Source organism: Ranitomeya imitator, chromosome 5, assembly GCF_032444005.1.
Source record: "Ranitomeya imitator isolate aRanImi1 chromosome 5, aRanImi1.pri, whole genome shotgun sequence".
NCBI classification, from domain to species: Eukaryota; Metazoa; Chordata; class Amphibia; order Anura; family Dendrobatidae; genus Ranitomeya; species Ranitomeya imitator.
The window spans coordinates 493,533,030-493,605,118 of NC_091286.1; the positions used below are offsets into that span (position 1 = coordinate 493,533,030).

General features: G+C 45.0%; 1 protein-coding gene and 1 long non-coding RNA gene across 6 annotated transcripts; both read left to right on the forward strand.

Annotated features, from left to right (window-relative positions):
• The first annotated feature begins 30,717 nt into the window (after positions 1–30,717).
• SPTSSB (serine palmitoyltransferase small subunit B) lies at positions 30,718–41,875 on the forward strand. 5 transcript variants are annotated; one of them, XM_069727402.1, is made up of 3 exons: positions 30,718–30,841; positions 32,181–32,255; positions 38,714–41,875. In XM_069727402.1, the coding sequence occupies exon 3, from the start codon at positions 38,742–38,744 to the stop codon at positions 38,982–38,984; it is 243 nt and encodes an 80-aa protein (XP_069583503.1). In that variant the 5' UTR covers positions 30,718–30,841; positions 32,181–32,255; positions 38,714–38,741; the 3' UTR covers positions 38,985–41,875. The 5 variants fall into 5 exon arrangements, with proteins under 5 accessions (XP_069583503.1, XP_069583502.1, XP_069583505.1 ...); XM_069727401.1 differs by having other exon boundaries at positions 30,740–30,892; XM_069727403.1 differs by lacking the exon at positions 30,718–30,841 and adding an exon at positions 31,993–32,014.
• Positions 41,876–50,081: 8,206 nt separating this feature from the next.
• Positions 50,082–50,858, forward strand: LOC138680834 (uncharacterized). The gene is made up of 3 exons (XR_011321799.1): positions 50,082–50,215; positions 50,292–50,372; positions 50,575–50,858. It is a non-coding gene; the product is annotated as an uncharacterized lncRNA (long non-coding RNA).
• The last annotated feature ends 21,231 nt before the right edge of the window (positions 50,859–72,089 follow it).

The window sequence follows — 72,089 nt, forward strand, 5'->3', positions numbered from 1 at the left end:
GCGCCATGTTGCGTTTGGAGACCCCTGATGGGCCTAAACAGTGGAAACCCCTCAATTCTACCTCCAACACTAACCCCAACACACCCCTAACCCTAATCCCAACTGTAGCCGTAACCCTAATCACAACCCTAACCACAACCCTAACCCTAAGGCTATGTGCCCACGTTGCGGATTCGTGTGAGATTTTTCAGCATCATTTTTGAAAAATCCGCAGGTAAAAGGCACTGCGTTTTACCTGCGGATTTTCCGCGGATTTCCAGTGTTTTTTGTGCGGATTTCACCTGCGGATTCCTATTGAGGAACAGGTGTAAAACGCTGCGGAATCCGCACAAAGAATTGACATGCTGCGGAAAATACAACGCAGCGTTTCCGCGCGGTATTTTCCGCACCATGGGCACAGCGGATTTGGTTTTCCATAGGTTTACATGGTACTGTAAACCTGATGGAACACTGCTGGGAATCCGCAGCGGCCAATCCGCACCGTGTGCACATAGCCCAATTCTAAAGGTATGTGCACACGCTGCGGAAAACTCTGCGGATCCGCAGCAGTTTCCCATGAGTTTACAGTTCAATGTAAACCTATGGGAAACAAAAATCGCTGTACACATGCTGCAGAAAAACTGCACGGAAACGCAGCGGTTTACATTCCGCAGCATGTCGCTTCTTTCTGCGGATTCCACAGCGGTTTTACAACTGCTCCAATAGAAAATCGCAGTTGTAAAACCGCAGTGAAAGGCGCAGAAAAAACGCGGTAAATCCGCAGCGGTTTAGCACTGCGCATTTATCAAATCCGCAGCGGAAAAATCTGCAGAGGACCAGAATACGTGTGCACATACCGAAACCCTAACCCTAGCCCTAACCCTAACCCTACCCCTATCCCTAACCCTACCCCTAACCCTACCCCTAATCCTAGCCCTAACCCTAACCCTACCCCTAACCCTACCCCTAACCCTACCCCTAACCCTACCCCTAACCCTAACCCTACCCCTAACCCTATTCTAACATTAGTGGAAAAAAAAAATTCTTTATTTTTTTATTGTCCCTACCTATGGGGGTGACAAAGGGGGGGGTGTCATTTATTATTTTTTTATTTTGATCACTGAGATATAATCTATCTCAGTGATCAAAATGCACTTTGAACGAATCTGCCAGCCGGCAGATTCGGCGGGCGCACTGCGCATGCAGCCGCCATTTTGGAAGATGGCGGCGCCCAGGGAGAAGACGGACGGACCCCGGCAGGACCGGTAAGTATGATGGGGTGGGGGGGAGCACGGGGGGGGATCGGAGCACGGGGTGGTGGATCGGAACGCGGGAGGTGTGGAACGGAGCACTGGGGGGGTGGAACGGAGCATGGGGGGTGGAACGGAGCACGGGGGGGATGGAACGGAGCACGGGGGGTGGATCGGAGTGCAGGGGGGTGATTGGAGCACGGGGGGGTGATTGGAGCACGGGGGTGAGCGGACAAGAGCACGGGGGGGAGCGGAGCACAGGACGGAGGGGAGCGGGGCAGTGTACCCGGCAGATCGGAGGGCTGGGGGGGCGATCGGTGGGGTGGGGTGGGGGCACATTAGTATTTCCAGCCATGGCCGATGATATTGCAGCATCGGCCATGGCTGGATTGTAATATTTCACCCGTTATAATGGGTGAAATATTACAAATCGCTCTGATTGGCAGTTTCACTTTCAACAGCCAATCAGAGCGATCGTAGCCACGGGGGGTGAAGCCACCCCCCCTGGGCTAAACTACCACTCCCCCTGTCCCTGCAGATCGGGTGAAATGGGAGTTAACCCTTTCACCCGGCCTGCAGGGACGCGATCTTTCCATGACGCCACATAGGCGTCATGGGTCGGATTGGCACCGACTTTCATGACGCCTACGTGGCGTCATGGGTCAGGCAGGGGTTAATATTATGGCCACAATATGTAAGCTAGCGACCCATGTCAAGGTTCCTCACGCTTGCCAGTCCTACTCTAACAGCAAAAACCACAAAAGGAGGAAAAAGAGGAAAAAAACCTCCACTAGTCTAGAAAAAACACCAAAAAAACAAGCAAAGGTGCTTTCCTGTCTAGGCCTTGAATCAAATGCACTATCATGGTGCAGAGGGCCCAAGTAAAGATGGCGACTGCACAGGTGCGATATACCAATGAGACAGCCAGCCTACAATCAGGGATTCACACAGAGAATGCAAAGCATCTGGATCATATACTGAATAATCAACAATCACATGATGGATTTCATCACCCAGGTGTCATTTTAATCAGTATAACGCCACCAACCTGACAATGTCTATAGTTTACTGAGTACAATCCTGCTGATAGGTTGGATTTAATATTGAGCAGAATTAATTTCAACCTATTTGACCTTCGAAAACAGTCACAGTCTGTTATATAGCCCCTCAAGAAAATTAGAAAACAAGAAACAGAATAGGTCATACAAATGGGGATCACCAAAACGCAGAGATTTGACCAAAAAAAACACAGCTTTATTACAATGAGACTCAGGACACTAACATTTAAAAACATTTAAAACATTAAATACACAAAGCCCATAATAAGGCGAACACCTGTGCTAGGCTCATGGGGATGGTAATTAAATATTTTAGGCTTCTATATGGACAGCATATTCATGGTGTGCAAAAAATAACAATATCCCATATGCATATGGACTCTACAGATGTAGCCACAAGTGAATGTAGATGTAGTTACTACAAGAAAAAACGGATGTACACAGAAATATATCAAACAAACTCTATAGTTGGATGACCTCGTGGCCTTTAGTACAGTAACCAGGTCTCTAATAGCATGATAGGGAAATATCAAATTGGGACAACTATATCAAATCATTAGGTTATAGTGCTAGGGTGCACAAAAAGAAAAATTGTCTATGTAACCAAGTTTGTTAACCACATAATGTGCACAGAGCCAGATACCAAGTTGTCCACCAACACCCAATTGTTACAAATAGACAATAGAGAAAATCACAATATTAGCACAAGTCCGTTTTGTGGACTAGAAACGTGCACCTAATAAGCCAGCCTATACCATACCCCAGGCATATCAGGTATGGTAACCTGATCCCAACAGAGTCAGGCACAAAGAGAGCAGATGCGCAACGAGAGTGGCCACTCGGCGGTGGCTTCGACGAAGCAAGGATGCAGCAGTACTGTTCGCACTGTTCCCCAATTCACCCTGTCAGCTTCAGCAAGGTTGCTTATCAATGATAGAGGGGTCCCCATGCTGTTTTTTTTTTCAATTATCTAATTGAATAATAAAAAGTCAATGAGTTCACTGCAGTTCAGCTCAGTGAGTTCAGCGTTAGATCACCGTGAGAAATTCTGCGGTGAACTCACTGAACTAAAGGGTGGTGAACTCACTGACATTTTCTCACAACACTGAGGTTACTGCAGTTCAGCCCAGCTGGAAACGCATCCTCATTGACCATCAGTTCCCTTGATGGGGCCACTGCTGCTCACTGATGCTGTGCTCGCAAGCAGCTTATTCATCAATGATTCTTAGCCTGGATAGTCGCATCTTTGTACCGTCCAGGTTGAAAACTATTTATCCCCAGACATGGATTATGGCATGTGTCTTTATTTACCATATAACTATAGGATTAGCAATGGATAGGTGTCTTATAGATGCCTCTCCATTACTAAGCCGTGGGTTTGATGTCAACTGACAATACAAGGTGACATCAACCCCACAGATATGAACCCCACTTGCCTCCTCCACAGGGCAAGTGGGAAGAGCCGGGTAAAGTGCCAGAATTGTCGCATCTAATAAATGTGCCTTTTCTGGGCTGCTGCAGGCTGCTGTATTTAGGTTGGGGAGGCCAATGTCAATGGCCCCTTACCAGTCTGAGAATACTAGCCTGTTATGGCTGGCAATCAGGCAACACAGCGTGCATTAATCAGCGCACATACAGAGATCTGGCAATAACCAAAAACAATAGGACGAGCTCTGAGACGTGGAATCTCTGTAGACTGCAGTACCTGATCTATCCTCACACAACTATAAGCAGCAGTGGATTGCGCCTATCACTACCTATGCAACTCGGCACTGCCTGAGGAGCTGACCAGCCCGAAGACAGAAATACAAGCCTGACTTACCTCAGAGAAATACCCCAAAGGAATAGGCAGCCCCCCACATATAATGACTGTTAGCAAGATGAAAAGACAAACGTAGGAATGAAATAGATTCAGCAAAGTGAGGCCCGATATTCTAGACAGAGCGAGGATAGCAAAGAGAACTATGCAGTCTACAAAAAACCCTAAAACGAAAACCACGCAAAGGGGCAAAAAGACCCACCGTGCCGAACTAACAGCACGGCGGTGCACCCCTTTGCTTCTCAGAGCTTCCAGCAAAAGTTAATAGCAAGCTGGACAGAAAAAACAGAAAACAAACTAGAAGAACTTATCTAGCAGAGCAGCAGGCCCAAGGAAAGATGCAGTAGCTCAGATCCAACACTGGAACATTGACAAGGAGCACGGAAGACAGACTCAGGTGGAGCTAAATAGCAAGGCAGCCAACGAGCTCACCAAAACACCTGAGGGAGGAAGCCCAGAGACTGCAATACCACTTGTGACCACAGAAGTGAACTCAGCCACAGAATTCACAACAGTACCCCCCCCTTGAGGAGGGGTCACCGAACCCTCACCAGAACCCCCAGGCCGACCAGGATGAGCCACATGAAAGGCACGAACAAGATCTGGGGCATGGACATCAGAGGCAAAAACCCAGGAATTATCTTCCTGAGCATAACCCTTCCATTTGACCAGATACTGGAGTTTCCGTCTAGAGACACGAGAATCCAAAATCTTCTCCACAATATACTCCAATTCCCCCTCCACCAAAACAGGGGCAGGAGGCTCCACAGATGGAACCATAGGTGCCACGTATCTCCTCAACAACGACCTATGGAATACATTATGTATGGAAAAGGAGTCTGGGAGGGTCAGACGAAAAGACACCGGATTGAGAATCTCAGAAATCCTATACGGACCAATAAAACGAGGTTTAAATTTAGGAGAGGAAACCTTCATAGGAATATGACGAGAAGATAACCAAACCAGATCCCCAACACGAAGTCGGGGTCCCACACGGCGTCTGCGATTAGCGAAAAGCTGAGCTTTCTCCTGGGACAAGGTCAAATTGTCCACTACCTGAGTCCAGATCTGCTGCAACCTGTCCACCACAGAATCCACACCAGGACAGTCCGAAGACTCAACCTGTCCTGAAGAGAAACGAGGATGGAATCCAGAATTGCAGAAAAATGGAGAGACCAAGGTAGCCGAGCTGGCCCGATTATTAAGGGCGAACTCAGCCAACGGCAAAAATGACACCCAATCATCCTGGTCAGCGGAAACAAAACATCTCAGATATGTTTCCAAGGTCTGATTGGTTCGTTCGGTCTGGCCATTAGTCTGAGGATGGAAAGCCGAGGAGAAAGATAGGTCAATGCCCATCCTACCACAAAAGGCTCGCCAGAACCTCGAGACAAACTGGGAACCTCTGTCAGAAACAATATTCTCAGGAATGCCATGTAAACGAACCACATGCTGGAAGAACAAAGGCACCAAATCAGAGGAGGAAGGCAATTTAACCAAGGGCACCAGATGGACCATTTTAGAAAAGCGATCACAGACCACCCAAATGACCGACATTTTTTGAGAAACGGGAAGGTCAGAAATGAAATCCATCGAAATATGTGTCCAAGGCCTCTTCGGGACCGGCAAGGGCAAAAGCAACCCACTGGCACGTGAACAGCAGGGCTTAGCCCTAGCACAAATTCCACAGGACTGCACAAAAGCACGCACATCCCGTGACAGAGATGGCCACCAGAAGGATCTAGCAACCAACTCCCTGGTACCAAAGATTCCTGGATGACCGGCCAGCACCGAACAATGAAGTTCAGAGATAACTTTACTAGTCCACCTATCAGGGACGAACAGTTTCTCGGCCGGACAACGATCAGGTTTATTAGCCTGAAATTTCTGCAACACTCTCCGCAAATCAGGGGAGATGGCAGACACAATGACTCCTTCCTTGAGGATACTCGCCGGCTCAGATAACCCCGGAGAGTCGGGCACAAAACTCCTAGACAGAGCATCCGCCTTCACATTTTTAGAGCCCGGAAGGTATGAAATCACAAAATCAAAACGAGCAAAAAATAACGACCAACGGGCCTGTCTAGGATTCAAGCGCTTGGCAGACTCAAGATAAGTAAGGTTCTTATGATCAGTCAATACCACCACGCGATGCTTAGCACCCTCAAGCCAATGACGCCACTCCTCGAATGCCCACTTCATGGCCAGCAACTCTCGGTTGCCCACATCATAATTACGCTAAGCAGCAGAAAATTTCCTGGAAAAGAAAGCACATGGTTTGAACACTGAGCAACCAGAACCTCTCTGTGACAAAACCGCCCCTGCACCAATCTCAGAAGCATCAACCTCGACCTGGAACGGAAGAGAAACATCAGGTTGACACAACACAGGGGCACAGCAAAAACGACGCTTCAACTCCTGAAAAGCTTCCACGGCAGCAGAAGACCAATTAACCAAATCAGCGCACATACAGAGATCTGGCAATAACCAAAAACAATAGGACGAGCTCTGAGACGTGGAATCTCTGTAGACTGCAGTACCTGATCTATCCTCACACAACTATAAGCAGCGGTGGATTGCGCCTATCACTACCTATGCAACTCGGCACTGCCTGAGGAGCTGACCAGCCCGAAGACAGAAATACAAGCCTGACTTACCTCAGAGAAATACCCCAAAGGAATAGGCAGCCCCCCACATATAATGACTGTTAGCAAGATGAAAAGACAAACGTAGGAATGAAATAGATTCAGCAAAGTGAGGCCCGATATTCTAGACAGAGCGAGGATAGCAAAGAGAACTATGCAGTCTACAAAAAACCCTAAAACGAAAACCACGCAAAGGGGCAAAAAGACCCACCGTGCCGAACTAACAGCACGGCGGTGCACCCCTTTGCTTCTCAGAGCTTCCAGCAAAAGTTAATAGCAAGCTGGACAGAAAAAACAGAAAACAAACTAGAAGAACTTATCTAGCAGAGCAGCAGGCCCAAGGAAAGATGCAGTAGCTCATATCCAACACTGGAACATTGACAAGGAGCACGGAAGACAGACTCAGGTGGAGCTAAATAGCAAGGCAGCCAACGAGCTCACCAAAACACCTGAGGGAGGAAGTCCAGAGACTGCAATACCACTTGTGACCACAGAAGTGAACTCAGCCACAGAATTCACAACACTAGCCCCAGCTGTCTGCTTTAGCTTGGCTGGTTGTTAAAAATGTGGGAGACCCTACGCCATTTTTATTTAATTATATTTTTAAATAATTAAAAATACGGCATGGGGACCCCTCTTTTCTTGATATCTAGTCTTGCTAAAGCTGACAGCTGAGGGTTGCAGCCCACAGCTGTCAGTTTTGCCTGACCAGTTATCAAAAATACAGGAGAACCCCACATAAGTTTTTTTTAAAAAATGTATTTATTTATAGCGCAGGCAGCAGCTGTTAAATACTTCCATCAGCCGCCGCCTACTTTCATTGTTATCAGTTAAATACAACTCTCAACATTCTTCCCTGCTAGTGCTAATCGCAGCTTGAGGAGTGGAGAATGATGAGAGCTGTCTTCAGCACCCGGCGCCGGGTATCAGCACTAACAGTGCTTGCCAGGCACCGCTACTTGTGATACTCATGCAGCACATGGATGGCACACTGTTGCCACAAGTATTACAAACATGGACACTGATATCTTCGATACTGGTTTTTCCAGTACCATAAATATCAGGACGTGTTAAACAGCCCCTACATAAGTAGTGAAGCCCCTATTATCAAATACTAAAAAGTATACCCAACTAACCTTTCACTGAAGACAGTCAGGGTAATGGTAGACAAATCTCCAGTGATGGAGCAAGGCGAAACGTGCCCCGTTCTACCACCGAAGGTCTGTATTTTATTCTGAGTAATACATTGTATTTCTGATTATTTTGCTACCTTTACCCTGACTATCTTCAGTGCTTTGTTACTTGTATATAAATTTGTGCACAGTTCTGCTCCAGTTCCCTTTTGTAGTATGAAATGTGTGCAATTTTATTTTTGTGCAGTTGCACATGAATGTGTGACATTTTAAATGTTCATGTGGATTTTTTGCTATAAAAAGGCACAAAAAAACACTGAAAAAAAAACCCAAAACATTGCTAAGATCCGCAAAATGTATCAACCAGTTTTGAAGAATTTGCCACATAAAAACTGCAATTAATACCTCAAGACAAAAAAGCAACTCAAATGATGAACTGGTTGGTTGTCTTTGGTCCACAACAAATTTTGGCACTCAAAATCAAAATTTAGGACACAACTTTCTGATAGGCTACACCCCATTTGCACACGTCTAAAACATGTACAAATTGCACAATAAATGTGCAACTAAGCATGAAATTGCACAAATTAAGCCAAGTATGTTAGATTAACGCACATTTTCTGTTTAGAAAAAGTCGAACATTATGGCACATGAGTTCAACTCCCTAACTGGGCTCAGCAGCTTGTGCCACCTACATCAACATCAGCAGAACCGATGAGCCTTATGATTACGTGCAATGTAGAGAAAATGTCACCACTGAAACCTGAATAACACCGGGAGCAGAAGAGGACAGCTAGCACTGGAACGAGGACAGGTGAATATAGCTGATGTTATTATTTTAAATATAAAGCAAATCAATGAGATTTAAAAAAAAATGTGTAGATGGAGAATCGATTTATGACAGTCAGGAAAATGCAACACAAAATGACTTACTCATCACATATCGATGCATCTATATTTTGAATACTTCCAAATACTTTAATATGTGTTTTCTAAATAAGATGAAAACAGTGTATTTTGAGTATTTAAAAGATATGTTATAGACACATGTGAATTATCCCATATAATAAATGGAGTCTATTCTGTGCTTTATGACATACTAGCTGAAGAGCCTGGCGTTGCCTGGGCATAGTAAATATCTGTGGTTAGTTATAGCACCTCACTTCTCTTATTTTCCCATCACGCCTCTCATTTTCCCCCTCACATCTCTCATTTTCTCCCTTACACCTCTCATTTTTCCCCTCACTGCTCTTATTTCCCCCCTCACTCCTCTCATTCCCCTCTCATTCCCCCCTAACACTTGTCATTTCGACCTCACATCTGTCATTTTCCGATCACTCCACTATTTTCCCTCACTCCTCTCATTTTGCACTCACACCTTTTAATTTTCACCTCACACCCCTCATTTTCACCTCACACCTCTCATTTACCCCTCAGTATATACATGTTTGTCATCTCCCTTATATATAGTATACACCTGTATGTCATCTCCTGTATATAGTATATACCTGTATGTCATCTCCCCTGTAAATAGTATATACCTGCTGTATGTCATCTCCTTCTGTATATTGAATATACCTATACCTATGTGTCATCTCCTGTATATAGTATATACCTGTATGTCATCTCTTCTGTATATACTATATACCTGCATGTCATCTCCTCCTATATATAGTATATACCTGTATGTCATCTCCTGTATATAGTATATACCTGTATGTCATCTAACCTATATACAGTATATACCTGCTGTATGTCATCTCCTCCTCTATATACCTATGTGTCATCTCTTTTATATAGTATATACCTGTATGTCATCTCCTCCTGTATATAGTATATATGTGTGTCATCTCCTCCTGTATATAGTATATACCTGTGTGTCATCTGCTCCTGTATATAGTATATACCTGTGTGTCATCTCCTCCTGTATATAGTATGTACCTGTATGTCATCTCCTCCTGTATATAGTATATATCTGTGTGTCATCTCCTCCTGTATATAGTAAATACGTGTGTCATCTCCCCTGTATATAGTATATACCTGTGTGTCATCTCCTCCTGTATATAGTATATACCTGTGTGTCATCTCCTCCTGTAAATAGTATATATCTGTGTGTCATCTCCCCTGTATATAGTATATACCTGTGTGTCATCTCCCCTGTATATAGTATATACCTGTGTGTCATCTTCCCTGTATATAGTATGTACCTGTATATTATCTCCCTTGTATATAGTATATACCAGTGTGTCATCTCCTCCTGTATATAGTATATACCTGTGTGTCATCTCCCCTGTATATAGTATATATGTGTGTGTCATCTCGTCCTGTATATAGTATATACCTGTATGTCATCTCCTCCAGTATATAGTATGTACCTGTGTGTCATCTCCCCTGTATATAGTATATATGTGTGTGTCATCTCCCCTGTATATAGCAATATACCTGTGTGTCATCTCCTCCTGTATATAGTATATATCTGTGTGTCATCTCCTCCTGTATTAGACCTCGTTCACGCATTATTTGCTCAGTATTTTTACCTCAGTATTTGTAAGCTAAATTGGCAGCCTGATAAATCCCCAGCCAATAGGAAGCCCTCCCCCCAGCCAGTATATATTAGCTCACACATACACATAATAGACAGGTCATGTGACTGACAGCTGCCGTATTTCCTATATGGTACAGTTGTTGCTCTTGTAGTTTGTCTGCTTATTAATCAGATTTTTATTTTTGAAGGATAATACCAGACTTGTGTGTGTTTTAGGGCGAGTTTCATGTGTAAAGTTGTGTGTTGAGTTGTGTGTGGCGACATACATGTAGTGACTTTTGTGAGATGAGTTTTGTGTGGCGACATGCGTGAAGCAACTTTTTGTGTGTCGAGCTGCATGTGACAGGTTAGTGTAGCAAGTTGTGTGCAGCAAGTTTTGCGCATGGTGAGTTTTGCGCGTGGCGAGTTTTATGTGTGGTGCGTTTTGAGTATGTGCAAGTTTTGTGTGAGGCAACTTTTGCATGTGTTACAACTTATGTGCATGTGGCAATTTTTCCGCGTGTGCAAGTTTTGCGTGTGGCGAGTTTTCCATGAGGTGAGTTTTGCACGTGTGGCGAGTTTTGCGTTAGCCTAGTTTTGCATGTGGCGAGTTTTGCGCGTGGCGAGTTTTGAGCGGCGACTTTTGTGTTTTGTCTTTTATGTGGCGAGGTTGGTGTATGTGTGGTGAAATGTGTGCTGAGGGTGATATGTGTTCAAGCACGTGGTAGTGTGTGGCGCATTTTGTGTGTGTTCATATCCCCGTGTGTGGTGAGTATCCCATGCCGGGGCCCCACCTTAGCAACTGTATGGTATATACTCTTTGGCGCCATCGCTCTCACTCTTTAAGTCTCCCTTGTTCACATCTGGCAGCTGTCAATTTGCCTCCAACACTTTTCCTTTCACTTTTTCCCCATTATGTAGATAGGGGCAAACTTGTTTGGTGAATTGGAACGCGCGGGGTTAAAATTTCGCCTCACAACATAGCCTATGACGCTCTCGGGGTCCAGACATGTGACTGTGCAAAATTTTGTGGCTGTAGCTGCGATGGTACAGATGGCAATCCCGGACATGCACACATACACACATACACACATTCAGTTTTATATATTAGACTAGCTGAAGAGCCCGGCGTTGCCTGGGCATAGTAAATATCTGTGGTTAGTTATAGCACCTCACTTCTCTTATTTTCCCATCACGCCTCTCATTTTCCCAATCACATCTTTCATTTTCCCCCTCACTCCTCTCATTCCCCCCTAACACTTGTCATTTAGACCTCACATCTGTCATTTTCTGATCACTCCACTATTTTCCCTCACTCCTCTCATTTTGCACTCACACCTTTTCATTTTCACCTCACACATCTCATTTTCACCTCAGTATATACACATGTTTGTCATCTCCCTTATATATAGTATACATCTGTATGTCATCTCCTGTATATAGTATAAACCTGTATGTCATCTCCCCTGTATATAGTATATACCTGCTGTGTGTCATCTCCCCTGTATATAGTATATACCTGTATGTCATCTCCTCCTATATATAGTATATACCTGTATGTCATCTCCTTCTATATACAGTGGGGCAAAAAAGTATTTAGTCAGTCAGCAATAGTGCAAGTTCCACCACTTAAAAAGATGAGAGGCATCTGTAATTTACATCATAGGTAGACCTCAACTATGGGAGACAAACTGAGAAAAAAAAATCCAGAAAATCACATTGTCTGTTTTTTTAACATTTTATTTGCATATTATGGTGGAAAATAAGTATTTGGTCAGAAACAAACAATCAAGATTTCTGGCTCTCACAGACCTGTAACTTCTTCTTTAAGAGTCTCCTCTTTCCTCCACTCATTACCTGTAGTAATGGCACCTGTTTAAACTTGTTATCAGTATAAAAAGACACCTGTGCACACCCTCAAACAGTCTGACTCCAAACTCCACTATGGTGAAGACCAAAGAGCTGTTAAAGGACACCAGAAACAAAATTGTAGCCCTGCACCAGGCTGGGAAGACTGAATCTGCAATAGCCAACCAGCTTGGAGTGAAAAAATCAACAGTGGGAGCAATAATTAGAAAATGGAAGACATACAAGACCACTGATAATCTCCCTCGATCTGGGGCTCCACGCAAAATCCCACCCCGTGGGGTCAGAATGATCACAAGAACGGTGAGCAAAAATCCCAGAACCACACAGGGGGACCTAGTGAATGAACTGCAGAGAGCTGGGACCAATGTAACAAGGCCTACCATAAGAAACACACTACGCCACTATGGACTCAGATCCTGCAGTGCCAGACGTGTCCCATTGCTTAAGCCAGTACATGTCCGGGCCCGTCTGAAGTTTGCTAGAGAGCATTTGGATGATCCAGAGGAGTTTTGGGAGAATGTCCTATGGTCTGATGAAACCAAACTGGAACTGTTTGGTAGAAACACAACTTGTCGTGTTTGGAGGAAAAAGAATACTGAGTTGCATCCATCAAACACCATACCTACTGTAAAGCATGGTGGTGGAAACATCATGCTTTGGGGCTGTTTCTCTGCAAAGGGGCCAGGACGACTGATCCGGGTACATGAAAGAATGAATGGGGCCATGTATCGTGAGATTTTGAGTGCAAACCTCCTTCCATCAGCAAGGGCATTTAAGATGAAAAGTGGCTGGGTCTTTCAACATGACAATGATCCAAAGCACACCGCCAGGGCAACGAAGGAGTGGCTTCGTAAGAAGCATTTCAAGGTCCTGGAGTGGCCTAGCCAGTCTCCAGATCTCAACCCTATAGAAAACCTTTGGAGGGAGTTGAAAGTCCGTGTTGCCAAGCGAAAAGCCAAAAACATCACTGCTCTAGAGGAGATCTGCATGGAGGAATGGGCCAACATACCAACAACAGTGTGTGGCAACCTTGTGAAGACTTACAGAAAACGTTTGACCTCTGTCATTGCCAACAAAGGATATGTTACAAAGTATTGAGATGAAATTTTGTTTCTGACCAAATACTTATTTTCCATCATAATATGCAAATAAAATGTTAAAAAAACAGACAATGTGATTTTCTGGATTTTTTTTTCTCAGTTTGTCTACCATAGTTGAGGTCTACCTTTGATGTAAATTACAGACGCCTCATCTTTTTAAGTGGTGGAACTTGCACTATTGCTGACTGACTAAATACTTTTTTGCCCCACTGTATAGTATATACCTGTATGTCATCTCCTCCTGTATATAGTATATACCTGTGTGTCATCTCCCCTGTATATAGTATATATCTGTGTGTCATCTCCTCCTGTATATAGTATATACCTGCATGTCATCTTCTATATATAGCATATACCTGTATGTCATCTCCTCCTGTATATAGTATATACCTGTAGGTCATCTGCTACTGTATATAGTATATACCTGTGTGTCATCTCCTCCTGTATATAGTATATACCTGTATGTCATCTCCTCCTGTATATAGTATGTACCTGTATGTCATCTTCTCCTCTATATAGTATATACCTGTGTGCCATCTCTCCTGTATATAGTATATATCTGTGTGTCATCTGCCCTGTATATAGTAGATACCTGTGTGTCATCTCTTCCTGTATTAGACCTCGTTCACACGTTATTTGCTCAGTATTTTTACCTCAGTATTTGTAAGCTAAATTGGCAGCCTGATAAATCCCCAGCCAACAGGAATCCCTCCCCCCTGACAGTATATATTAGCTCACACATACACATAATAGACAGGTCATGTGACTGACAGCTCCCGTATATCCTATATGGTACATTTGTTGCTCTTGTAGTTTGTCTGCTTAATAATCAGATTTTATTTTTGAAGGATAATACCAGACTTGTGTGTGTTTTAGGGCGAGTTTCGTTTGTCAAGTTGTGTGTGTTGAGTTACGTGTGGCGACATGCATGTAGCGACTTTTGTGAGATGAGTTTTGTGTGGCAACATGAGTGTAGCAACTTTTTGTGTGTTGAGTTGCATGTGACAGGTTAGTGTAGCAAGTTGTGTGCAGCAAGTTTTGCGCATGGCGAGTTTTGCGCGTGGTAAGTTTTATGTGTGGTGCCTTTTGAGTATGTGCAAGTTTTGTGTGAGGCAACTTTTGCATGTGTTGCAACTTTTGTGAATGTGGCAATTTTTCCGCGTGTGCAACTTTTGTGTGTGGCGAGTTTTCCATGAGGTGAGTTTTGCACGTGTGGCGAGCTTTGCGTGTGCCTAGTTTTGCATGTGGCGAGTTTTGCACGTGGCGAGTTTTGAGCCGCGACTTTTGTGTTTTGTCTTTTATTTGGCGGGGTTGGTGTATGTGTGGTGAAATGTGTGCTGAGGGTGATATGTGTTCAAGCACGTGGTAGTGTGTGGCGCATTTTGTGTGTGTGTTCATATCCACGTGTGTGGTGAGTATCCCATGTCAGGGCCCCACCTTAGCAACTGTATGGTACATACTCTTTGGCGCCATCGCTCTCACTCTTTAAGTCCCCCTTGTTCACATCTGGCAGCTGTCAATTTGCCTCCAACACTTTTCCTTTCACTTTTCCCCATTATGTAGATAGGGGCAAAAAATTTTGGTGAATTGGAACGCGCGGGGTTAAAATTTCACCTCACAACATAGCCTATGACGCTCTCGGGGTCCAGACATGTGACTGTGCAAAATTTTGTGGTTGTAGCTGCGATGGTGCAGATGCCAATCCCGGACATACATACATACACACACACACACATTCAGCTTTATATATTAGACTAGCTGAAGAGCCCGGCGTTGCCTGGGCATAGTAAATATCTGTGGTTAGTTATAACACCTCACTTCTCTTATTTTCTCATCACGCTTCTCATTTTCCCAATCACATCTTTAATTTTCCCCCTCACATCTCTCATTTTCTCCCTCACACCTCTCATTTTCTCCCTCACTCCTCTCATTCTCCCCTAACACTTGTCATTTCAACCTCACATCTGTCATTTTCCGATCACTCCACTATTTTCCCCCACTCCTCTCATTTTGCACTCACACCTTTTCATTTTCACCTCACACCTCTCATTTTTACCTCAGTATATACATGTTTGTCATCTCCCTTATATATAGTATACACCTGTATGTCATCTCCTGTATATAGTATATACCTGTATGTCATCTCCCCTGTATATAGTATATACCTGCTGTGTGTCATCTCCCCTGTATATAGTATATACCTGTATGTCACCTCCTATATATAGTATATACCTGTATGTCATCTCCTTCTATATATAGTATATACCTGTATGTCATCTCCTCCTGTATATAGTATATACCTGTGTGTCATCTCCCCTGTATATAGTATAGATCTGTGTGTCATCTCCTCCTGTATATAGTATATACCTGTATGTCATCTATATATAGCATATACCTGTATGTCATCTCCTCCTGTATATAGTATATACCTGTAGCTCATCTGCTCCTATATATATAGTATATACCTGTGTGTCATCTCCTCCTGTATATAGTATATACCTGTATGTCATCTCCTCCTGTATATAGTATATACCCGTGTCATCTCCTCCTGTATTAGACCTCGTTCACACGTTATTTGCTCAGTATTTTTACCTCAGTATTTGTAAGCTAAATTGGCAGCCTGATAAATCCCCAGCCAACAGGAAGCCCTCCCCCTGGCAGTATATATTAGCTCACACATACACATAATAGACAGGTCATGTGACTGACAGCTGCCGTATTTCCTATATGGTACATTTGTTGCTCTTGTAGTTTGTCTGCCTATTAATCAGATTTTTATTTTTGAAGGATAATACCAGACTTGTGTGTGTTTTAGGGCGAGTTTCGTTTGTCAAGTTGTGTGTGTTGAGTTGCGTGTGGCGACATGCATGTAGCGACTTTTGTGAGATGAGTTTTGTGTGGCAACATGCGTGTAGCAACTTTTTGTATGTCGAGTTGCATGTGACAGGTTAGTGTAGCAAGTTGTGTGCAGCAAGTTTTGCGCATGGCGAGTTTTGCGCGTGGTGAGTTGTATGAGTTTGGCCATGTGGCAATTTTTCCGCGTGTGCAAGTTTTGCTTGTAGCGAGTTTTCCATGAGGTGAGTTTTGCACTTGTGGCGAGTTTTGCGTGAGCCTAGTTTTTGCATGTGGTGAGTTTTGCGCGTGGCGAGTTTTGAGTGGCGACTTTTGTGTTTTGACTTTTGTGGCGAGGTTGGTGTATGTGTGGGATATATGTGTCCTGAGGGTGGTATATGTGTTCAAGCACGTGGTAGTTTGTGGCTCATTTTGTGTGTGTGTTCATATCCCCGTGTGTGGTGAGTATCCCATGTCGGGGCCCCACCTTAGCAACTGTACGGTATATACTCTTTGGCGCCATCGCTCTCATTCTTTAAGTCCCCCTTGTTCACATCTGGCACCTGTCAATTTGCCTCCAACACTTTTCCTTTCACTTTTCCCCATTATGTAGATAGGGGCAAAATTGTTTGGTGAATTGGAAAGCGCAGGGTTAAAATTTCACCTCACAACATAGCCTATGACGCTCTCAGGGTCCAGACGTGTGACTGTGCAAAATTTTGTGGCTGTAGCTGCGACGCCTCCAACACTTTTCCTTTCACTTTTTTTCCCATTATGTAGATAGGGGCAAAATTGTTTGGTGAATTGGAACGCGCGGGGTTAAAATTTCACCTCACAACATAGCCTATGACGCTCTCGGGGTCCAGACGTGTGACTGTGCAAAATTTTGTGGCTGTAGCTGCGACGGTGCAGATGCCAATCCCGGACATACATACATACACACATACACACACACATTCAGCTTTATATATTAGATTGCACCTATTGTCTACAGCAGGCAAGGCACCATGCATGCTGGGCTGGGAATGTATGCATGAGATTTCAATGCCAAAGTCAGTAGCATAGCAGAATGGTTAACGGCCAATGGGGAGGGTTTAGTGCGGATTTGGAATATTTGCGAAATTGGGACTGCCCTATGAGCACCTTTGTATGATGGATCAAAGTTTAATTTCTCAATGAGCAATATTAAAGCCTGAGTCACACATCCGTATTTAGCAGTCCGAGTACAGACAGTGATGTGACGACCAATTGCAAGACTCTTTACCCAAATGCAATAACAATATCTAGATAAAAGGGTCTTCTTTGGGCCAGCAAAAATGGATCTGTGAATTCAGCCTGTGGGTATCTTCACACAAACATATTTTTGGTTTGATTCCTGTCCGTGAAAAAAAAAATCGACGACAAGACTCGGACCATTTTTATTGAAGAGGGCTGTGTGGCCACAATGAGTTTTTGAAGCTACATATTTTTGCTGTATCAAAAACTCTGAATCTTACACTTCCAGCAAAGTGGGAGAGATTTATAGAAATCTCATGTTCACTTAACCTAATGTAGCTCAAAGGTGCAGAAAATATGCAACATCAAAAACTCACCAAAAGTTAATTGTTGGAACATAGTCTTAGGCCGGTTTCATACATCCAGTTATTTCCAGTACCAGAAAAAACAGTACCAGAGATATCAGTGTCGGTGTGTTTGTGTGTGTAATACTTGTGGCATATGTGTGCCACATCAGTACCACACGTATTGGCACCTCGGAAGCAGCAGTACTGTTAGCACTGTTCCCCGGCATCGGGTGCTGAAGACGCCTCTCATTATTCTCCCCTGCTCTGCCAGTGAGCAAGGGAGAATGATGAGAGTTAAATTCAACTGACAACAGAGAGAGCAGGTGGCGGCTTCTGGGACTATTACTCCCATCATCGGACACCTGCTGCAGCTAATAACAGTGAGAGCAGGCACCGGCTGATGGGAGTATTCACCCCCCGCCGCCTGCGCTCTAAATAAATAATCTGGCGTGGGTTCCCCTATGTTTTCCATAACCAGCCAGACAAAACTCACAGCTGGGGGCTGCAACCCTTAGCTGTCAACTTCAGCAAGGCAGGTTTATCAAGAATAGAGGGGTCCCCACACTGTTTTTTTTTTAATTATTTACATAAATCATGGGAGTATTCATCAGCCACCGCCTGCTCTATAAATAAATTAAAAATCTAACGTGGATTCCCCTGTATTTTTGATAACCAGCAAGGCAAAACTGACAACTGGGGGTTGCAACCATCAGCTGTCAGCGATAGCTAGGCTGGTTATCAAGAGCACAGGGGTCCAGATGTTGTTTATTTTTAATTATTTATATAAATAATTAAAAAAATGGCGTGATACAAAATGAGATACCCATCTATTACCTGCAATGTCATGATTATAAAGAGCTCCTAGAGCTGAAATTTGAACTTTAAGCATATTTATTGAAAGGCCTAGTTCACGTCCCTTTTGTAGGAACTCTAATATATAGTACTATAATACTGCTGTATGAAACTCTAGACATTTTTTCCAGAATTTAGTGTATATTTTCGTAGTGGATGGTTTTCTACTTTTTAAGAGGGTATTTACTAAACCCTCGGAGAATCCTCTGAGTTTTAATAATTGCCTCTCAAATTCCAAGCCGTCAAATTCATGCCTTTGACTTGAGGGTGGAAGAAGGGGCCCTGTGAAAGTAGGTCTCTGGTCTCCAGAAGAATCCAAAAATCGGAAATTGACATTGCTTTTAGCCATGAGAACCATGGTCTGTTGGGTGGAGCTATTAACAGTACTCTTGCCCCTTCCTCTCTTATCTTCCTGATGACTATAGGAAGAAGATTCCATGGGGAAAGGCATAAGCCAGGTTGAAGGTCCATGGAATCTGCAGGGCGTCAAATACATCTGGATTGCCCTGCTTGCACAACGAGGCAAATCTATTGACCTGTCTGTTGTGTCTTGTTGCGAACAAGTCTATCTGAGGTATTCCCCATCGGGTAGTTATCATCCTGAAGACCCGCCTGCTGAGTATCCATTCTCCTTGATGAAGGGTGTGCCGGCTGAGAAAATCAGCTCGAAAATTGTCTATACCTCTGAGGCCGGGATCACACATACATGAGATACGGCCGAGTTTCGCAGGTGAAATCCCTCCCTCCAACACATGGAGCTGCACACTCCGCTCCCAAGTGCCGGCGCCAGAGGAGGGATTTCACCTGTGAGACTCTGCCATATCACGCGTATGTGTTAAAAATTAAATTTACAGGAAGCGACTAGAGGCTGTTATTTTTGCAAAAGGAGGATCTACTAAATATTAATGCCACTTTTCTGGTGGGGTGCCCATACTTATGCACCTGTCAAATTTTGTTTGAATGCAGATTGCACATTTTCTGTTAGTACAATAAACCTCATTTCAAGGCAGAAACATTAATGTCTCCAACAGTTATTAGATATATGAAACTGAAATAGCTGTTGCAAAAAAAACAATTTTTATAAAACATTAAGCTTAAGATTAATAGGGGTGCCCAAACTTTTTCCTATAACTGTACTTTTCCTCTGATTGTTCCACTCCTGGTTTTGGCTTACAAGTACTGAGATAAAATACTGACCAAATACTGCAATGTGTGAACGTGGCCTTAGGCTATGTGCACACGTTGCGGATTAGGCTTAGGAATTTCTGGTGCGGATTCTGCCTCTCCTGGCAGAAAACGCACCGGCGGATTTGTCGCATTTTTTTTGCGTGTCCGCAACGTTTTTTGTGCATTTTTGCTGCGGTTTTCTTGCGGATTTGCTGCGTTTTTTACCCCTGTGGTTTTCTATAATGGAATGGGTACAAAAACGCTGCAGATTCACAAAAAAGAAGTGACATGCTACTTCTTTTAAACCGCAGCGTTTCCGCAGCGGATTTTCCGCAAAGTGTGCACAGCATTTTTTTTTTCTCATTGATTTACATTGTACTGTAAATCAATTGCGGATCTGCAGCGTTTCTGCACTGCAAAAAACGCTGCGGATCCGCAGAGAATCCGCAACGTGTGCACATACCCTTAAAGGTACTTGTTTCTTAGGACTTGCTCACACAAGCGTATGATTTGGACTAGTGCCATCTGATATAAAAGAGGATTGTACTTGGTCCAATATTATTCAATGAGGCAGTGCAGGTCGGCATTTCTTTTCTCAGCTATTTTCGGCATGGCAACACAAGATCTAATCCTTAAGACTGAATAAAAATGCAACACAGAATTTATTAATGGAAGAAAAATGGCCGTGATGTTTATTTTAGGGTTAAACCAATTAATACACACATTAAATAATAAACTCATATACATTTCCATATTTCCAAAAACACCAGTACCAATCCGCCCATACCAATGGACGATTTTCCCACAAATAAAAACATCACGACGGGGACTTAAAAAGAGGGAGGGAGGGTGGGATCTTCTCTTCTTCTCAGCGCCAGCGGAATGACAGTTCCCAGATAAAAGGTGGGCTTTTTATACTTTCAAAAAATCTGCCCAGCAACCAAATAACCAATAGAAAACCATTAAAAGGGCGCCACTGGTGCCAGATAAAACCGGTCTGACTAAAAATAGCTGCCCATAGACATTTAAATTGACCTTTAATTGAACCCAATTTAAAACCCATCAGACGGCTCCTGGCCTTAAATGAAAAGTTGAATCTCTCCAGATCTGTGTCGCCATGAGACCCCCCCCCCCCCCTTTATTTCATTTCTTGACTGGGGGGCTAGCATGGCAACACAAGATCTATTCCTTAAGACTGAAAAAAAACGTAACACAGAATTTATTAATTGAAGAAAAATGGCCGTGATGTTTATTTTAGGGTTAAACCAATTAATACACAGATTAAATAATAAACTCATATAAATTTCCATATTTCCAAAAACACCAGTACCAATCCGCCCATACCAATGGGCGATTTTCCCAAAACCAAGCCTCAGAGAGGCGAGGCCCCCCAAAACCACACAGCCACTTTTCAACCATCGTTTGTAAATTTAAATTAAAAATGTCTAACCCGATATCCAATAAATGGACCAAATCTTTCCGAAATAGCCCTGGCAAAAACCCCTCGAGCTCCTCGTGCCGAAAAGAAAAACCGCCTATTAATGGCAAAAATTTACTCATACTCCTATTAATTCTCTTACGGATCTTATCTAAAAATAAAAACTTATTATTAGACCATAAAATTCTAGGGACTATCTCGGAAAAAACAAAACCGACAGACGGAAATGACTGTCTAAGGCTGCAAATATCCGATCTCATAAAAGCTAGTAGATCCAAAGTTCTTATTTTGCCGAGATCATTACCGGACAGATGGAAAATAACTAAATTTGGAAAAGAAAAAATTTTAGCACATTTTCTAAATTCAAAACAAAAATTGGACCACTTCATGCCCCGAATACTGTGCCAGAAGATCTGAACTTCAGCTGAATTAAATGATAGATTCTCAGAATAGACTCTCTGCCCGGCCCTCTTCTCTGCCCAAAATATAAACGAGTGTCCAATAATCCAGACTATGAATGGACCCGAAAAGTAAATGAACAATTAGTAAGCACGGTGCACGGTGGCGCAGTGGTTAGCACTACAGCCTTGCAGCGCTGGGGTCCTGGGTTCTAATCCCACCCAGGACAACATCTGCAAAGAGTTTGTATGTTCTCTCCGTGTTTGCGTGGGTTTCCTCCGGGCACTCCGGTTTCCTCCCACATTCCAAAGACATACTGATAGGAATTCTAGATTGTGAGCCCAATCGGGGACAGTGATGATAATGTGTGCAAAACTGTAAAGCGCTGCAGAATATGTTAGCGCTATATAAAAATAAAGATTATTATTATTATTATTAATCATAAAGTTCATGGCGAGCAATTTCTGTATCAAAGCATCCTCTAAACCAGCTCTGGATGCCTCAGTAGCAGCGCCTATTCTGAAAGAATGGGAAGTAATCCTCAGGTGTTCACAATTCAAAAAACATAAACATTTTTTTGAACAGCATTAAATTGAAATATAGTAACAGGTGACCTATCCATATGAATAAATAAGGGACCTTCATTATCAGGCCTTAAAAGCAGCCAACGCTTTAAAATAGATACTGGGCAGATTACAGGCTCAGAAAAGGAGTTAATCCTTAACCTAGACCCTCAACCCATTTGGTCCGTTTTTGATTTTCTAATAAATACAATAACATGGGAATCGTGAATGCTTACATCAGAGATTAATAGACCCGAAGGCTCAGATTTTTTAGCCAACACTACCTCACTAACTCGCAAGGCTCCAAAAAATGTCACTGTGAATGTTGCATAAAATAAACGGCTCTCCTCACTAGAAATACAAACATTGGAAAGTGCTAGACACAGATCTTTCAAAAGCTGAAAATTAATCGGGCGTCTTGAATCCGATTTAAAATTAGATCTTTTCAAACCCTTTAAAAATTGCTTCAATGGGAAAAAAAACTAGTTAATGGGGGGCTACCCCTTAATTTAAGAAAAAACGATAACCCCGCAAGGGATTTGGCTATAGCTGAGTAAGAAAGACCTGATTCAGCTAGTGATTCTGCAAATTTCAGGCCCGATAAAGCATTGGATATGTTACAATTTAAATTATGAAGTACGCAGAAGTTCACCCATCTATGCCATGCAGCCGAGTAATCGGCCCACGATCTATCAGAGAGGGAGTTCCTAATACACTGAGGAATCAAATCGAAATTAAATCCCAGATCGACTGCGGGCAAGCAGTTGGTTCCAAATCCGCGTTGGGCACCTGCAATCAAAAAGTTGACCGCTCATGCTTACAAAGTGAACCAGTAGCTGAAGCCCATTTGCTAATACCTTGGTTAGCTTTAATCCAAATATTACATTTTAGGCAAGTTAGAACCAATTGCCTTATAATCAAAGAAGCCCATTTATTTTTTGAGGACAGGGTATTGATGGAAAAAATTACTCCTTGATTCAGTGAAAAAATGATAATTCTAGATGTCAAGGGGAGTCTAGGGAGGCTAAGGCTGGTTACCTGGGCCCCTGCAATATCCCTCAGACTAAGGGGAACCCTGTCTGTCCCTCTCCCAGAATTTACACTAAAGGTGTGCTTGTCTGGGCCACCAGGCCTGGCCCTGACTCCTGTTTCAGCCCTATGCTGAAACCACCACCCGCCACCCAGTGAAGAGACCACACACCAACTCCCACAGAAAGCACAGACAGGGAAAACTTAAAACGCACCACGCCACAGACACACAGGAAAACACAATAATGTGCACAGGGCAAAACAAGTACAAATATAGGAAGGAGAAATATAACAAAGGATCATACACCACCAGATACGATATTTCTCCTCCAAGACCACCACTCCAGGCCTGAATCACTAGGCACGAGGCACAAGCTATAATCGGCGACGCCCAAAGTCCAGCACGACTATTTAAAGGCCGTGGGCGTGACCCAGCCTCCAACCCGAGTACCAGCTAGATTAACCCTGGGCAACCTGGATCAAGTCTAGCCGGCACCACTGAGTGTATAGTGAACGTATGTGGAATTACCGCTGTCTGTCGGACGCCCTGGTGTGAATAGCGTCCAACATGACACTCGAGTCGAGAGCCCCAGAAAAATTGCAAGTTCCAAAACCATATCATTATTTGTGATGTAAAATTCAAACAATTAATTGGCCATTGAACACCACACCAATGAGATGACAATAAAACACCACAGCCAAAAGTGGGATTGATGGAAAAAGAAAAAGGGATTGAGTCAGCAGAAATAAAAGCGGTTTGCCAGCAAGAATTTCCATTGAATTCTGAAAGAAATTCAAGCCAAATCTTAACATCCTCCTTCAACCCAGAAGAGATTCTAATATTAGAAGTAGGAGATGTTATACCTTTAGTCGCATCATATAAGCTCTTTTAGCGTCACTTTCTTTTTGCTCAAACAATTGGTTAACGCACTGGATAATTTTGCAATTTTTTCCTTCGGGAGTCTGGATTCCATTTTAACAGAGTCTAATGTGATGCCTAAAAACTCAATAGAATTACATGGAAAAACTGCAAACTCGGCTTTGGGAAAATGGCCGCCGCGATCTCTAATGCGCACGCGCGGCATCCCACGGCCATTTTCCTGAAGCCCCGTGCAGCAGAGCACTCCATCTGCGCACGCGCGGCCCCAGGAAGATGGCCGCCCCCACCGATGCAAGGGATTACAGCGCAGATCGCGCGCTGTGTCTTCACGTGGGCGCAGGGAAGTCGGAACTCTGGACATGCGCACACCACTACGCCACCAACGGAAAGCTGGGGAAGAAAAGAGCGCTGTGAACACGCCCACCTGACCAGACCAGCCTGATTGACAGGCGAAAACGGCGACTTTGGTAATGTATTTCTCAGCATACATGGGGAATCAGGGTACACTACATACACTATAGTAACGCACAGCGCAGGCCCTATTTAACAGTATTTATAGCTCAATCTCAAAAAACGGGGTGACAGGTTCCCTTTAATGTCCGATTTGGACATCATAGCGTTTCTAACCGTAGTCCTGAGCATGTCAATGGCCATGTCAAATTATGAGTAGCTAACAGTACATACATCTTTATCTATCTCATCATTTAAAGATTAGCCAGCGGGGTATGATAAGTGGTGAATCAGGCGAAAAGACCCCGTATCTTTTTTGGGTACTAAACCTAATGGGGAAATACAAAAATTCTGAAAAGGAGGGGAGGTAAACAGACCAGCAACCCTTCCTTGTTTCAATTTGGAAGCAATTTTGTCTCTAGCTATGTCCGGATTCTCAGCCAGAGAGGGGAGATTTTTTATCAATGTACAACCAATCCCTTTAAATGGTGGGACAAAAAAACCTTTGGAAAACCCGTCAAAAATTAATTTACTGCTCGGAAGATCTGGGTACTTGCTTAACCAATACACCAGTCTTTCCAGCCTCACTGGAGTCCAAGCCTTTTGAGAAAGTGTCCCTGGAAAGTGCTTGCTGAGCAGACTACTTTTTGAAACATCTTGACATAGAGTGTGCATTTCCACAAAAAGAACACTCGTGTCGAAATCTGCAATTATTGTTCCACTTACAGACAGAATCATTAAAAGCAAAACAGACGCCCCTCTTAGGCCGGTTTCACACGTCAGTGGCTCTGGTACGTGAGGTGTCAGTTTCCTCACGTACCGGAGCCACTGACACACGTAGACGCATAAAAATCAATGCATCTTTTCAGATGTCATTGATTTTTTGCGGACCGTGTCTCCGTGTGCCAAACACAGAGACATGTCAGTGTTCGTGGGAGCGCACGTTGTCCGTGTGCAGGCCATGTGCCGTGCAGGAGACAGCGCTCCAGTAAGCGCTGTCCCCCCCCACATGGTGCTGAAGCCGCGATTCATATGTTCCCTGCAGCAGTGTTTGCTGCAGGGAAGATATGAATAATAGTGTTTAAAATGCAGATCCAGGTCACCCCCCCTCCCATCCCCTGTGTGCCCCCCCCCCCCCGCTGTGATTAAAATACTCACCTAGCTTCCGGATCCCTCGCCGCAGCGTCCTCTTCTGGCCGCAGCTTCTCCTGTATGCGGTCACGTGGGGCCGCCGATTATAATTATGAATATGCGGCTCCACCTCCCAAAGGGGTGGAGCCACATATTCAGTACTGTAAATGAGCGGCCCCATGTGACCGCATACAGGAGAGGCTGCGGCCAGGAGAGGACACTGCGGCGAGGGATCCGGAAGCTAGGTGAGTATTTTAATCACAGCGGGAGGGCGCACAGGAGGTGGGGGGGGGGACCTGGATCTGCATTTTAAACACTATTATTCAGATCTTCCCTGCAGCAAATGCTGCTGCAGGGAACATATGAATGGAGGCTTCAGCACGATGCCGGGGACAGCGCTAAACTTTAGCGCTGTCTCTGGCACGGTGCGTGTGGTACCCAGTGGGCACTCGGGCGGCACACGTGTGCCACACTGATGTACCACAGAAACGCACCGACACACGGACACGGATAATTCCTGTACCGATTTTTCCGGTACCGGAATTATCTGGACGTGTGAGACTGGTCTTAGGGAGGACTGAAGACGCCTGTTTAACTGCGGATTGCCTTTGAGGCAGCATCAGATTGATCCATAGACCCACATCCTTCGTACCCCAGGTAAGATCTGGATGAACAGCTAACTTCTGTCTAAATGATTCATCATAATTAAGCCAGGCAAAGCCGCCAAAATTGCGGTATACCTCCAAAATTATGTCAATGTGTTGAAGTAATTTGCTACGTAGACCAGGGGATTTTTCGCCCAGAAAAGCCGAGTAAATGGAAAAGGCCTGTATCCAATTATTGAATGATTTGGTGTGACGGCATTTTAGGTCATCCAAATCAGATTTATCCTCCCGCCTTTCAAATTTACTAGGCTGATCCCTGCGAGGAAGCAGAGAAAATAGGTTAATATACTGATTACTCCAAATAATCTCTTTAGTTGCAGGGCTTAGATAAAACCCTAGGGGGGAAAGCTCACAAGTAAGAGCTTCCTTGAAATGATTCTGAGGAATTGATGTAGAAGATGTGGCAACTACGGAACTATTGTCAAGACTGACAGCTGTGGGAGAAGCAGATTTTAAAACTTCTCCCAGCGGCTCAGAAACCACATCTCTAATCATACTTTTCATTTCAAATTGTGACACAGACAGGGGCACATACCGTATTTTTCGGACTATAAGACGCACCGGACCATAAGACGCACCCCAAATTTGGGGTGAAAATTGCAGAAAAAAAGATTTTTTATAAGATGGGGGTCCGTCTTATTGTCCGAATTTACAGTATCTTACCTGAGGGCTGGTGGTGGCAGAGCAGGGTCACAGGAGGCAAGGTGTCGGCAGAGGTGGGGTGATGCTGGGATGAGGAGGTGCTGGGATGAGAAGGTGCTGGGATCACGAGGTGCTGGGATCACGAGGTGCTGGGATGAGGAGGTGCTGGGATGAGAAGGTGCTGGGATCAGGAGGTGCTGGGATCAGGAGGTGCTAGGATCAGGAGGTGCTGGGATGAGAAGGTGCTGGGATCAGGAGGTGCTGGGGTCAGGAGGTGCTGGGATGAGAAGGTGCTGAGATCAGGAGGTGCTGGGATCAGGAGGTGCTGGGATGAGAAGGTGCTGGGATCAGGAGGTGCTGGGATCAGAAGGTGCTGGGATCAGGAGGTGCTGGGATCAGGAGGTGCAGTGAGAGGTATGGCGTGAGAGGGGTCCCAGGCTTACCGTGCAGGCAATGCAGGCTTACCGTAGCGGCAGAGGTGCGGTGGCAGAGGTGCAGTGGCAGAGGAGGCGCAGTAAGCGGGGTCCCTTTCCCCGGTATTGTGATGCAGCAGCCCGGTATGCAGCAGAGCCGGGTGAATCCTGTTGTTATCGGTGGGCGTGGCCATCTTCCTGAGGCCGCGCGTGTGCAGATGAAGCGCTCTGCTTCCCGGGGCTTCAGGAAAAGGGCCGCGGGAGGCCGCGCGTGCGCAGATGGAGATCGCGGCGGCCATTTTCCTGAAGCCCCGGGAAGCAGAGCGCTCCATCTGCGCACTCGCGGCCTCAGGAAAATGGCCGCCACCACCGATAACAACAGGATTCACCCGGCTCTGCTGCATACCGGGCTGCTGCATCACCTCACCGGAGAAAGGGACCCCACTTACTGCGCCTCCTCTGCCCCCACACCTCTGCCGCCGTACCTCTGCCGCTGCACCTCTGCCACCGGACCTCTGCCGCCACGGTAAGCCTGCATTGCGACTATTAGACGCACCCCCCATTTTCCCCCCTTTTTGGGGGGGAAAAAGTGCATCTTGTAGTCCGAAAAATACGGTAAATGTTCTCACCCCTACTGTTGACGTCGTTGCTGTGCTCCGTCGAGCAGCCAGCACTCAAGCCCTCCGTTTTGGGCGAGCGCCGGTGCAAACCAGCTGATGCTGACGGAGGGAGTCTTCAGTCTGCGGTGATACACGGTCCGATGCGGAAGCAGGGATGCCGCTGGAGGCTGCTGCCATCGCCGACAGAGCGCCTGACAGAGGGGTTCCCGCAGCGCTTTTACGGCTGCATCTTTCCCCTATCATGTCAGCGCTCCTGAATGACGCGGCTGACGATGGCTGATGACGGGGCTGGAGCTCTCGCGCTGGACTGCGTGATCTTTTAGATGCTGAATGGCGAGACTTCCGGGTAGGAGCTTGAGAGTGACGTCCGGACCTCTTTGAAGAAAGCGCCGCACGAGGAGGGGTCAGCGGCCTAGACGAACCGGAAGCTCCGCTGACAGAAGGTGAGACAGGAACGTCTTGACACGGAGACTCCGCCTGAGAGACCGGTAAAGGAGGGGGGGAGATGGCTTCCGAAGCTACCGCATTAGGTTCTATAGCTAGGCAGCTCCTCAGCCAGTCAACCCCACCCTCCGCGCCGGCTCTAGAAAGCAGCTGCTGAAGTAACGCTTCCATCAAGGCGGATCTTCTCTTCTCAGCGCCAGCGGAATGACAGTTCCCAGGTAAAAGGTGGGCTTTTTATACTTTTAAAAAATCTGCCCAACAACCAAATAACCAATAGAAAACCGTTAAAAGGGCGCCACTGGTGCCAGATAAAACTGGTCTGACTAAAAATAGCAGCCCATAGACATTTAAATTGACCTTTAATTGAACCCAATTTAAAACCCATCAGACGGCTCCTGGCCTTAAATGAAAAGTTGAATCTCTCCAGATCTGTGTCGCCATGAGACCCCCCCTTTATTTGATTTGTTGATGGGGGGGCTAGCATGAGAAAAAAATTGATTTGACCCCTAAAATCGGTTTAGTGAGAGAAAAGAATTCGATGCCATACGGACAATCCATATGACATCTGAATTTCACATTGCAATGTGAGCAGCACAGTGGCTCAGTGGTTAGCAGCGTTGGGGTCCTGTGTTCAAATCCCACTAAGGACAACATCTGCAAGGTGTTTGCATGGGTGTTCTTCGGTTTTGTCCCACACTCCAAAGACATACTCATGGGGAATCTAGATTGTGAGCCCCAATTGGGACAGTGATAATGTCTGTAAAGCGCTGTGGAACAAATGGCGCTATATAATTGAGTAAAAAAAATACATTTTACTGTATAAGATGGGAAACTGTAAAAGATTAATAGCTGCTGAGTAAAAAAAGAAAAAAAACGAATTGCACACAAATGACAAGTGAGAAAAAAATCATCCTACTTTTTTGGACGAGAATGGGACAGATTTATTATACGCTCATGTGACCTCAGCCTTAAAGAGGGAGACAATTTATGGAATTCGCCTTCCTCCTGATCTTGGAGTCATATGTGAATATTTCTTAAGGGGAGCAGACACACCGTTCCACTGCCGCTTTATGGGTATGTACACACGTTGCGAATTTCCTGTGGATCCGCAGGCTTTTTTTCCTCTCAGAAACGCTGCAGTACCGCAAGTGATTTACAGTACAATGTAAATCAATGGCAAAAAAAAATGCTGTGCTAATGGTGCGGAAAAATCCACACGGAAAATGCAGCAGATTCAAAAAAGGACCATGTCAATTCTTTTTGCAGATCTGCTGCATTTCTGCACCCATTCCATAATAGAGTTCCACAGGGGTTAAAAAGGAAGAAATCCGCACAAAAATCTGCAACGTGTGCACATACCAAAAAAACACGGAAAATTCCACAGTCGAATCTGCAACGTGTGCATATAGCCTATCTGAAGTGACTGCTTTGCAGCACAATATAAGGCTGCTTTCGCACATCAGTTTTTTGCCGTCAGGCTCAATCCAGCAAATTTTTAAAAAAGCAGATCCGGCAAAATTTGCCTCCGGATCCGTTTTTTTCTCGCAGACTTGTATTAGGCTGCCATCACACTAGCAGTATTTGGTCAGTATTTTACCTCAGTATTTGTAAGCCAAAACCAAGAGTGGGTGATAAATGCAGAAGTGCTGCATATGTTTCTATTATACTGTTCCTCTAATTGTTCCACTCCTGGTTTTGGCTACAAATACTGATGTAAAATACTGACCAAATACTGCTAGTGTGACGGCAGCCTTAGTGACAGATTGTGACGGATGGCCTCACGTTTCATCCGTTTTTCGCTGGATCCGTTGCTATCCGGTTTTTTGCTGGACACAAAAAACGGACATAGTAAAGTTTTTTGTGTCCGTTGAAAAAATGGACAGCGATGGATCCGTTGCCATCCGGCGTTTCCTATCATGGAACCCTATGGCGCCGGATCCGTTTTTTTCAAAATTCGCCGGATTGAGCCTGATGGCGAAAAAATGATGTGCGAAAGCAATCGGGAGATGGACTCTGCACTATACAGCCCAGCACTAGGAAGATGCCAGCCTGAGACATAGCATTCCTGCACAGCCTCCCATGCAGACAGTGCTGGTAAGGCGCCCAGTAACCACACACTGTCTGCATGATCCTGTACAGTATGAACATATCATACATGCATAATAAGCGCACGTCAGTTATAAATCGTCACCTTCAGGTTTTCTACATGGGAGGGTTTTTCTTTTTTTTCTTTTTGCAGTAGTAGCAGGAACTTGGGAGGGGCAGACACACCTGAGCAGCACAATTCAATCCCAGGGACTTTTCACGGCTCTGACTATAGCTGCACCTGCAATCATCCTCAGCACCAGTTCTGCGCTTACCTGCTGGCAGGTCAGAGGTGAGGATCTCACAGACGCTTTGTTACTGGGAGGCAATATTGGAGGTTAATGTAAGTAAAAATAAAAATCCATTCTACGTGGATAAAAGATTTGGATCAATTGAAGTGTTTTAATTTTATTTAAAGGGAAATTCAAAAAAAATCAGTACCTGGGATATACTGTATCTACCAACAAGGCATTTATCTAATGGGTGTCGCTTTCACAGCAAATGGATTGGAAATATGTCTTGGTAGTTTTAATAGTGTAAATGTCAGTAATGTGATAGAGATAGTGACACTGCTGTCTGTACACATAACGCTGCTAACCTTTTTACAGTTTATTATTATTATTATTATTATTACAGTTACATGCTGTTGTTTATAGAGCACAATAAATACTGATGTAGCAGAGCTGATATGGTTGTTTTGCACGTCACTACCTTATTATAACTTATTACTATATTTGGCAGTCCGAACTTCGGAGTGGTATTACCTGAGAAAAGTAATGCATCCCCTATGGAGGGACTGATGAACGGCAGATTTATCATTTATCTATTTTTTTTCCTTATATAGCGCCACTAATTCCACAGCGCTTTCCAGACGTTATCATAGACGGGTGATGGGGAGATGCTTTCACAACACGTCAGTGCTTAGAGGCTTAAAAGTCGTGTGTCTGATACCCAGACAAGGCACTACTCGCCTCTGTATTACACTTTTTTTTTCTGTGTGGAGTTTTTATGAATAGTTTTGGCTAACAAATACTGATCAAAATGTTACCGTGTGAAAGTGTCCTCGGGATACAAAAAGTAATGTTATTTATTTGCACATTGTACAATCTGTTTATAAGACAGTTTGTTTTGTTCAGACACCGACGCGCACACATTGTAACGCACAGAACCAGATCTTCCAGATCTTAATAGAATAACTTGTGTTTCGAGTTTTCTGGAATGAAATCTCTTCACAATAGCGACCCACCCATTTACCTGGGGACTGATAAGGTTTTGTTTTTATAGAGGGTAGCGTTGGTTTGTCATGTTGTGGTCACCTCAGTCCATTGTGTGGTACTGGTTGTATCCGGAGACTGTGAATCGGCAGACGTTGGTAGTCCGCTTGTTGTCATGTATCTGACAGTCCCTGTTGGTGACCAAAAGCCCCTGGATGTGTTTGCAAGGTGTAACTAAGGCAACCCCTATAGTAACTATCTTCTTAAGCTTTAATTACATCTTTGGTATCGTATTCATGTTGTGTTTGAGTGAACTAACACAAATTTGACAACCGGACAATGTTCAGCATTTAATAATCCGGTCTTTTGATTTTTTTTTTTTTTTTTTTTTTTTCCCCCAATGTTCTTGCCTTCTAGGTCGTAATACAAGAACTTGTTGGTTTGCTCTACTCTTTAGAGACTGAGGAAAATTTCATGCTTTTTTTTTGAAGGGTGAGTACTTTTACACCATCACGTTTTGTGAGGGAATTACCTTGTAATTTATAGACCACGATGCATCACAATAGTAACTTTATTAACTTTTAGGTCATCAGTGACTGGCATCCATTTTGAACTTTTTTTTTTATTTTTTTGCTCTGGTGAATATCCAATATCTGCTTTGCATTCTGGAAAAAAAACACATTTCATTGGATTTATACCAATTCTATCAGAAGTGTACAGCAGGACCTTGGGCATACATGGTAAATGGAAAGGAAGGATTATTAGCAGCAGAACTGCTTCGTCGGTGGCCTGATAGTTTGAGAGGCTCGTTCACACTTCAGTGTTCCATTGGTTTTCATATACATTTTTAAGGCAAGATCAGAAGTGGATTAAAGTCGTCGTGCCCTACGTAGGGCTGTATTGAGACTTGTCGTTACTCAAAAGCAGTGGTTTCCAAACTCCAGTCCTCACAGCCCCCCACAGATCAGGATTTCCTTAATGTTGAACAAGTATTGAAAGCATCAAGACATCAGGAATTCTCTCACCCATGCAATACTGTGGAAAACGTGAATCCATGACCTGTGGAGGGCCGTGAGGACTTGAGTTTGGGAAACACTGCTTTTGAGTAACAACAAGTCCCAATACAGCCCTACGTAGGGCACCACGACTTAAGGTACCGTCACACTGAACGATAGCGCTAGCGATCCGTGACGTTGCAGCGTCCTGGCTAGCGATATCGTTCAGTTTGACACGCTGCAGCGATCAGGATCCTGCTGTGATGTCGTTGGTCGCTGCAGAAAGTCCAGCACTTTATTTAGTTGCTGGACTCCCTGCAGACATCGCTGAATCGGCTTGTGTGACGCCGATTCAGCGATGTCTTCACTGGTAACCAGGGTAAACATCGGGTTACTAAGCGCAGGGTCGTGCTTAGTAACCCGATGTTTACCCTGGTTACCATCGTAAAAGTAAAAAAAACAAACACTACATACTTACCTTCAGCTGTCTGTCCCCGGCGCTCTGCTTCTCTGCACTCCTCCTGCATCCTGTGTCAGCACCGGCCAGCCAGAAAGCAGAGCGGTGACGTCACCGCTCTGCTTTCCGGCCGCTGTGCTCACAGTCAGTGCAGGAAAGCAGAGCGCGGGGACAGACAGCAGAAGGTAAGTATGTAGTGTTTGTTTTTTTTTACTTTTACGATGGTAACCAGGGTAAACATCGGGTTACTAAGCGCGGCCCTGCTCAAGTTGCACAAAACATTTGTGACTTTTCAAAGTGTTTTGCGCCTTTTTTCTGACGTAAACTCTTTGATGAATTGGGGCCTCGGTGTCCCTGAACTTGTAATGACGTAGTGTGTTAAATACAGATTTATTTCTATACACGATGTACCCTAAAACATTTCTAGGAAATCTACAACTCGCTCTAAAAAAAAAAAAAAAAAATCACTATAAAAAGTGTGCAGACCTGTAGGTATGATAAGGAAAAAATCATTGCTGCCCATTAATGGGTTTACCCATAAAAACACATATATTGGCAATCCACAGAACAGTAGATAGAGATGAGCAAACAAAAAAATCGAACTAAGCTGGTTCATCATTAACTTTAGTCCTCCGCGGTAGCTGAGCCCAGAATAGTGTTTACTTCTGCTCAGTCACTCCTCTGCTCAGCATTCTGGTGTATCTGCTGTTTAGTTGGGCCTCACAGCCACATCATGGTGTAACAAAGGCACCCAGAATGCAAGGTCAGGAAAGGACACTGCCCAGGCCTAGCTGTCATGGAAGTCTAGATGCCAGAACAGAGATTTTTTTTTTTTTTTTTTTTTTCCATCTGTAATATCATAGAGGTATAGAGCTGAGAGTCTCACCACTTGGGCATCCACCAACCACTGCAATGGATATCTGAGATCTCATTTTCTTCAAATTATGTAACCATAGTCTGTGTGAATTAAGCTGTATTTTAAAAGGAACCTGTCGGCTGATACATGCTGCCCATGGTTTGGGCAGCATGTACTGTATCAGGCACTGGCTGTATGATCACAGCCATATATACAGCATTTCAGAGACAAGCATGCAGCTTTTAATAGCTTCCGGGGACTGAGCTGCTCTATTGACTAGTTGTGCAGGCAGGTCTCCTTCCTGTGACAGTGACTGACAAGCCTCTGCCTATATGCACGTACAGGCAGAGACCTGCCAACTTTTGAAAAAGGGAAAGAGGGACAAAGTGCGCTGCGGCAAATTTTAGGCCATGCCTCTGACCACACCCATTTCACAACTTGTCACACCCATTTCCATGCCCCAACCACACCCATTTAGCACTGCTGATCACTGTTTCATAAACAATAAATATGGCCACGTATGGTGCGCCATACTTTATAATGGCCACATATGGTGCGCCATACTGTATAATGGCCACGCATAGTGCGCCATACTGTATAATATTAATCTTTTTATATAGCGCTAACATATTCCGCAGTGCTTTACAGTTTGCACACATACTCCATACTGTATAATGGCCACGCATGATGCTCAATACTGTATAATGGCCACGTGATGCTCCATACTGTCTAATGGCCCCATACGATGCTCCTTACAGTATAATGGGCCCACGTGATGCTTTGTACAGTATAATGGCCTCACGTGATGCTGCATACCGTATTATGGCCCCACACGATGCTGGGTACAGTATTTTTGACCCACATGGTTACCCCACCCCCGTCACTGCCTTTTCCATACACACACACACACACACACACACACACACACACACACACACACACACACACACACACACTCTCTACCTTTCAATGCACTCTCTCGCAGCAGCTTCCACTCCCCGCAGCGCTGAATGACGTCATCCAGCTGCACCGCTGACTACTCATTTCGCTGTAGCACCGGTATGCTACTGATAGACCACTCCGTGACTCCTGTGCCAGTCAGTGTCAGAGCAAGGAGCAATATCTGCTCCAATCCGACACAGTTAGCATTCACTTTGTACACACACACACACACACACACACACACACACACACACACACACACACACACACACACACACACACACACACACACACCTCCGCTCCGTACACCTCATGCACACATGCGGCTCTGCTACATCCACACTGTAAACCACTCCTGACCCCACACATAAGCTTACCCTCATCCAGCACCATGAAAGCACAGCCCTGCAATACACGGAGGCCCTTGATCATGTAACTCCTCCCCTCCTGTGACCTCATCACAGGTCCTATGCGCACAGAGCAGCGGCAGCCATATATGTGGTGCGCGGCTCTCTGCGGGTGGAGGGATGCGGCTCTGCAGTGCAGGACAAGTATGGTCCCGCCCGTGACCGCGGGGCAGACTCACAAAATCGGGACTGCCCCGCGGGTTACAGGACGGTTGGGAGGTGTGGATTGGGCAGTATGAATCAGCTGTCAGGTTCCCTTTTAATGTATGCACATTGCAGATTCATTCCAAGTCTATGTGATTGACATCCTGTATAATATAGGTGCAATGAATTTACAATGTTTATATTTTATTTGTGAGCTTAGGTGACTTGTATACGTGCCTTGTAACTGGTCTGATGGCTAGACACAAGCAGAGATATGTAGGAACTCAGGTAAACCTGCTTAGTAATGTAGCCGTTTCTTCTGAAACTAGCATTTCCTGTTTTGTAGATCAAATGCAGCCTTCGAGAAAACATTCATTACACATTCCTGTTTCAGGTCGATACATTCATATTTTTCCTTTTGTCCACAATGTTTTACCTGCACTGGTAAGGCTTATAGGCTTTAGCCCGGGGTCAGACGAGAGTATGAAAAATTATCCGATTTTCATCTGTGTCCATATTTTAGGTTCATACGACGTCCATATTTATAGCTCAATAAATTAAAATGTAAATTATAAAATGGTTTCCTAAATTAATAATGGCAATGTATCCTTGAAAATAAGATGTAATACAGATAAGCTGTACGGGATCCGATTTTATTTTTTGCTTACCCATAGACTTGAATAGGAGAGTCTCAGAATAGAGCATACTGCAATTTATTTATTTTTTTCTCCTTCTGGAGAAAAAATTAAAGCCTCATCTGAGCAACCCTATTGAATTGCAATAGTGAGCTTGATGTCCAGTTTTTTTACTCAGACAGTTAATGTCTGCAAAATACGCTCATGTGAGTGATCCTATAGTGGAAAAACTCCACTGTAGAAAATAAAGCCCCTCACAGGTTTTCCCACAAAAATGAGTGAGAGCTATACAGTATAGTTGCAATAACATTGGATTGAGTATAGTAGCCAGGGTATCGTGAGGTGACAGCTAGGGACGAGGCACGTGATGGTGGTGAGGGGAAGGACCCGCATATGTAGTTAGGGGAGCTTAGGGATAGTCACAGGCTGTGTTAGGAGGTGCCTCATCCATCATTCCCTATTGTTAGGACCTTCCTCCCCCTTTTTCCATACCTGTTGTTGGTGTTTGTTGTGTCGTCTGCTGGTCTGACCCTTGTGAGTCGTGACATAGAGTCTGCAGATGAGTAAGCCAGTGAAAATCCCTGCTTCACAAATGCACATGACAGCCTATTTTGAGAAGTCACCTGAAATGATAGGCACATTTTAATAAAGATGGTGAGCAGTTTGTGCACAGTTCACAGCCACAAAACGTCCCGCACGCTGATGACACACAGATGATATCCGTGTGTCATCAGTGTGACATGTACAGGCGTCTGGGAATCAGCAGTACTAATAGCACTGTTCCCTGACCCCCGGGTGCTGAAGATTGCTCTCCTCATTCTCCCCTGCTCATACTGTGATCAGCGCTAGTAGAGATGATTAAGTCGTATTCAACTGATAATGGCGAGAACAGGTGGTGGTTGATAGGGCTACTACTCGCATCAGCCTACACCTGCTGCTGCTAAGTGACAGCAGGCGGCTGCTGATGGGCATATATAAATAAACTATAAATAAATAAACTGGGTTGGGTCCTTCTGTATTTTTTTTTTTTCTTTTACAACCAGCCAGGCAAAACTGACAGCTGCAGGCTGCAATCCTCAACTGTCAGCTTCAGCTAGACTGGTTATCAAAAATAGAGGGGTCCCCACGCAGTTTTGTTTTTTGTTTCTTTTATTAATTATTGAAATAAATAATTTAAAAATAGGCACCTCTCATTTACTAAGCTGTAGGCTTGATGTCACCAGACAATACAAAGGTGACCTCAACCCCACTTTGCACCATCAAAGGGAAAATGGAAAGAGCCAGGCAAAGCGCCAAAATTGACGCATCTAACAGATGTGCCTTTTCTGGTGGATGCAGGATGCTATTTTTGGGCTGGGTGCCAATATCAATGGCCTCTCACCAGCCTGAGAATGCCAGCCCCCAGCTGCCTGCTTTAGCAAGGCTGATTGTCTAAAAATGGGGGGGACATGCAATTTTTCTTTATTTATTAAAATATTTTTTTTAAAAAGCATGGGGACCCCTCTATGCTTGATAACCAGTCTTGCTGACAGCTGGGGGTTGCAGCCAGCAGCTGTCAGTTTTGCCTGGCTGGTTATCAAAAATACAGGGGAACCAAAGTTGCGTGTTTTTTTTTATTTTTTTTATTTTTTTTTTTTTATTTATATATATCGCAGATGTTGGTATTCATCAGCCACCACATGCTCTCACTGTTATCAGTTGAGTACAACTTTCAACATCAGTGCTAGCAGGGAGAATGATGAGAGTTGTCTTCAAAGCTGGGGACCAGTGCGAATAGTACCGCTGCTTCCCAGGTGCCTATACATGTGGTACTGATGCGGCACATGGTTGCAAAAAGTATTACACACACACGGACCCTGATATTTCCGGTAGTTTTTTTCCAGTACCGGAAATATCAGGACGTGTGAAAGATCCCTAAATGTTGTGAAGTATGAGTCGACAATAATCTAATATCAAATTGGTGTGTACAAAGGTAGTAGTCGTGCCCAAACCCTGGTGACTAAAGGGGAATTTATAGGCCTATCTGCTTTACTACACAGACCTTCGTATCATAAGAGCTAAGTGTAAGACCTAATAACAGATTTTGCATTTGTGTCCAGGAGCTACAAAATCCTATGCACAAAAGCAAGAACTTATGATGGTTGTATGTGTATGGATTGACTCCTCTTCAGGATGTTATGTATAATATAATGCATGTTGAAGATGTTGGGGAGTACTGTTCCGATCATACTTCTTTTATGACCACAGGGAAAGCTAATAGCATGGTGCTTCAGTAGTGGTGCAATTCTCTCGTAGGTAACCAGTCAGAAAACTTCAAACGTGTGTATATAAAGCATAGAGTAGAAGCAGCAATCCAATTGATATGTGAACTCTATTAACCCAAGGCATATATCTGGGTGAATAAGATTCACTAATTTTCACCTACACCCATGGGAGTGCTGCTACTAATCTGAGTCTTGGTTTTCTTCTTTAGTTTTGTCTATTCTTATAAACTGATTTCTTTCTCTTTTCTAGGTTTGGCATTACTGCCATACTGCTAAAGATGGATGTAAAGCATATTAAAGATTACCTTTCTTGGCTGTACTATCAATATCTCCTCATAACATGCAGCTACGTACTGGAGCCCTGGGAGCAGTCCATTTTTAACACTGTGCTATTGACGGCAATTGCAATGGTGATTTACAGTTCTTATGTCTTCATACCCATTCATGCTCGTCTGGCAGTGGAGTTTTTCTCTGGAATCTGTGGAGGGCAGCATGAAAGTACTATGACCCCAATGAGCTGACATCCTCTTCTCGAGCTTTTCAATGGATCCATTTCATTGCTCATTGGACTAACCGCTTCAGAATGGCTGGAACTGCAGAGGTTTACGTAATATTTGTGCTGTGCATAGATTCCTAAATGGAAGAAATTTGATTTTTTTTTCCTGTTTTTCTAATTCATTAATCTCTGAAAATGTATTCTGAATGTTGGAAAAAAATGACATGTTCACCTTGTACATAGTGTAATATATCCTAGATTTATATTCACTTCTTAGGATTTTGGTAAAATATTATATAGTATACAACTGCAGTGTAAAAACGAATAGCTACAATTTCCATCATAACAACTAAACCAAAACCCAAGTGGAATTCAGACTTCTATGTATGACGGTCTGTGCACAGACCACAATGCATTGATTGCAATTCAACAGCCTCATGTATGCCTATGTATGAGGTGATCAAGTACGGCTCAGGAAGCCGGCTAGTCCATTCACTATGGTCCATACTTGAACCGTCAAACACGGACATCTGAATTCTGCCTTAGGGAGTGTACATGTGTAACCTATAGTATCCTCTATGCAAACTATAGTGTGTTGTAATCGGAGTATACAGTTTATATGCTTTCATGATTGGTCCCTACTATGCTGCTATTAACAAATATATCACAAATTGCTTTTTATCTATATGAACTAGTATTATAATGCTGTGTTCGGTCTCTTGATAACAGAAGTTATTTTGCTACAAACTAGTTCTTCATGGTAAAACATTGGCTAAACTCCAAATTGGTAGCAAAGCAATTGGGTTCTTGCAAGCCTCTCCTCATCAATGTAGTAGGTGGTTGCTCGGCAGTGTTGGACCTCATCCTAAAGGTCCCAATGTATCAGCAATAGAAGAAACCAGCTAGCCCAAGTATCAAATGATGGGGTGTAGTTCAGTCACCAAACTGCAACGATTCTACCTTAATAGGTCTTTGTCAACCGTTGAGCTACGGCTCCTTCAATTGATGATAATTCAAGGGCTCTCTAGACACAAAGCCACTTTTAGGGAATGAAATTTTTGGAGATCTGTTTCTTTGTCATTTATGGTATGCAAAGTGCCTTATAGTGATGAATTGCTCTCTAGAATAATTAATCATCATGATTATTTATAGCAGGCCATTATCAGACAATAAAATTAAGACTCTGCATTGTTGGAAGTAATGTGCTTCCACCATGATAAAACGATGATGAATGTGGTTGTCAAGTCGCAGGTCTTCAACAGACAGGCTTGCATCATTTGGCAATTAGGTTTTTATTTCCAGTTTGTTTGTTTTTTTTTTTGTTTTTGTTTTTTTCTTTAGGTCGTTCACCCAAAGGTCCAATCGAGATAAAAAATAAATGGGGCGTAATGCCCCTGTATACGCTAATTTAAAGGTGGTGATTTATGACCTCAATCCTTATTTATTCATATGAGACTTGTGTGCCTAATCATCCCTGATGACAAAGCTACTGTACTGTGACATATGCTTGTGACTTTCTCCGTTAATGCAGTTGAACTTTCACAGAACGAAATTTAGGAAAAGGACCTGGTGAAATCAGATTCTTTATCCATGTGTGTTCTGTTGAACTATCCTCAAGTATGAAAAACAAATCTTTTTGAAAAAAAAATACTAATGGAAGTTAGTTGTGTTCTCAATAGTCTAATGCAGTGTTACTCCAATTCCAGTTCTTAAGGCCCACCAACAGATAACGTCTTCAGGATTTCCTTAAAGAGAACCTGTCGGCACAATTTTGTAATATGAAGACATGGATGTAATGGCGCTGTAATACAGATTACATTGATGAATTTGGCGAAGAAATCTGCTTTGTTGCTGTTCTTCAATCACCATGTGAAGATTTCAGTGCTCAGGGGCCGGACTGTGCACTGGGTCTTCTCCTCCCCAGTCTGATTCTCCGGCCCCTCCATCTGTATCCAGTCTGTGAATGACTGGCCTCCTCTGTTTGAAATCTTAGCAGTGACCTGTCATTCACAGACCGGAGGGACCAGGAAATTACAGACAGGGAGGAGAAAATCTAATAAGTAAAAATAACTTCAAAAACTGATTACAGAACAACAAAACAGATAACTTTTGTGAAGAATTTAATATAATCTGTATGATGTCCATGACTTTACACTACAAAATCGTGCTGACACATTCTTTTGAAAGGGGTTGTCATCTACTAGGACAACCCCTTCTTGAACTATGTTTGGTCCTGATTAAAATTAAAAAAAATCTATACTCTCCTCCCGTGCTGGCGCTGTTCCAATGGTGTCAGCACTCACGGGTCCAGAGCTAAGGTGCAGTGGAATGATACGTGGCACCCAATCAGCATTGGTGTCACTGGCTCCTCCTTCGTACGGATCAATCATGAAGAGGAAGTCTGAGATCAACTGCATCCTTGGCTTCCTCTTCATGTTCAATCCGTACGAAGGTGGTGACAGTGACACCAGCGCTGATTGGGCGCTGGGCACCACCTGTCATTCCACTGCACCAGAGCACTGAGACAGCGAGTGCTGACATTGCTGGAATGGCGCCCGCATGGGAGGGGAGTATAGCCTTTTTTTATTTTATCGGGGCCAAACATTTAGTTCAAGAAGGGGTTGTCCTAGTAGTGGACAATCCCTTTAACATTGTACAGGTGATATAATACCATCATCTGTGCAGCATTAAGGAAATCCTGAAACCATCTCTTGGCGGGTCTTGAGAACTGGAGTTTGGGGGAATACTGGTCTAATGCACAGAATAGCTGGTCATTAGAATAAGTAACTTGTGTTCTGTTCTTGTGTTATTTAACTTATTTCTACAATATTGATTTTCATTGATATAAAATGTATATAAGAGAACTAAGTTTTTGCATACTTAAATAAAAGCTACACAATCTGGTATTGTAACGCATTTACTAGTGTTTTTAATATTTCACATTATCTCTAAACAAATATTACATTCAGGAAATCGAAAATTTAAATCTAATTCGTTGTCAATGCTTCTTCCAAAGTCCCCTATACACGTTGGATAGCTGGCAGCTGAACATTTGACTGCCAGTTATCTCCCCCGACTCCTCTGGCAGGGGCTTGTCTCACAGTGGGGAAAAAGGATCAGCTGCTAAAATTTAGTAGGATGGACTTTTCTCTCCCCAAACATCATCTGTCAAGAGTTCCATATACATGACTGCAGGCCAATCCCACCAATATTAGTGTTCTCTGCCAACTTTAGTCTAATACATATGGGTGTCTTAAGAATCTTTTGTGTGTGTGTGTGGAAATCTTTAGTCCCAATTTTTTTTCCCTTATACCAGAGCATATTCGAACATAAGTCTGAATGCATTCCACAAAATATTCTTCCAGCCAGTTCTTGGTATTTCTTTTCCTCATCTTCTCAATTTGGCCCAGTCCTTCAAGAACCCTTCTTAGGCTGGGGTCACACTAGCGTATTGCATCCGATGTGAGAGCATTGGATACAATATGCTAATGACCCTCGGCTCCTGCTCTGCTGCGAGCAGAAGTTAAGTGTCATGCGTCTGTGCTCAGAGCCTCTCACACAGAGCAGATCGGAGGACAGCTGTGGAGAAACTAATTTCTCCATCTCCTCCATTGCCGGGGTCCGCGTTTAGCGCACAGCACTCGGATGATAGGCTCATATGGGTGCGAGTGAGCCGACAGTCGGCCGAGTGTCCGTGACAATCGCAGCATGCTGCAATTGTCTCGGACTGAGGAAAACGGCCAACAAAAAATCGGCTGTGGGATCTGCCCCCTAGCTCAACATTGGTCCGAGTGCAATGCGATTTTTTTTTTTTTTTTTTTTTTTTTTTTTTTTTTTTTATCGCATTGCACTCGTCCGTTTAATTTGCCAGTGTGAACCCGGGCCTTACAGCCATGACTTTTCTCTGCAGATTTCTGTTTAGAGGTCCAGTGCCTACGGTGGCAGCTTACAGGGAACAGCGCCTGGGTCGATTATTTAAAAAAAAAATAAAAAACTTCCATCCCTCCTTGGATGGAAATCCTTGGGGGGGAGCTATATGGAGACCCTGGGGAGGGAGGAGAAAAGCTATATGAAGACCCTGGGGAGGGGGAAGAAAAAGATACATGGAGATGCTGGGGAGGGGGGAGAAAAAGCTATATGGAGACCATGGGGAAGGGAGCTCTGTGTGGAGAATGGAAAGGACAATGTGGTGGTTTTTGTTTGAGGGGTGCAGTGACTGTCATATTTCACTAGGCAGAAGGCAGACAGTATGGTGGGAATACTCTGTAGGAGATAATGGCTCGAGACCTTGTAGCATAAGTGAGACAGGGTGGGGTCATTTTTTTTTTTTTTGCATAGGGAGCACAGTGAGGAATAGTAATAATCTTTATATAGTGCCAACATATTTCGCAGCCCTTTACAGTTTGAGTTTCAAACACAAGTCATAAGTAACAACGAGATACAAGGTACAGGTGTGTATTTACAATGATGGTCCAGCCATTTTGAGGGAGTGGGGGATAGATGGAAGTAGTGAATGGGCTACACACACACACACACACACACACACACACACACACACACACACACACACACACACACACACACACACACACACACACACTTACACATAAAATGACTTTGATTAGGGGATGTGATAGGTCGCTATGAATAAGTGTGTTTTGAGGGAGCTCCCAAAACTATGCAAATTGTGGATGGTCCTAATATCTTGGGGTAGAGCATTCCAGAGGATTGGCGTTGCATGGGAGAAGTCTTGAAGTCGGGAGTGGGAGATATGGATTAGTGCAGAGGTTAGGGTACCGTCACACAGTGCAATTTTGATCGCTACGACGGCATGATTTGTGACGTTACATCGTCGCTTAATTATCGCTCCACTGCGGTCACACTTCACGATGTACGGCGCTGGAGCGATAATTTCATGACGTATTTGCGATGTAGAAGTCGTATGGGACAGTCGTACGGTCGTGTCACACAAGACGATTCAGAGCAAATTTTGCATAATCTGTGCGTGACGTTGTTCACTAGGGGGCGTGTCGAGCTGCTAGCTATGTGCTGATAGGCCACAGGTTCTGTGCACACAATTGGTTGGAAAATTTGTCACCTGAGCGCTATTGTTTCCAAGCCACCTCACCGGTTTCAAAATTTCCTTTCTTCACTTTGTACTTGGACACTTGTTGGACTAGGACATCGGATTCAGTATTTCACAGAATATTCCACGCTTTGCACCGCAGCTTCGAGGTATGTTACACCGCTTGGGCATAGTGGATGGAACGATGTACTGTCGTCATGAGCGCTTCGTTCCGTCGCTGAAGCGATGCGGATGGTACGCTGTTGTGATTGGTGGGCTAGAGCGTGGTAGATGGAACGCTGTTTGGTCGGCATGACCGCTTCGTTCCGCCGCTGAAGCGATGCGGATGGTACGCTGTTGTGACTGGTTGTGACTGGTTGTGTCTGGTGAGCTACAGCGTGGCAGATGGTACAATGTATGGTCACCATGAGCGCTTTGTGTGGCTGCTGTAGGGAAGCGGTCGGTACACTGTTCTGGGTTATGGTGGCCTATGGCGTGTTGCAGATGAAACAAGCGATGCGGAAGTTACGCTGTTGTGACTGGTTGTGACTGGTGGGCTAGAGCGTGGTAGATGGAACGCTGTTTGGTCGGCATGACCGCTTCGTTCTGCCGCTGAAGCGATGCGGATGGTACGCTGTTGTGACTGGTTGTGACTGGTTGTGACTGGTGGGCTAGAGCGTGGTAGATGGAACGCTGTTTGGTCGGCATGACCGCTTCGTTCCGCCGCTGAAGCGATGCGGATGGTACGCTGTTGTGACTGGTTGTGACTGGTTGTGTCTGGTGAGCTACAGCGTGGCAGATGGTACAATGTATGGTCACCATGAGCGCTTTGTGTGGCTGCTGTAGGGAAGCGGGCGGTACACTGTTCTGGGTTATGGTGGCCTATGGCGTGGCAGATGAAACAAGCGATGCGGATGTTACGCTGTTGTGACTGGTTGTGTCTGGTGAGCTACAGCGTGGCAGATGGTACAATGTATGGTCACCATGAGCGCTTTGTGTGGCTGCTGTAGGGAAGCGGGCGGTACACTGTTCTGGGTTATGGTGGCCTATGGCGTGGCAGATGAAACAAGCGATGCGGATGTTACGCTGTTGTGTCTGGTGAGCTACAGCGTGGCAGATGGTACAATGTATGGTCACCATGAGCGCTTTGTGTGGCTGCTGTAGTGAAGCAGGCGGTACACTGTTTTGGGTTATGGTGGCCTATGGCGTGGCAGATGGAACAATGGATGGTAGGCATGAGCTCTTTGTGTGGCTGTTGTTGTTAAGCGTTTGGCACACTGGCAAAAGTATTGTTTAAAGGACTCTTTGTCAACCGTGTAATTTTTTTTTTTTTATAATTATTTTTCAGATGTCAAATCGTGTGGAATTCATCAGGGAATTCATCGAAATATACCAGTCTTTTCCCTGCCTCTGGAAAATCAAATCTCCAGAGTATTGTAACAGGGAAAAGAGGCAGGAGGGTTATTTAAAGCTCATTGAGCTTTACAATCGTCATGCACCAGAAGAGCCAGCAAACGAAGCGGTTATTAAAAAGAAAATTCAGGCGCTCCGCACGGTGTGGAGGAAGGAGCTTAACAAGGTTCTTCACACTACAAAGTCCGGGGTTTCCACCGAAGATGTTTATGTGCCAAAGCTTTGGTATTTTAAACATCTGAATTTTCTGAAGGACCAAGAGGTGCCACGGACTTCCACGTGTTTTCGCTTGTTGGCACCTGTGGAACAAATTGTTTCGGAGAACCACGCCGAGCAGGAGTCACAAGGGCAACAAGTAAGTAGCTCTTTGGACGAAAGTTCACCAATGTGTCCTATAATTACATAATTTTTCTCTGCATTTTATGTTTTATACTTCTGATTATCACATCAGTTTGAAGTTATTACAAAAACATGTCCACATAAGTAACCCTGTCGCAGTAAAGTATTATATGGGGAACTTAATATGTATGAAATGGCGATATTTCTAAACCATACCATCTAAGCAATATAGAAAATAGTATCGCTTCAAGCTGCCGATGTACTCTTGTTGAGACTATTTAGACTATAAAATATTCATCAGGTTCCCCTAGCAGTCAGAACAGTGTAGTTAAAAGTATTAAATAAATGGGAAGGTTAAAGAATATTACTAAGCTTAAAATATATTACAACCTTTTTTTACCTACTACGAATATATAGTTTGGATGCGGTTATGGTGGTCAAACTTTTTGTTGCCAGGTTCGTAACTTGTTGTTTTTTTTTTCCCCCAGAATGACAGTGCGCAGGACAGTACACTGGACTGTTCACAGGACTGCACGACAACAGATTTAGTGGAGGCGGCACCTGCCAGGACTCAATCGAGGCAAGGTCCAAGGAAACGGAAAGCCACCTCAGACGTTTCACATGAACTGTTGAGCCTTGCAAAAAAAGGTGTTAACAAACAATGTTAGCCCTGCGTTGCAGGGGTTTGGACACTATGTTGTTGACAAACTGGCCAAAATGGACGACAGCCAAAGAACACTAGCGGAGCGTCTAATATTGGAAGCAGTAAACAAGGGTACAGATGGCGATTTGGACAAGCACACTCGTTTGGTCTATTCCCGGCCAATGCAGCGGACAGAGCCCTCATATTACAATGGTTGGTCACAGTGTCAGACACCAATGCGACACAATGTTCCCGTTTCCCACTTCGGTCAGCCACCCCCTAACCACTCCTACTCGCCAATACCTTCACATATGGCTTCGCCCGTCAGGCACCAAAGTTATCAGCCGGAAGAATCGTCGTATCACAATTTGTGATTTCCTAACTTCTTTTACATTACTTTTTATTTTATTGTCTTGTTAAAATAATGTTTCAAATAAAAGCTTTTATTAGAAATTCTATCACGACTGTTTGATTGGTGTGTCTCGATCACAGCACTGTATGAGGGCACAAATTAACGTAACAAATTCATGTACAGTTAACTAATACAAAAAAAATGGAATCATAGTTTAACTAAATATTTTTAATGTAACAACCAAAAATGTATTATTGGCCCGCCTCCAACTGCTGGCACATGTCCCGAAGCTTCTGCAGCTCCTCCATTGCCACATTGTGCTGCTCCTGAATCCGCGCCATAGTGTGGATAAGCCTTTCTATGCCGGCTTCAAGATCCTCCTTGTTCACACTGACGACAGCTGTGGGTCAAAAAACATAACATTAATAACACAGTAGTCTCCCGATGTGTCTTTGCTTCTGTGAAGGAAAAACGAAAAAAAAACAGTCCGCATATAAGGCAATACTGACTTGGGGGGGGGGGGGTGTTTGGGTTGGGGGTGAAAGAGTGGGCCTGCAACAAAATCAAAATAGCTTTATTGTGGGAACCTACTAGGATGTTGAGGCACGGAGGGCACTTCGGGATCAGAGTCCGTGTTGAATGCCTCGTGCTGTCGGCGGCGGCGCTGTCTCTTTGCCTCTGTGAAGGGAAAAAAAAAAAGGTCTGTTAGCATATATGGCAACACTGGCTGCCGGGGGAGGGGGGGGGAAGAGGGGACCTGCAACTGAATCCAAATCACATAATTGTGGGAACCTACTAGGATCTGGAGGAGTTGACCCGGAGGGCACAGATCCAGAAGAGGCTGTGCGGGATGCCTCGTGGCGGCGGTGGTGCTGTGTCTTTGCCTCTGTGAAGGAAAAAAAAAAAAAATTAAAAAAAAAGGTCTGTTAGCATATATGGCAACACTGGCTGCCGGGGGGGAAGGGGACCTGAAACCAAATCCAAATCACATTATTGTGGGAACCTACTAGGATCAGTTGTCGTTGACCCGGAGGGCACTGGGACAGTTGACCCGGAGGGCACAGATCCAGAAGAGGCTGTGCGGGATGCCTCGTGGCGGCGGCGGTGCTGTCTCTTTGCCTCTGTGAAGGAAAAAAAAAAGTTAGGTCTGCAGTTAGCTGTGCCACATAGTACTTTTCACCGTTCATACTGTCCCATAGCTGTGGCACATAGTGGCTCTGCAACGTTCATACTGCCCCATAGCTGTGGCACATAGTGGCTCTGCAACGTTCAAACTGTCCCATAGCTGTGCCACATAGTGGCTCTGCAACGTTCAAGCTGTGGCACATAGTGGCTCTGCAACGTTCAAACTGTCCCATAGTTGTGCCACATAGTGGCTCTGCAACATTCATACTGCCCCATAGCTGTGGCACATAGTGGCTCTGCAACGTTCAAACTGTCCCATAGCTGTGCCACATAGTGGCTCTGCAACGTTCAAACTGCCCCATAGCTGTGCCACATACTTTTGGGTACCTGCGTACTGACCTCTGCGAATCTCCTTGCGAAGCTCCTGCAGGCGCTCTGGGCTTTTGGACTTGAGATCGCCCCATTTTTTCACAATCTGGGCCTTGCTGCGAGTTATCCCAAACCGCTTCCTGAGGCCCTCAGACACCACACGGACAACTTCCTCCTTGTGCTGGTTGCGGTGCAGCACCAGCCCAGTTGTCTCGTACTGCATCCGATCCATTGTTCCAATAAGGAACTTGAGCTCTGGGATGCCCATAGGAGGATCACGGCGACTGGCAGCCATTATCAGGATGTCAGGGAACCAAAACAAGCTAGCTCAGGCACGCCGGAACGCTGTAACGTCATCACGCCGTCATAGACCACGAGCGTACATTACGTGACGCTCCGGCGTTAAATAACCATCCTTCGAACGGCATTTACTATGTGCGTTCATTCCGTACCGCTCAGCCGCACAAATGTGACGCTGTCCATAAACGGCAACGCTATTGCGATGCCGATCTGGCGGCAGGACGGCGGAGTACAGCTCCTCCTCTGGGCGTTGCTGTTCAGGGTCATTCCATCTAAAATGGCGGCGAGAATGCGTTCTGCTCCTCTGGGGCAGCCAGAGCTCCTTTTTTTTATTAGACAGATGGATGCCCTGGATTATGAGGGTCTGGAGAGCCGCCCTGCCCACCCACACATCCACAAGCGGGAAGTGCTTGGCCACATAGCCAGAATGATGGAGAGGAGGTTTGGCGTCTGCCGCAGTCAGCTTCAGCTGCGTAAAAAATGGGCTGACCTCCGCTATAAAACGCCACAAATGTTTGCTGAGTTGCGTGCGGAGGCAAGGCGAGGCAAGTACTAGTATGGGGGGATTGGGAGATGCACGCTGTCAGGAGGGGGGGGGGGTTTGGGAGGGAGGCTTGCGCTCATGGTTGCCAACGTGACCTCAAATGCATTAAAACACATGCCCCGTTTTTGTAAAATTTAGTTATTTTCCAAGCAGAATATGCGTTGTCCGTGAGAAAACTTGTCGGGTTCCCAAATCTCAACCACCATCTTGAAATTATTATGCTGTCCATTATTTTTAGTTTCTCAATTTCCCAAAAATATTAACGGAGGAGGTTGGCCTACTGATGAAATAATACGTTTTCCAAAGACAGGAAGACCATTGAACACCAGAGCCCACATACATGTCTGAGTATCGCACCCCTGTAAAGTGTGATCTCTATTTTATGTTTGAGTATATTGTAAGCTTTGATCTGCAGCACTCAACATTTGTGTGTAAACATTGTGATTCTTTACTTTAGGTGTAGAGAGACAGCGGCGGCAAGTGAGACCCACCATTGCCACCAGTACCCCATCTTCAGACACCAGTGGGAGCCCACAGTCCGGGACATCACGTAAGTTCATTGATTGCATTTTTTTTAACATCACATGGGACATAACAGGGTAGCTGAAATATTTGAAGACATTACAGACGCAATAATGACCCAGCGGCCTACCACGCCTCCACCATCTGTTGCGACCATGCACCCTCGCACCCCTGTGAAGTGTGATATAAATTTTATGTTTCAGTATATTGTTAGCTTTGATCTGCAGCACTCTACATGTGTTTTTAAAGATTGCGTTTGTTAACTTTATGTGTAGAGAGACAGCGGCGGCAACAGGTACCTGCCATTGCCAGCAGCACCACAGCATCCACCACCAGCGGGAGCCCAGAGCCCGGGACGTCACGTAAGTTAACAATCATTGATTACAGTTTTTCAACTGCATACGGGACATAAGAGGGTAGCGGAAATATTTGAATACATTACAGACGCAGTAATGACCCAGCGGCCTACCACGCCACCACCAGACAGCAGACGGCCTCGCACCCCTACACCACCCTCAACACCTCCCTTCCGACACTCCTCTTCCTCCCCCGGGTCGGCGGCATTCTCCCAGAACATAACATACGTAAGTGACCAAAACAGCGAGCGCTTCCCAACAGCGTGTTCCATAGTTAACCAGATCTGTTATTATTTCCTTTAAGGTGCTGCAGCAGTGGCCAGATCGCTGGGGTGGGAAATTAGCAGCTCTGGTTCTGGCAATGAGGAACCGGCGTCCCTTCTCCGTAAGTATCAAGATAATACGAGTGGTTTTCTGCTGGATGTCACAATAGACAACTAAAACTGTAAAATTTAATAAATTTTACATCGCCCTGTGGTGCCAGACCAAATAGAAATTTACAACACACAAAATTTGGTCCTGCCCCAGAGGTCGAGATGTATTTTCAGCGGAATCAACGTTGGTTCTCCAACCTCTTCTATCCACAGAACCGCCCACCGTAAGAGAGCTCCTGGCGAGACAATTGCGCCTGGAGCGGACAGCAGCGCTCCTGCAGCAGACAGCAGCGCTCCTCCAGACTCAAGTAGAGCAGCAGGGCGTGACGCTGCGACACCTCTTGGGCCGTGGAAGGAGATAATTTTTTTTGGGGGGGGTTTATGTTATATTTTGTTGTTTAATAATTTAAAACCAAGAAATTGTTACAAAAAAAACCAAAAATCTTCGCATTCTTTCTTTAATGTTTACCAAGCTATAAGGGTTAACAGCACCATTTTATAGGCATCACATTTAAAGTTATTTAGAGAGGTTTATATGACAGCAAAGCAAAAAAAAATATTTTTTTATACGGCGCGATCCTGCCAGGGTACAGCTCCAGAACCATTAAAGTACTGACAGTATTTTTCGCGACAGTCCCTTGCATCGTCTGCCTGTCTGCCAGATCCAAGTGCTTGAAGAGCTGTAAAATTATCAGGTCGTGTACGCCATTCCCCGGGCACAATATCTCCGGTTCTTGCGTCCACTGCATCAATAAACGAAGGAGGAGAATAGGAGCTCGTATCATGACGTCTCAGGAAATTATGGAGCACACAGCATGCCAAAACCACAAAGTCTATAGACGGCAGCTTCAAGTTGATAGCTGTGTGGAACACTCTAAACCGATTTGCCATAATCCCAAAGGCATTTTCAACCACACGACGGGCCCTCGACAACCGGTAATTAAAGATTCTGTGCTCCGGTGTGAGTGTTCTCTGTGCAAATGGCTTCAGCAAATGTGGATGAAGAGGGAAAGCTTCATCAGCGATGAAGACAAAATTTAGGTTTGCTTTTGTGTCTTCATTTAGTGGCAACAGCAGTTCATTGTTCCTCAAGCTTTCCCCAAATGAAGTGTGTTCAAAAACACCACCGTCGGAGACTCGACCATTCATGCCAACATCCACATCGACAAACTCATAGTTCGCATTGACAAGGGCCATGAGGATCACACTGAAATATCCTTTGTAGTTGAAAAAAAAGGATCCAGAGTTGGCTGGTTGCGTGATGCGCACATGCTTTCCATCTAATGCACCACCGCAGTTTGGAAACTGCCACAGCTCATCAAAATCGGAAGCAATCCTCTTCCAGTCATCCGCCGTCTTGGGAAACTGCAAGATGAGAAGGAAACATGTACAAATTAAGTCAAATATATTATGCACATACACTCTCATGTGGACATCCTACAGTGATTGAGGCGCAGTATGGATTAGTATGACAAAGTCAACAACCCTGAGTATGCAGGCAGCCATTTTTTCAGATGGCTTCGGTGACTCAGAGGGGGTGCTAAACAATATATCTAAATTATATAATCAATAAAATTACGTTGGGAGCAGCAAATAAAAGAAGGGTGGCGCAGGGTTGGAGCAGCACATATCAGAATGGAGACGCAAAATGGTAGCAGCACATGTCAGAATGGAGGCGCAGGATCACAGCAGCACATGTCTGAATGGGGGCGCAGGATGGGAGCAGCACATGATAGGATGTAGAACATATACCAATAGAAATGCTCGCCATCAGGGCGTAGAACGGGTTCAATAGCTAGTATAATATATCGACATAACACAGCAGCCAAAAAAAATATAGTAGTACCTCCATATAATGCCTTAAGCTCTGCACAATGGCCTCGCATGTCTCCGGAATCACAACGCTCAGGAAAGGTCTGGAAACAGCGGCGGAAAACTGCAAATCCTGAAGAGACCTTCCTGTTGCCAGGAACCGCAGTGTCACCGCCAACCTTTCCTCCACGGGCACGGCTGCACGCATCGGCGTATCACACCTTTGTATGAGTGGCGTAACAGCAGACAGTATTATTTTGAAGGATTCCTCGGACATCCGAAGGTAGTTTCGGAAATCATGAGGGTTATTGTCACGTAACTCTCTTATGAGACCCATGTGTGACAATGTGGATCTTTTCTGCAGCCAGCTCCGGGTCCACATGCGACGTTTTCATTTAGGACGTCTCTCCTCTTGGAGACGTGCTGCCTCAAACACCAGGGCAGCAGCAACAACAGAACTCTCATCGGAAGTGAGCATAGTTCCTAAAAAGAAAACAAACGTACAATAAATACACGTGCTTACAAAACAATGTTCTGACCATTGATCTAATAACTATATATGTTACTACTGGTATTAAATGGGGCAGTCAACCATCTCGATCTGTAAAAGGATTAATTAATTGGGCCACGCTACAGCTGTGTACCTGAGGTTCTCAGGCCTACCCTACTCAAAGGAACAATCGACCACACTCCAGCGTTTATCCCCGTTGAAGCGCAACATATGCTACGCTGTAGCGTTATACATACCTTTTGCGGTAAAAGTCTAGTAGTTAAAAGTCCAGGGAATCCAGCGAATTTAGGAGTTCTGTTTACAGCACGTGCTACAGAGAGAAATGAATAGCGCGCTCGAGAGCTCCGGTTTTATCCGCTGGGAACAATAGTCCTTTGTCGAATGAGCGCACAGTATTGTACCGCCCAATCAGCACACGGGAGGTGCAGAATTCAGCGCTCCTATGTAGCCAGCTCCTCCGCCCTTTACATTGTATACAATATCGTGCACACCTTTGTTACACCATGCGATCATGCCGCCACAGCGGGACACTAGACGACGAAAGAAAGTTTCAAACAATGTGCTACGACGTACGATTCACAGCGGGGTCCCTGATCGCAGGAGCGTGTCACACACTGCGATATCGTACCTATATCGCTCCAACGTCACAAATCGTGCCGTCGTAGCGATCAAAATTGCACTGTGTGACGGTACCCTTAGTCTAAAGACGTTTGCAGAGCGCAGTGGTCGATAGGCCAATAGACAGAAATGAGGGAGGCGATGTAAGGGGGTGCCACACTGTGGAGAGCTTTGTGGGTGAAAACAAGTACTTTGAATTGGATTCTATAATGAATGGGCAGCCAGTGTAACGACTGGCGAAGAGCAGACACGTCTGAATACTGATTAGCTAGATGGACAACCCTGGCTGCTGCATTAAAGATAGACTGGAGAGGGGGAGGCCAATTAATAGAGCATTGCAGTAGTCCAGGCGGTAGTGGATCAAGGTGGCAGTGAGGGTATTTGTTGTTTCCATGGTGAGAAAAGGGCGGATTCTAGAGATGTTCTTTCGGTGTAAGCGGCAAGAGATTATATATGGGATATGAAGAAGAGATTGGTGTTAAACATAATACCCAGACAGCGTGCCTGCTGCCGGTGTGTTATTAAGGTGCCACCAACGGAGAGGGAAATGTCAGATTTAGGGAGGTTAGTAGACAGTGGGAGCAGAAGTTGTTCAGTGTTGGAAAGGTTGAGTTTCAGATAGAGAGTGGATGTTGGAGACTGCGGACAGACAGTCACTTGCATTCTGTGAGGCAGTGTTCCCCAACTCCGGTCCTCAAGAGCCACCAACAGGTCATGTTTTCAGGATTTCCTTAGTATTTCACAGGTGATGGGATTATAGTCTGTGAAGGTGATGCAATTATCTCCTGGGCAATACTAAGGAAATCTCGAAAACATGACCTGTTGGTGGCTCTTGAGGACCGAAGTTGGGGAACACTGCTGTAAGGCCACATGCACACGTTGCGGAAAGTGGTGCGGATTTTTCCGGACTGATTTTGGTAAAGGCTATGTTCACACAGTGCGTTTTTTTCTGCGGAACCGCAGCGTTTTTGCCGCTGCGGTTCCGCAGCTGTTTTCCATGCAGGGTACAGTACAATGTACCCTATGGAAAACAGGAACCACTGTGCACATGATCCTGAAATTCAGAAAAAAAGCCGCGCTGAATAGCTGTGGGAAAAAAGAAGTACCATGTCACTTCTTTTTTCGGAGCCGCAGCGGTTCTGCACCCATAGACCTCCATTGTGAGGTCAAACCCGCAGTAAAACCCGCAGATCAAAAATATATCTGCGGGTTTTATTGCGGTTTGTGGTGCCGAACCGCTGCAGCAGGAAGTGCGGGGAAGCGGGCGGAAGTGCGTGGGCGGAGTGTGGCTGCCCCGATCCCACCCCCCCGTGCTCCGATGCCCACCCCCCGTGCTCCGATGCCCCCCCCCCCGTGCCCTAATCTCCCCCCTTATACTTACCGGGACTCCCGGTGTCCGTCCGGCCGTCTTCTCCCTGGGCGCCGCCATCTTGCAAAATGGCGGGCGCATGCGCAGTGCGCCCGCCGAATCGTTCCGGCAGATTCGTTCCAAAAAGCATTTTGATCACCGAGATAGGTTATATCTCAGTGATCAAAATAAAAAAAATAGTAAATGACACCACCACCCCTTTGTCACCCCCATAGGTAGGGACAATAAAAAAATTAAGAATTTTTTTTTTTTCCACTAAAGTTAGGTTAGGGTTAGGGGTAGGGTTAGGGTATTTTCAGCCATTTTAACCCTAAAAAACTTCCTAGAAAACACACAGACTCTGCATAGAAAACTGCATAAAAAAAGCATCAAAAAACGCACCAAAAAAGGACCTGCGTTTTCTGCAAAGAGCTGCGGTTTTTAGTCCTGAAAAAAAGGATGGAAATCAGGAACGTGTGAACATACCCAAAATCCGCACGTAAACCGCACTGCGGATTAGCTGTGGAATTACCCTGGATTTACCTCGATTTTTTTTTTTTTTTTGTGCGCCTTCCACCTGCAGTTTTACACCAGTGGATTCCAATTATGGAGCAGGTGTAAACCGCTGCGGAATCCGCACAAAGAATTGACATGCTGTGGTATAAACAACGCTATGTTTCCGCCTGGCTTTTTCCGCAGTATGTGCACTGCGGATTTTGTTTTCCATAGGTTTACATGATACTGTAAACTCATGGAAAACTGCTGCTAATCCGCAGCAAAATCTGCAACGTGTGCACATACCCTAATACAGCGGGGGTAAGGTCAGGGGATGACGTTTATAATTGTATGTCATCAGCATAAAGATAGTACTGAAAGCCAAATCTGCTGATGGTCTGTCCAATTGGGGCCATGTAGAGAGAGAGAGAGAGAAGGGGGCCAAAGACTGAGCCCTGAGGTACTCCGAGAGGAAGAGGAGATGAAGTGGAGCCAGCGAACAAAACACTGAGTGAGCAGTCAGAAAGATAGGAAGAGAACAAGGAGAGAGAAGTGTCCTTAATGCCTAGTGACTGGAGCCTAAAGAATAGGAGGTGGTGGTCAACAGTGTCAAAAACGGCAGAAAGGTCAAGAAGAATGAGCAGACAGAATGGTCACCATTACATTTTGCTATCAGAAGGTCATTAGTCACTTTGAGTGCAGTTTCTGTCGAATGTAGGGGGCAGAAGCGGGAGGAGCAAATATTTATTTAGGGGCACAGCATAGGGCATATATTGAGAGTGGTTATTCTTATTCAGGAACATTATAATTACACTGTTCTTTTTAAGGGCACTGTTTCAGGATATGTTGCAGAAGTCCAGTGAAGATGTAAACTTGCAGAGTCGAGCTGTGGCTGTGAGAAGTCATCATGGAGTCAGGTACTTGGATCTAAGGTGTATTTACATTGGTCAGTTGCAGCCTTTAAGGGTATGTGCACATGTGGAACCCAAGGAATCTGGTTGCCACAGGGAGTTATGTCATGCCTGGAAGCAAGAAGGGGTCCCCTTACCAGGTGTCAGTAGGAGAGAAGTAAAGCACAACCTGGGGAGTGGAGCTGTGATTAAACTCACCCCAGAACTGAGCGCTAGGAACTGGATACTGGAGTCCCGGCAGCTAAATCTGGAGGGCAGGGGACTGCAGGTCTCCTGGCCCGATCTAATACCCAGCGGCACAACAGCATACCAGAGCCTGGAGCTGACACAAGGAGCAGCACCTGTGATAGGCTCGAGCTGCCTGCCATGCGGGCAATGGTTAGTTTTTAAAAAACAGAGACAGACTGTTAGTTAGCAGCAGGAGGGTGAGCTGTTAGGCAGCAAAGAAAAGGGGAGGACAGCGCAGAAGGAAGGCCTCTGTACCTACCTGGCCAGGTGTATCCAAAAATTGCTTCCAGGCTGCCCAGCTCTCCATTACGATCTGTTACTAGTACACCAGTCTGTACTATCAACCATCAAGTAAAGGAAAAGAAAACTACAGACCTTGTGTCATTCAGTGATCTCTTGCACCCGGAGTCCTGCACCACAAGGTACATGAAGCTTGACATAATGGGACCGGTAGCCCTGGGGCCCTGGTGCACCTGTGGGGAGCAGAACATCCCAGCTGTGTCACCATCAGCCCCAGCAGTCCCTTTTAGCAGCGTCGGCCATCCATTGCCAAACACCACAGGTGGCATCACGTTAAATCCCATATACATATTCCCCATTTTATGGCACAACCAGGGCCACGGAGTCGGGTCACGGCTCCATGACTTCCCCAAAGAACTGTCTGACTCGGTTCCAAGTACCCCACGGTCCTGGTGGGTGTGTCATTTTGGCAGTGCCAACAGGATTTTGTAGCCCGGTATCATGGGTTACTCTGTGCCATAGACTTTATTGAACTGCAAAATAGCCGTGATTACTGCGCCACACTGCGTGCAGAAAGCAGGCAACCCCGACTTGGAAGCCCCTGGGAGCTCAATCTATCCCGTCTGTGGAGCAGCCACTTACTACGGTAACGATACCCAGAGCCTGGCTGAAGTTCACTAGGAGGGAAGGAGATGCCCAATCTAGGAGAGGATCCAGCCGCGATCGCCGCCACCGTAATGCCTTTATCCATGCCATATATCCCAGGGGCGGCCTGGCTACCTCAGTACTCGGGGGAGTTACATACCCTGAGCAACTTTAAGGAGAGACTGCATAGTTTATTAGAAGGGTACCCCCTGCCAAAAAGTCAGCATCCTTATTGGCCAGCTAACCGATGCAACCCAGAGGCAAGTGAAGTCCTGGACGGACGCTGACAAAAGGACTGTTAGGCAAATCCTGGCCTCGCTGAAGGATACTTTTGACACCCACACAGAAGCGGAGATTAAAATGAAATTCTACGGGTGCAAACAAAGGGTGCAAGACAGTGTACGGGACTATGCCTGAAACCTGCAACCCTACAGTGAGCGAGACGAAGACTGATTGCTAACCGAGCAGTTTACTGAGGGGCTCCTGTCTACCGCTCACCAGACACAGTTGCGTATTATGGCCCTGCAAAATCCTGACCTGGACTTTGCATGATTTAAAGACCGGGCCATCCGGGTGATGCGAGAACAAAACCCCAAGTGGCACTGCACCCCTCCAGCGCCCAGCCATCATATACCACCAGGAGGCGGTGTCCTTTTCCCCAGCACCCATGAAGGCTGATGCGCAGATGCTAGATAATGACTCCTCTGCAGGCCTACGTCTCCAGGTCCAGGAGCTGACCAAAAGTGTGGCTTCACTAACCAAAACCGTGCAGTCAACGCAAGTGTTCCCAAAGGAGAAGATCCAGCTGGCCTCCAATCCAGATGATGCCCCGTGACGATGGCAGTGGAGAATCCCACCGACCAGAGGGAGAGACAATGATCACTATGACCAGGACTGAAGACCCATCTGTCGCCGCTGCAACAAGGTGAGGCACATCGCAAGATTCTGTAATTTAAACAAGCAACCCCTGGGGCAGAGGGCCAACCCCCAGAAGTAAGACGACCGGGCCCACAACCCCCAGAAGTAAGACGACCGGGCCCACAAAGCTGGAGAGACAAGTTCGCGGGAGGACGGCCGGTTCTGCCCGTCGTGCTTGATGGCATCCCGATGAATGCTTTATTGTACACCGGCTCCCAGGTGACAACGATGCCATATATCCTTTTTAAATGGTATTGGGCTGATTCAGACATTACTCGCAGCCCAGATGAACACTTTAACATCTTTGCCAGCAATGGTCAGCCCTTGTCTCTGGTGTGGTATAAGGAGGTGTTAATCAAGGATGGCTGAGTAGAATTGCAGTCGCAAGGTTTGATTATAGTTTATATTGACAGACAAGAATGCCATCCTATGATTACTCTAGGCACCAATGTAATAGAGAATTGTCTTGGAGAAATTATTGTTTTGTTGCAACAGGTAGCCGAGACCGCCAGTTCCAGTCAGCAGCATGTCCTGCAAAAGTAAATCAGAGCACTGATGCAGAGACAACAGGTAGAGCAGTCTGGCGGAGAAGTCCGCAGTGTCAGAGTGGGTGATCCATTCCCCATTGCAATACCCCTAACAGTGAAATGCTGATTTAGTATCTGGCAGCAATAGGCCTCAGAGGTCAAGATTACCAGGCTCTGGTAGAACCCGTGTACTCTGATAGTAGATGCACCATCCTGACAGTCAGTGGGGTAGTTGATGTCTGCAAAGGGAGGGTACCAATAAGCATCCAGAAATGTGGGGAGAAAGAGGTCCATTTACCCCAGTATGCCACCCTTGCTAAGCTGTTCACTGTCAGTAATAATGCAATAAAGGCCATGGAACCCTTGCTTCCGTCTGACCTGCAGAGGACAATGGCTCTGAGGGGCAGCTGGAGGATTGGTGTCAGAAGCTACACATAGATATTAACTCCACCCCTTCGCACAAAAAGCATGGTGTTTACCGAGTGGTTCAAGAATATGAGCGGGTCTTTATCAAACTCAAAAATTGTCCAACACCATATCATGGAATGCTGCCTAGGACATAAAAACTTCGAAACCTTTTTGTTGTATCTGGACGATGTCATCGTCTACTCAAATATGTACGAATACCACCTGGAGCACCTGGCCGAGGTGTTTGAGGCTTAACCGGTTTTGGCCTGAAAGTAAAGCCATCCAAGTGCCACCTGTTGAAGCCCAAGGTGCAGCACCTAGGTCATGTGGTAAGCGCCGAAGGTGTGGCACCAGACCCTGAAAAAGTCACTGTGATCAAGGACTGGCCAAGACCCTCCACTATCAAGGAAGTGTGGCAGTTCCTCAGGCTGGTAGGCTACTACAGGAGATTCAGAAAGGGCTTCTCCAAGATAGCGGCACCCATGCAGGACTTCTTAATAGGCCAGTCCAGGAAGGCCAAGAACTCGAGTCTTCCATTGAAGTGGAGTAAAAGAGAAGAAGAATCCTTCACTCAGTTGAAGATGGCTTGGCTCTTATGGGAGATGAAGTCCTGACCTACCCCGACTATGGCCAACCCTTTATACTATATACGGACACCAGCAACATGTGATTGGGAGCAGTGCTGTCCCAGGTACAGCAAGGCAGAGAGAGTGATTGCCTATGCCAGCAGGAAGTTTTGTCCCATGGAAAAGAACCCCGACAACTATAATTCCCTTAAACTGGAGTTTCTCACCATAGTCTGGGTTTGAACTTGAAGAAGGAAATTATGTTGCATTATTGATTGATTATAGTTAACATTATTTGTATATGTTATGCACATTTGTAATTGAATGTGGTGAGTGTGTTTTTTTTTGTGGGTGTTTTTTTTTTCTTTTTGTGCACTTTGCATTGCATGTCATACTATTCAAGTGTTAATTTCATTCTGTGGAGCAATCATTTTCACTCTGCTCCCCACCTGTTTGAGGCGTATTTTAACCTTTCGCAAGACTGCTCATTGTGAAACTGAGGACTAAGAGCACTATACGTGTTCGAAACGCGTCCAGTTATTCAAGACATTCCTTCCTCCAGTATGCACTGGTTTGTCAAGCAGCTTACTTTTTAAATTTGTCCAACTACCTGTCTTCAGCAAATTTTACTATTTATACGGATAATAATCCACTGACTCACCTTGAAACAACGAAGCTAGGTGCGTTGGAGCAGCAATAGGTGGCTCGGCTGTCCAACTACGAGTTTACCATCAAATACCAGGTGGGGCATAAAAAAGCTAATGCTGATGCGCTGTCCAGGATGCCCAACTTGCCGGATGGGGGAGACGACTCAGAGGAACTCAAAGAAATCGAGTTACCAGCCTTTCACAGCCCTGGTGCGGCCCAGTGCTCCCACCTCTTAGGGTTCAAGCGCTATGCCGTGCAAGAGGCAACAATTAACCCATTGACCCACCATGGATGGGTAGAAATGCAGGACAGCGATCTGGCAGTCCGCCTAGCAAAGGAATTGCTGACACAAGCTGTATCGCACCCTGGTCCAGATGCTCAACAAGAGACCCAACAGTTGTGGAAGGAAAAGGGCAAGCTGTTCATATATGAAGGGAAGCTGTGTCGGAGAAGCATCAACTCCCAAACCCACAAACTGGTCTGGCAGGTGGTAGTCCCGAAGCGGGATGCACCAATTGTCTTAGAAGCGTACCACGATGGAGCAGGACACTTCTGGTGAAAGAAGTTGGAAGTCCTGCTATGTGAGTGATTCTACTGGGTTGGCATGAGGAAAGCAATCGAGAAATGGTGTCGAGAATGTGGTCCATGCAATCTGAGGTGGAAAGACCGTGATAGCCAGAGGGCTCCCCTACGCCCATAGTCACCAAACAACCACTTGAGCTGGTAGCCTTGGACCATGTGAAGCTGGCCCCAAGCCGGTCAGGCTATGTCTACACCCTCACCATAGTATACCACTACTCCTGGTTCCTGGTAGTAGTGCCAGTGAAGGATCAGACGGCGAAGACAGCAGCCAAATCATTCCAACACTTTTGTCGCCCACACGGTTACCCTGAACACATGCTTACCGTCCAAGGCCTAGCCTTTGAAGCAGAAGTGTTCCAGGAGTTCTGTAACCTGTACGGCTGCAAAAAAAATAAGAACCATGCCATATCATTCCCAGACCAACGGGTTATGCAAGAAAATGAACCAGTTAGTAATAGACCTGTTGAAGACTCTTCCCCTGGAAGGGCGTACCCTGTGGCCAGACAAGTTTCCGAATTTGGTAGACTTATATAACCACATCTCGGTGAACTCCACCAACTGTACACCCGCCTACCTGATGAGGGCAAAACCTGGCAAGTTACTGACTGACTTGGACATGCGAGTTTTAATACCTAAGATGACCTCACCAGATGCAGACTGGAATATGGAGCGGCAGCAGCAATATCACAAGGTGCAAGAATGTGTAGAGAAAAGTTTGTTCCAGGCAAGACAGAGGCAGGAAAGAAATTATGATCAACACGTCTCTGCAGTTCCCTTGTCACCTGGAGAACAGGTACTCAAAAGGAAGATATGAGTTCACACACTAGACGACCAGTGGGAGGCTGAGCCATACACCGCTTTACCTTCAGACTTTGATAACACCAAGGTGTGCCTCATCAGTAATGATGGAGGAGAAACCACAGCGGCAGTGTCGAGGGATCATCTAAAACCATGCCCTGACCAACTAAAGGAAAGAATTGAAGACCAAGACATTCCTCAGCCAATAGAAGAGGTGAAGGAAAAGATCAGCACAGTACTCGGTGAGTTCGCTCCAAATTGGACAAGGGTGAACTAGGCCATAGTCATGCCCGTTTTGACCTTTCCCCAGCTAGTAGTGCAGGAAAGAGATGCGACTCAAGACCAGACTGAAGACCAGCGGGCTAAAGCAGCAGATGCCACACCAGCAGCGGAGCAAGAGAATCCACCCCCTGCCAGCGGCGAATCTGTCATGCCCACGGTGAGCATCAGTGGTCGTAGAACATCAGGTATACCCATGCTACGTAGCCAACTACGCCAGTACCAGTGCTACCAAGGTCTACCTGTAGTCCCCTAGGTCACATCTCCATAAGGTTCCCTATGTAAGTAGACTGTGTAAATAAGATATGTAAATATGTAATGTAAGTACGTAACCGTCAAGCATATGAGCCTACAGAGACTCTGTAGGAACTCTTGAGTAATTCTATTTTACTTGATTTAATGGACGATTGGGTCACTGGACTTGTTGTGACCAGGACAATACTTGTATATAGTTACCAACCTGGCTCAGGAATGAACAATGGACAATGATGCATGGACTAATCATCACCAGAACTATTTTTGAGCTTTGGTTTTGGTAATTTTTATTTTTGAAATCTTGTAAATAGTTATGATTCTTCACTTGTTAATTTGTTTATTATTTGTTTCCTCAGTCGGGGAGTACTGAATTTCACTAGGGGGAATGTGGCACCCCAGGAGTCTGGTTGCCACAGTGGCATTGCCTCCCTCACAGGGAGTAATGTCATGCCTAGAAGCAAGGAGGGGTCCCCTTACCAGGTGTCAGTAGGAGAGAAGTAAAGCAGAACCTGGGGAGTGGAGATCTGATTAAACTCGCCCCATAGCTGAACACTAGGAACTGGATACCGGAGTCCATGGTTGCATGGGTACTGAAGTCCTGGGAGCTAAATCCGGAGGGCAGGGGACTGCAGGTCTCCTGGCCCAATCTAATACCCAGCAACACAGCAGCATACCAGATCCTGGAGCCGGCACAAAGGAGCGGCACCTGTGATAGGCTCAAGCTGCCTGCCATGCGGGCAATGGTTAGTTTTTAAAAACAGTGAGACAGTTGAGAGAGACAGTTAGTTAGCAGAAGGAGGGTGAGCTGCTAGGCAACAAGGAAAAAAGGGAGAACAGTACAGGAGGAAGGCCTCTGTACCTACCTGGCTAGGTGTATCCAAAAATTGCTTCCATGCTGCCCAGCTCTCCATTACGATCCGTTACCAATACCCCGGTCTGTGCTATCAATCATCAGGTAAAGAAAAAGAAAAATACAACCCTTGTGTCATTCAGTGATCTCTTGCGCCCTGAGTCCTGCACCACAAGGTACACGAAGCCTGACATAAATGGGACCGGTAGCCCTGGGGCCCCGGTCCACCTGTGGGGAGCAGAATCATCCCAGCTGCATCACCATCAGCCCCAGCGGTCTCTTTTAGCAGCGTCGGCCATCCGTTGCCGAACACAACAGGTGACGTCACGTTAAATCCCATATACATATTCCCCACTTTAAGGCACAGCCAGGGCCACGAAGTTGGGTCACGGCACACGTGACTTCTCCAAAGAACTGTTTGACCCGGTTCCGAGTACCCCACGGCCCTGGTAGGTGTGTCACACAGGATCAGTGAATGGTGCGGGTTTGAAGCTGCGTAACTATGCAGCATCAAACCCGCAGAGGCCAGCTGTTACAGCCTAGTGGACGGGATTTCAAGAACTCCCATACCCACTATGCATTCTTCCTTCCATGTGCACAGAACGATCGTTAACATAATTATCTTGTGCACAGAGAAAAGCATTGTTCTCAGCAGCACATGTGTACACAGGACAATGTGTTGCTGAGAACAATGCTATATAAAAGGAGTCTTTCACCCTTAAAATGCAAAATCTGCATACACACTTATATAGGGGACATAGCACAGACATATAGAGTTTTAACTTAACATGTTATTTTATTTTTTATATGCAAACGAGGGCGCTTATGTACACACTTGGCATGGCCTATGCCTTGGTGCACAGATACATCCTCCTATTTGCATATTAAAGCCATTCCCTTGTTATAATTCAGAGGCCCAAGTCTCAGTGTGAATGTGCATAATGAGTCTGCAGGAGCATTTTGATGCCTGGTTGCTGCCTGCTTTTGGCTGTGAACTCAATGAGAAGGAAGGCCATTGAAATGAGCAGACAGCACAGAGCAGTCCAGTCTGATGGGCGTCTCTGGTCTTGATCTGGTGCCTCCTTTCTTCTTAAGGTGTGTGCACACGATCAGGAATTGGCAGCGCTTTGGACTCTTGCCTAGAACCAAGCAGTACTGTGATTCCTGTATGGTCTGCAGTCTGATGGTGGCTGGTAACAACAACTTCAAGCATTTCCTTACCATTGTTAAGGGCATACTGGGAGTTGTAGGTTAACACAATATAATTATGAATTAACACTACAATTGATTGCTGTACCAAGCTGGGCAGTGTATCCATGTACTGATAGAGGTTCTGGTGATGTATTACTGTATTGATGCTGGTTGTGGTGATGTATTACTGTACCGACGGTGGTTTTGGTGATGTCATGTAGAAGTTGTAATCTTTAATTTATCAAATTTGATATAAAAATATAAGTTGTGCTGGACTAGAAATACAACTGAATGTCTGTCACCTGAGCAAGAAATTGACTAAAGCGGCTGACAGCTATTTTACTTCAGCTCTCCCATATACAGGATTGCTCACTCTGCAGAGCGTTCCTGTGATCTCTATGAGAGCTGCTGTTGGACACGTATGGCAGCAGCTTATCATTTAATGAACAAAAGGATCTACAGTCTGATATCAGACAAGCTGGATTCTTATCTCCCCTGACAATCATCAGATAAAGCCCCCCATACATATTAGACTGTCAGCGGAACCTGTTGATATCAGTGAGTTTGGATAAATTTAGTCTAATGGGAACTGGGGTTTTAACTAGTATTTGAAGTGTATTGGCAGTGGCACTGCCATAATGTGTGCACACAACTCATTTTAGACATCTGTGAAAGCATGGCATTTCAGACAAAAGACCCTTCAGGACACATAGTCATCATTTTGTTCTGAATCAAATTTTATTGCTTTTTTGTAGTATTTTAATATCTCTTTTAACCAACAGTTTTTTTTTTGTTTTGTTTTTTTTACATAAATGAACATATGAACATTGAATCGTCTTGCAGTGTATGAGTTCATTGTTTAATTTTAGCATATACAGGTGCTTCTCACAAAATTAGATTTTCATCAAAAAGTTAATTTATTTCAGTTCTTCAACACAAAAAGTGAAACTCATATATTATATAGAGTCATTACAGAGTGATCTATTTCAAGTGTTTATTTCTGTTAATGTTGATGATTATGGCTTACAGCCAAAGAAAACCCAAAAGTCATTATTTCAGTGAATTAGAATAATTAACAAAAAACACCTGCAAAGGCTTCCTAAGCGTTTAAAAAGGTCCCTTAGTCTCTTTCAGTAGACTTCACAATCATGGGGAAGACTGCTGCTGACTTGACAGATGTACAGAAGGCAGTCAATGACACACTCCACAAGGAGGGTAAGCCACAAAAGGTCATTGCTAAAGAAGCTGTCTGTTCACAGAGTGCTGTATCCAAGCATATTAATGGAAAGTAGAGTGGAAGGAAAATGTGTGGTAGAAAAAGGTGCACAAGCAACCTGGATAACTGCAGCCTTGAAAGGATTGTTAAGAAAAGGCCATTCAAAAATATGGACAGCTGCTGGAGTCATTGTTTCAAGAGCCACCACACACAGATGTATCCAGGACACGGGCTACAAGTGTCGCATTCCTTGTGTCAAGCCTCTCATGACCAATAGATAATCACAGAAGCATCTTACCTGGGACAAGGAAAAAAAAAACTAGACTGTTGCTCAGTGGTCCAAGATGTTGTTTCTGATTAAAGTAAATTTTGTATTTCATTTGGAAATCCAGGTCCCAGAGTCTGGAGGAACACTGGAGAGACAGACAATCCAAGCTGCTTGAGGTTTGGGGAGCTATGACATCTGCTGGTGTAGGTCCACTGTGTTTTATCAAGACCAAAGACAGTGCAGCCGTCTACCAGTAAATTTTAGAGCACTTCATGCTTCCCTCTGCCGGCAAGCTTTTTGGAGATGGAAATTTAATTCTCCAGCAGGACTTGGCACCTGTCTACACTGCCAAAAGTACCAATACTAGGTTTAAAAATTGATTGGCCAGCAAACTCGCCTGATCTTAACTCCATAGAGAATCTATGGGGTATTGTCAAGAGGAAGATGTGAGACACCAGACCCAACAATGCAGATGAGCTGAAGGCTGCTATCAAAGCAACCTGGGCTTCCATAACACCTCAGCAGTGCCACAGGTTGATTGCCTCCATGCCACACAGCATTGATGCAGTAATTCATGCAAAAAGAGCACCGACCAAGTATTGAGTGCATTTACTGAACATACATTTTAGTAGGCCAACATTTCAGATTTTAAAATCATTTTTCAAGCTGCTGTTATAAAGTATTCTAATTTACTGAGATAATCACTTTTGGGCTTTCATTGGCTGTAAGCCATAATCATCAGCAGTAACAGAAGTAAACACTTGAAATAGATCACTCTATTTGTAATCACTCTACACAATATATGAAATTCACTTTTTGTATTGAAGAACTGAAATAAATTAACTTTTTGATGATATTCTAATTTTGTGAGAAGCACCTGTATTTAGCATTTCAGGCGGGTTACAGGGTGCATCTGCCTGAAAAAGAAGCTGTGTGCACATACCCTTAGTCTGATCAGTAGGGGGCATACTATTTAAAGTGCCTAGGGCAGCATGAATGCCAAGTACAGCCCTGCTAACAATCATCCAGCATAATATGGTCCTGTTGTACTCCAAGTGCCTCAAAACTGAATGAAATATTGCCCTCCATACTAGTACCATATACAATGCCCCTTGAACCATGTTGAAGAGGGTACAGGAGAGCACTCCTCTGTTTTTCTGAGGCCAAATAAAATGGACCAATTTTAGTTTGGCCCAAGTGTCATCGGTTTTTCTTGTACATGGAGAATTTAAAAAAAAAGTAAATAATTCTCTGCCTTCTTTTTTCGGGCAGTCTGAGAAAATCAAACCGTACTCTGTTATCCGAATGCAGTCCGATATATTCAGTAACCCATACACTTTCAATGCCAATTTTTGATCCGACTCTCGGATCAAAATCTGGTGTCGCCATGATTCATGGACATGTGATTGGCCCCTTAGACTAACGCAGGCATGCAAGTTATCTGTGAAAAACATGGACATCTGAATGAGGCCTTTAATCAGCTGTTTGGAGGGCGGGCGACACCCATGCACTCAAGCACGATGGTTACTATTGTTTTTACTGACAAAGTTTATACATTTTGTAGCAGAGGATCAAGTTATTGCATTTGCTTGATAAAACCTCTCTTTTTTTTTTTACTGTTAAAATTTGATTCGAGGCAATTGTTAACAGCCAGGCTCACGCCTCTTATGTTTTGCCACCGTGCCCTATCTATGTTTAGTGTCCACCTGCACCATCTCCGACTCTGCAAGAAGTCTGCATAGCTGGGTGTGATGTTTGAATGAGGTTAGACCAGTTTTCGAGTTATTTTTTTTGTTCATAAAGAATAAGCAATTCATTTTAAAAGGTTAGATATGCCAGGATAGCCTCTAATTCACAGCATGATCTATTCCTTATCAACTAACATCCAACATGACTGGTTTAGAGGTGGTCACTGATGGTCTGGAGAGACATATCCTTGGAGGGCTTCACTAACCTCTATGTGCCTATGGTACCCTTATTACTTTTGTTGTGAGCCCTAGGATTCTCCTTTTGTGGAACATTGCCTGAAATCCGTAGCATAGCTACTGGGGGGCATGGGGGTGGTTGCCCTGGGCCCCTGACCGGGAGGGGCCCACCCAAAGCTGCATCCAGTTAAACTCTGAGACAAAGCAAGGAGAAATGGTCTCCTTGCACTGCTGCTCTCTGTTCTGTAGGCCGCATGTAGCATTAGGTCTTAGGCCCACAGAACTGCCCCGTGCAAGTGATCTGGAAAACAGTGCCCACATACAGCAGCGGCACAGTATTGGGGTATCAGTAGAATGAGGAGTTTGTACAGGTTGGGGAAAGATGGGGATGGCACCAGAAATGTGAGAAGTCAGATGTGTTTTGTTGTAATCTCTGTAGATGAGCTGTCGCTGGAAAAGTCGTCACGTCGGTCTGGGCTAGATGGAAAAGACGGGAAGAGTGAGCGACTCAATCAGAAAAAACGGCAGCTGTAAGTCAACATCCGTAACCGTACTGTAATCTCTTATTTGTTCTACAGGACTGGTATATGCCATTATATGGTCACCATATGGCAGCAATATCAGTGTTGGTCTTTGTATAGTGATTTACTTTCAGTAGTAGCCGGGTCATTAGCTGAGGTTCCCCTATACCTATTTTAATGGGGTGCCGCCATAGTTGTAATTAGGTTTACCTGGTTAGGGGTTTACTCAGATGTTTCACCACTCCTGAGCTGAACCCATAGCTATGCATCTGCCTGTAATCATTTGGTCAGCTTGTATAGATGATTCATTAGTGACAAAGGCATTGATTCCACTAACTGACCTTGACATTCCCTAGACCTTAATCCAACTGAGAACCTCTGTGACATCAGTGCATCCTACACCAGCAAATAATGCCACAAACTGTCCATGAGCTCACTAATGCCTTCATCCAGATGTGGAAGAAAACACAGCAGGACACAATATGCTTTTTCGTGAGGAGTATGCCCAAATATTGTCTGGAGTCCATACCCTGTGCAAATGCCCTAGAAAACAGTGCCCATATTTTTCTCCTAGGAAGTGATAATGTGTGCCCATTTGACAGTCATAATACCTTAAGTGCCCATAGTATTCCCCCCATATTGTATGTATATTCCCAACCACACTGTATGGATGGCTCCAAGTAGTCCTCTGACACTGTATTGTGGCCCCCAATATTCCCTCCACACTGTATGATGGCCCCCAGTAGTCCCTCTACACTTTATGGATGGAACCCAGTAGCCCCCCCACACACATACTGTATGGATTGCTCCCAGACTGTATGGATGGCCCCTAGTAGCCCCAACACTGTATAATAGCTTCCAGTATTACCTTCCACTGTTTGAATGGTCACCAGTAGTCTCCCTACGCTGTATAATAGACCCCAGTAGTCAATCACATTGTATAGATTACCCCCAGCAGTCCCCCCACACTGTATGATGGTATCTAGTTGTCCCCCCAACATTGTATGGATGACCCCCAGTAGCCCCTTACACACTGCATGATGGCCCACAGTACTCGCCCCACACTGTATGATGACACCCAGTGTTCCCCCCACAATGTATGATGTCTCCCAGTAGTCTCTCCCCACTGTATGATGGCCCCCGGTAGTCTCCCATACTGTATAGATGACCATCAGTAGTTCCCCCAGACTGTATAAATGACCTCTAGTAGTCCCCCAACACTGTATGTATGACCCCAATAACCTTCCCCCACACTGTATGATGACTCCCAGTAGTCCCCTCACACTATATGGATGGCCACCAGTAATCCCCTGACACTGTATGATGGCCCCCAGTAGTTCTCCCATACTGTACGATGGCCCCCAGTAGTCCCCCCACACTATATGGATAGTCCACAGTAGTCCCCCCCACAATGTATGAATGGCCCCCAGTTGTCTCCTCACACTGTATTATGGCCCCCAGTAATCCCCCTATGAGCACTATTAAAATAAAATTTAAAAAAATCTTACACTCACCTAACCATGGATTCTTATGAGAATCAAGGCATGGACAGAGCAACACAGTGATGTCATTGTGCCTGGGCATACAGATTCGAAAGCGGAGTTTTCCGAGCATTTTTATGCAGTTTTGAAAAATGCTCTTCAAAAAACTCATGTGGACTAAACCTAAGAGTATATGCACTAGACTTTTTTTTAGATGGATTTCACTTGAAATCTGACAGAAAAAGTACTTAAAAATAGTAAAAAAGAATGGACATATGCACTGCAGTGAAAAACAATTTATTTTGCTATGTTCAAACCTTTTGAGCTTCTCTTAACTGCTTCAGGCTTCAAAAGCAGATAAGTGACTACGACAAGTCACCTGTCTATTCTTCAGCCGGCTTACGACCAGGAAGGCACTCAATAGTTAATATCAAAATGCACCCCTCCCCCCCCCAAAAGAAAAAAAAGCAATCGAAAAGATGCCAGTAGAAAATGCTTAGAGGGAATCTGTTACCTGGTTTTTGCTTTGTAACGTGACATAACCATAATGTTGGAGCAGACATTCTGGTTACAGTGATGTGTCACTTACTGGGCTGTGTTTTGCAATTTCAATACAATCAATGTTTCATCAGCAGGATCACTAGGGTTGAGCGACTTTTCTTTTTATAGGATCGGGTCGGGTTTCCCGAAACCCGACTTTTTCAAAAGTCGGGTCGAGTGAAATCGGCCGATCCTATAGAAAAGTCGGGGTCGGCCGAAACACGAAACCCAATGCAGTGCATTGGGTTTCTAATGGTTCCCAGGGTCTGAAGGAGAGGAAACTCTCCTTCAGGCCCTGGGATCCATATTTAAGTGTAAAATAAAGAATCAAAATAAAAAATATTGATATACTTACCCTCGGACGCGCCCTGGTTCTCACCGGCAGCCTTCCTTCCTAGAATGAGCGCCTGAAGGACCTTCGATGACGTCGCGGCTTGTGATTGGTCGCGTGAGCGGTCACATGGGCATCACGCGACCAATCACAAGCCGCGACGTCATCTAAGGTCCTTCAGGCGCTGATTCTTAGGAAGGAAGGCTGCGGGTTAGAACCAGGGCGCGTCCGAGGGTGAGTATATACCTATTAGGAATATACTCACCCTCGGACGCGCCCTCGGACACTTCCTTCCTAAGAATTAGCGCCTGAAGGACCTTAGATGACGTCGCGGCTTGTGATTGGTCGTGTGACCGCCCATGTGACCGCTCACGTGACCAATCACAAGCTGCGACATCATCGAAGGCCCTTCAGGCGCTCATTCTTAGGAAGGAAGGCTGCCGGTCAGAACCAGGGCGCGTCCGAGGGTGAGTATATCAATATTTTTTTTTTTTTTATTCTTTATTTTACACTTAAATATGAATTCCGATACCGATTCCCGATATCTTAAACATATCGGAACTCGGTATCGGAATTCCGATTCCAGATCAGAAGATCGCCGACCTCATGGCCGACCCCACACAGGGGTCGGGTCGGGTTTCATGAAACCCAACTTTGCCAAAAGTCGGCGACTTCTGAATCTGGCCGACCCGTTTCGCTCAACCCTACTGATCACACTTGTATTCTCTGAGCTACTGTCATGTATTACCCTGCACATTTGTCTTATTATTTATCAATTTGAGTTGTGGTTCCACATCTCTGGTCTCTCTCCATCATCACACTAACCTTTATGTTTTGTATTGAACTTTTTTAATTTGTCTCAAAGTGTTACCTTTGATTATACATTGGTTCTTTGGTGCTTTTTATTTCTTTATATGCTCTCCCATGCCTTCTGCACTGAACCTGCTTCATTAATCCTCTCTATTCCCACAGTGGTCAGCAGACTTGTTTAAAGATATGTGGTTTGTTGCCTCTATAGGATTTACAGAAAGCTGCGCTCTGGGAGCAACAACTGAGCTCTGCTCCATCTGCAGCAGATAAAACTGTAATAACAATAACTCTGTTATTACTGCTGCATCCAGTAAACTGAGCGATACATTGCAGGAATCCTGGTCTCTGTCCCTGAATCATGCAGCGAATAGATTACATAGCAAAACCTGCTGACGGATTCCCTTTTAAGACCAAAGACACCTTAAAAGATAGTGTGATCATATCCTTAAAATGTCATGCTTATGATGAGTGTTATTAGTATGAGGTTTATACAGTGGTATACTGAAAGAGATTTGTTTTTTGTTATAGTTGCAAGATGAGACCCAAGCTGAATTTTTGTTCAACAGCACATGATCCTTTATGAATGAATTTGGAAATATATCAATGTCCCTGATTCATCAAAGCCACAAAATTTTTTTGCATTGCAGAGTTGCACAAAATTCTGCATCTTTTATCATATTCATTGGAGTTCTGGGAAACTACACCAAAATGGGTATAGCTGGGGACGAGCAGGGGTGGGACGAGGTATGGCGATGCCCATCAGTCAAATTCATTAATAGTGGCAGCATTTCTTCCACCAGAAATGT